We start from the raw sequence: 72,089 nt of genomic DNA, 5'->3' as shown, positions 1-72,089 counted from the left end.
GCGCGCCCCCCACCCTCGTGGACAGGTGGTGGACCCCCTGGCCTTCATCTTTTGCAGGTATTTTTTATATTTTCCAAAAAGTTGCTCCGTGAAGTTTCAGGTCATTTCGAGAACGTTTGTTTCTGCACATAAATAACACCATGGTAATTCTGCTGAAAACAGCGTCAGTGCGGGTTAGTTCCATTCAAATCATGCAAGTTAGAGTCCAAAACAAGGGCAAAAGTGTTTGGAAAAGTAGATACGACGGAGACGTATCAAGGGTGAATCCAGTGGTTCGGCAACACGGCTCTCGTAAGGGGTGAAGTCAGCGTCTGGCTCTATCGCCGCTGAGAGCGCATCCTCCGTGGTAGGGTCTATCCCTCCGCTCTCGAATGGCACGATTTGCTCTGGATTAACAGCATGAGTAGTTGTAGATGTGATCTCTCGAATACTTTCCTATGGCAGAGTTATGTCAAGCTCGTCGTGACTGTGAGGCGCACCTGACATGGGCTCGAATCCGTCGAAGATCAAGTCTCCGCAGATATCGGCCATGTAGTTCAAGTTTCTGAATCTGACCTGATGGCCAGGGGCATAGCTCTCGACCTGCTCCAAATGGCCAAGCGAATTGGCCCGCAGTGCGAAGCCACCAAATACAAAGATCTATCCGAAGAGGAAAACCTCACCCTGGACTGCATCGTTACCGATGATCGAAGGAGCCATCAAACCTTATGGCGACGGCACAGTGGAACTCTCAATGAAAGCACCAATGTCGGTGTCAAAACCGGCGGATCTCGGGTAGGGGGTCCCGAACTGTGCGTCTAAGGCGGATGGTAACAGGAAGCAGGGGACACGATGTTTACCTAGGTTCGGGCTCTCTTGATGGAGGTAATACCCTACGTCCTGCTTGATTGTTCTTGATGATATGAGTATTAAAAGAGTTGATCTACCACGAGATCGTAGAGGCTAAACCCTAGAAGCTAGCCTATGGTATGATTGTATGTTATCCTACGGACTAAAACCCTCCGGTTTATATAGACATCAGAGGGGGCTAGGGTTACACACTGTCGGTTACAAGGGAGAGGATATACATATCCGTACTGCCTAGCTTGCCTTCCACGCCAAGTAGAGTCCCATCCGGACACGGGACGGAGTCTTCAATCTTGTATCTTCATAGTCCAATAGTCCGGCCGAAGGATATAGTCCGGCTGTCCGGAGACCCCCTAATCCAGGACTCCCTCACTGGTTCAAAATCCTTGGTGGCTAAGGCCTTTCGTCATGGCTTCTATTGGTTGACGGATCATGCTAATGCTGAGGATTTGGTAAAGAGGTGTGACGGTTGTCAGAAGTTTGCACGCCGTGCTCATGTTCCGGCTCAAGAATTAAGAATGATTCCAATCACTTGGCCGTTTGCAACTTGGGGGCTAGATATGGTTGAACCCTTTAAGAGGTATAAGGACAAGAAGACCCACCTACTGGTGGCGGTTGATAAGTTTACCAGGTGGGTAGAAGCAGAGCTAGTCAGTAAGTGTGATGCGGCCACGACGGTTCAATTCATCAAAAAAGTGATATTCCGGTTTGGTTTTCCACACAGCATTATAACTGATAATGGTACTAATCTGTCCAAGGGTGCTATGGAAGAATTTTGTCAACGTGAGCACATCCGGCTTGGCGTGTCATCAGTGTCTCACCCCCAATCTAATGGTCAAGCAGAGAGGGCCAATCAAGAGATTTTGAGAGGTATCAAACCCCGGCTTATGGTTCCTTTAAAGCGAACACCGGGTTGTTGGGTGGAGGAGTTACCTTCCGTGTTATGGAGTATCAACACCACACCGAACAGATCTACGGGTTACACGCCTTTCTTCATGCTTTACGGAGCAGAGGCAGTTCTGCCTAGTGACATCCTCATGATTCCCCCCGTGTGGCGGCTTATGTTGAAGCTGATAATGAGAAAGCACGTCAGGACTCACTGGACCTGTTAGATGAGGAGCGTGATCTTGCGGCAGCACGTTCGGCGATTTACCAACAAGATCTACGACGTTATCACAACCGCTGGGTTAAAACCAGAACTTTTCAAGAAGGCGATCTGGTGCTCCAGCTCATCCAGGATCAGACTAATATGGACAAGTTATCCCCACCTTGTGAAGGGCCTTTTGTGGTCAGCAAAAATTTGCACAATGGCTCATACTACCTTATCGATGTTCGAGAGCACAAAGACTCACGTAAATCGGAGGAGGAGACCCAGCGGCCGTGGAATCTAGCTCATCTTCGGCCTTACTATACTTGAGCCATAGGCTCTTTTTATGTACATAATTATGACAATGTATATATTATGATCAATATAATAAACCGGAGCGTCAGCTAAAGCGGGGTCTTTGTTGTTCTTACATCATGTGTGTTTACATGGGGGCTTCTGTTCATAAAGCGGAGTTCTGCTGATCCGGCTTATAAAGCCACACATATAAAAGGAAATCACTAGGGGGCTTGGTCGTATCCGAACCTTAGCTACGCCTCTTGATCGGCTTAAGGCCAAAGGGAAATCACTAGGGGGCTTGGTTGTATTCGCGCCATAGCTACACCTCTTGATAGGCTTAAGGCCAAAAGGAAATTATGTGGGGCCAAAGAGAGTGTTTCACCAGCACAACTCAAACATAGGCACCCACCGAGCACAGCTCAAATGTTGCTTGGGGGCTCTTTGCTTCTCAAAGAACAAAGAGTTTGCACCCTTGCAATAGGCTATCAAGCCAGGCTTGGAAGCCAGGTGTATTCACCTAAAACCCGGGGTTATCCTGCCTCTTTAAGTAAGCCACTCTGTCCAGGTAAACCTAGTATGACCCGTCAAACGTTTGACAAGTCAATCTTGTAGAACCTGAACTTGTCAAAGTTAAAACGATGATTGGTTAAAGATTGAGGTCCATCTTAAAAGGCTTTGAAAAATGGTTTAACTTAGTGGCCTGGCAGCCCATGAAAAGCCTTGCATACTCTTCTTGTGTTTTTTGCAAAGTTTTTTCTCTTTTGATAAGATTCATAAATATTTTCTGATAAACCGGCATTTATTAAAACCCGGCGTGGCTTACAACGCTAAGTTATCAGTACATGATCAGCTATAAACCGGCGCTTATTGATCTGGTCTGGTTTTGACTACAAGTCACCAGTATTATATGGATAAAACCGGTGTTTATCATAACCCGGTACAGTTTTATCGTCAACCGACAAACATGTAAGGAGTCACCAATACTCCAGATTGGTGTTATCACCCTTATTATAACAACCATTGGTCAACCAACGAGGTAACAGGTATCATCTACTTTATATCTGGCTTGTTTTTAAATACAGCCTTGGCTCTACACCTAGGCTATATATTTGGGCATCATGACCCGTCCAGCGGTAAACTACCAGGACACTTTCAATCTCTTGTATGCAGGAACAAGTTAAAATATAGCCACTGTGGATTATGCATATAATAGATCCCAAAATCATGGCGAGTTATCAGTATCAAACAAAATAAGTATGCTCGACGGCATAGCAGACAAGTGTTTGAACTAGCCTATTACAAGGTGTTTTCCTGCCCACACAGAATAATTGTTTCAGCAAGAGTGGTAGGCTACCACAGGCTAAACCGGCCCCCGGTTTACGATTCATCACCAGGACGGCTTGAAGATTGGGGATCATCTTGCGCCGGTGCATCTTCCTCCTCCCTACCCAGTGGCTGGAAATCAATGGTTGCCCAATCGATTCCAGTTAAGGCTTGGAACACGGCTTCTTCACTTATAAGGTTGGAAGGATCAATGTCAGGGGCATAAGTGTGCTTACGAATTGGCGGAACAAGATCTTCTACATCATGTGTTGGCGCAGGATATCTTTTCTGATCAGCATCGTAAACCAGCTGATAATGAGACAGATCTGTTTCTTCCACCAATTTGCTCGCTAAAGGTCGCATTTCCCTTGTCAGCCTTCGGAGATCATCATTTTTAAAATCTGAACCGTCTTCCTTCACGCCAGGATAGCCTTTGCCAATATCAAACGGTTCAAGATCTGGAATCCCTGCCTTGGCCCGGATTAGCGCAGTCAGCGCGCCTGACCTTGCAGCTGATCTTTTAAGTTCATCCAACCAGGCAGGCAACATTGACAGTTTCTCAATGGTTTCTTTTATTAACGTTGGAGGAGGCATGTTGTGAGCAGCGGTGCAAATAGCCCGTTGGGCTCCGAAATATACATGCTCTATTAAAGTATAGGCAACCTTCAGCTTCACACGCATGTCAGAGCCCAGATGGGTAATACAGGTCCCTGTGACATTGCAAGCATCAGTAAACCGGTAACTGATGAGATAAAATGAACTGAAAAACATCAGATGAGGATGCTTGCCAAACACAGCAGAGGTCATAGCGTTTATTTGCCACTTTAAACCGGTCAGTTCTTCGACCACCGGTTTAAGGACTACTTCTGAGTCTTCGGCTCTCTTTGCTAAAGCGGCTTTCTCTGTGTCCCAATCCTCCTGTTCCTTCTTAAAGGTCTCCTTCAGCTTCTCCATGGCTGCTAAGACATTGGTCAGTTCCTCCTTGGCTTTAGAAGCCTCCGCTTGCTGAGATTTAATGTTCTCTTGAAGATCAGCGGTTTGGGCGTCCTTTTTGCTCATCTCAGCCTATAAAGGAAAGACATATCATCAGTGGGCCGTATATATTTGAAGTACCAAGCACATAACAAGTTATGCACTTTGCACTTGGGGGCTAATGCCTATTCGCTTCGTTATAGAAAAAAAATTCAAGTCCCCAGTGTAATGCAAGCATTATTCTTGGCACTTGGGGGCTAATGTACATCTGCTCAAAGTAACAGTGGTTAAAGTCCCGGTTCACCTTGGAAAGATAAACCGGCCCTTGGGGACTACACAGGCGAAAGTTATAGGATTACAATGCTAAAGTACCAGTTCATTTTTAAAGGATCAACCGACCCTTGGAGGATAAGTATGCCGAGTTGAGATATTACAAAGTCCCAGTTTTTGATTGCCATCATAAATCGGCCCTTGGGGGCTACTAGAGTTGGTATTTACAATTGGACTTAAAAGAGAAAAGGTTATGTAATTACCTCATAACGCTCCTTCATCAGGTTCACTAAACCGGCTTCGTAGTCACGGTTTGTGTACAGACGGTTTAAAAAACCAGAATGGAGTTCCTGGGCGTTGAGGTGAGCATAGCTTGATAAATCAGTGCTCCATTTGCCTTTTCCCATAGCGGAACATTCCTCCTTGGCACTATGTTTTGATAATGCGACAGGGTTGTCAGGGGAAGTGTGGCCAACACCAGTGATAATAACATCATCTTCCTTGTCACCGGTAGTCTTCACTGGAGTTGATGGGATATCAGCAGCCTTAACCGGACTAGACGGTCCATCATCAGTACGGACCGGGCTCGTCGATTATTAGCATGGTCTGCTGTTTCAACTTCTACTTGTTCATCAAAATCATGATCTTGAGGGGGCGGTTCATCAAACATGGCGTCAGCATTTGGACCTTCCGGTTCTGTAGTTTGCTCCAGTTCAACAACCACATGGTCGTCAGATGGTTTATTCGCCCAAGCCTTCTTGCTACGTCTAGCCTTGGATCTGAAAGGAAAAAGATGCAAGGGTTAATATAACATGCAAGTATAAAGCGTCAAGAGATTGAGTTAAAATACTTACCCAGGAACTATCTTAAGAGGAGGGAGTTGTGTGGCCGTCGACTCGCCAGATGATGAATGAGGTGTTCCCTGATAATTTGAATCAGACGGATTAAGAGGTTGTCAGAAATAACCCGCCTTGGGATAAGAGGTGTTAGAAGTGGGTGAGACCTCAGGTCGACGTTTCTGAACCGGAGTGTTCAGTAAACCGGCCGAAGTGACTACTTGGCCGCTGTGCCAAGTTGTGCGGCGAGCTTCGTGCTGCTGCTTCTTCAAAAGAAATTTTGGGTCCAAGTGAGCAAGAGGGTGAGAAAATTTTATTTTCTGGATTGTTTGACGGATTTTCTGTGTTGACGGAGTGCCTGAACCGGAGGAAAGAGTAATTACCTCTACGTCGTCAGCTTGGCTGCCTTCAGCATCATCCTGCTAATAATCATTGTCAATGAGGTGTATGAAAAGCGAACCAAGAGAGTCAAGTTCTACCTCTGAGTCCGGATTATCAAGGTCTTCGTCGAGGTTCAGCCCGGTGGATTCAACCGCCTTCTTCTTGGCAGGCCTCTTGACCACCTTCATCTTAGGTCGAGGGGTCTTCACCGGTTTTTCTTGAGGCTTGTTCTTCCAAAATGGGTCATCGCCCTGTTAAGAGAATCGACAAAAGTTATAAGAGATTACACAGTTAAAGATGTTAAGTACAAGCAGGGATGAGACAATGCTTACAGTTGGCGGTTTATTCAAAGTGTAGTAGGGACTTAACTCGGTCCTGCTATAGACAGCCTCCAATTCATTCAGTATCTTCTTCACAGCTTCAGTAACTTCAGCTTCTGTCACCTGAATATCAATATGACGTTGAGAGTCTTTTGGGTCACTGGTATACTCGCACATTAAACCAGAGCGACGGCTTAAAGGCAATATACTCCATGAAATCCAGCAGCGAACAAAATCAACTCATGTTAGACCATTGGCCATAAAGGCCCTGAGCTTAGAGAGATGTGGAGCATATGTAGCCCGCTCTTTGGTAGTCAACCGTTGCGGAATTGGATGTGTGTTCGTAAGCCGGTGAGGATGGTAACCCGGCAGAGGATTCTCATCATCAGGGGAGGTATCTTTACAATAAAACCAAGTCTGGTTCCAGTCTTTAGGATGACTATGGAGTTTGGCATGAGGGAAACTAACATCTTTTCTCTTCTGAATTGAAACACCACCCAGTTCGGTATTGGGCCCGTCTGCAAACTAAGTATGGCGGTTCAAATAGAAAAAGTCCCGAAATAGCTCAACAGTTGGCTCCTCTTGAAGGTATGCTTCACAAAATACTTGGAAGTCGCAAACATTGGACACAGAGTTCGGTCCAATGTCTTGAGGATGGATCTGGAAATTGGCAAGCACATCACGGAAGAACTTGGACCCAGGTGGTTTAAAGCCATGACTCATGTGATCAACAAACACTACTACTTCGCCATCTCTGGGGGTAGGAGGGTTTTCTAGACCGGGGACTCACCACTGAATTTCACTCTGTTTTGGTAAAGTGCCAATTTTGACGCATCCATCCAGTTGCTCCTCAGTAACCCGGGAAGGGACCCAGTTACAGGCATAGAACTGTTTAGCCATTGCAAGTGAAGAGCTGGAAAAGATTACTGCCGGTTTACGATTCATGATTGACAAGGCATAAAGCGCAATAGGTTAAGAAAAAGGAATTCAAGCATGTAAAATTGTTAAACTGGAGGCTGATGCAATTATAAATGGTAAAGCGACGAGTGGTTTACAAGGGGACTAATGGCATATGACAGATTATTTTCTACAAGGATAAACCGCCTACACAGATAAGGAAGGTACAGATCTAAGGCAAAAATGACTAAGTGAGGAAAAACAGGTTTCACAAGATCACATTGGCATTTTGGATCTACCACAAGTCAGGAAAAGAAAAAGATTTAGACCTAAAAAGGTTGGTCCTGGAGTAGTTCACAAAAGTCCAGATCTGTTTTTTGCATATAAGGCTTGGTTTGATAGCCAAGATAAAGACTATTATAGCTACTGCACGGAACGCATCAAGGTTGAGGTCTGCTATCTATGGACTGATGAAGAACAAGAGAAGAACTCTATGAACCCGTGTGAACCCTAAGTGGATCTACAGAGGAAAGAGGGAAAGACTTACCGAAGTTGTTGAAGCAGCGGAGGTGCGCCACGTTTTTCTGGTGCGATCAGGTTGATGCAGCGGCCGACGGTGAGGTAGAGGCGAAGCTCGACGACGGCGGTGGCGCTCGGGTGCAGAGGCATCGCGAGGTGGAAGAAGAGATGAAGAGGCAACGGGAGGAAAAGGAAAGGGATCTTCAGCCCTATTTATAAGGCAAAGAGATAAGTGACAGGCGCGGGAATCGAGGAGCCCAAAAAATGGATATATAACAAGGTTGTCACCTTGATTGTTGGATGCTCATTAATAAAGGGTATCTTCGGCTTTAATGAAGAGGTGACGTCACGGCGGTTTACTACAAATCTGGAGGATGACGTCACGGCGGTTTACGAGATTTATGCGAAGGTGCAAAGGGAGGAATTTTTCTAAGTGTTGAAGATTGACATGAACAAGTTCAAATCAATCCGGGGCCTAATGTTGGGGATATTACTGCTGGACATAAACCGGCCAGGAGAGGCCGGATTATCCGCATGATGATTACTTTATTTGAAGCCTATGGAGACAAAGATGGTGGCGCTTCATCGAGGCCCAAGGCCCAAAGGCAGGTTAAGGCCTGTAGACATAAACCGACATTGATATATAGCTTGTATTGTAGGATAAAAGGAATAGAGACTGAGCTGGACACGTTTATGATCCGGCCTCGGGATTCTGTAAACCGACGGGCGTCGACCTATGTATATGAAGGGGCGAACCGGCGGCGGTTCAGGGACAACACACAATAACTCGAGAGCCAGGCAAAGCGCATTCGCTCCCTGGTCATCGAAACCCTAGCAATTCCATCACAACTGGATTAGGCTTTCACCTTCACCGTAAGGGGCCGAACCAGTATAAACTCTTGTGTCCCTTGTCCTCTTTAACCCCTTTAAGCTAACCCGTAGCGATGGCTCCATGACTAAGTCCTTTCACGACGACATCTGCCGTGACAAAACCACGACACAGCCTATCTAGAGAAGTACTTTCCCTGGCGCTTTCGGATGCACAAAAGCCTTTTTCTATCACTTTCCAAAGCCGTTGAGAGGTATGATGAGTGGTTCAAGATCTAGAGAAATGCACGTGGAGAGATTGAAGGAAATATGCCCTAGAGGCAATAAGAAAATTTGTTATTTATATTTCCTTATATCATGATAAATGTTTATTATTCATGCTAGAATTGTATTAACCAAAAACTTAGTACATGTGTGAATACATAGACAAACAGAGTGTCACTAGTATGCCTCTACTTGACTAGCTCGTTAATCAAAGATGGTTAAGTTTCCTAACCATTGACATGAGTTGTCATTTGATTAATGGGATCACATCATTAGAGAATGATGTGATTGACTTGACCCATCCGTTAGCTTAGCACTATGATCAGTTAGTTTATTGCCATTGCTTTCTCCATAACTTATACATGTTCCTATGACTATGAGATTATGCAACTCCCGAATACCGGAGGAACACTTAGTGTGCTATCAAACGTCACAACATAACCGGGTGACTATAAAGATGCTCTACAGGTGTCTCCGATGGTGTTTGTTGAGTTGGCATAGATCAAGATTAGGATTTGTCACTACGTGTATCGGAGAGGTATCTCTAGGCCCTCCCGGTAATGCACATCACTATAAGCCTTGCAGGCCATGTAACTAATGAGTTAGTTACGGGATGTAGCATTATGGAACGAGTAAAGAGACTTGCAGGAAACGAGATTGAACTAGGTATTGAGATACCGACGATCGAATCGGGCAATTAACATACCAATGACAAAGGGAACAACGTATGTTGTTATGCGGTTTGACCGATAAAGATCTTCGTAGAATATGTAGAAACCAATATGAGCATCCAGGTTCCGCTATTGGTTATTGACCGGAGATGAGTCTCAGTCATGTCTACATAGTTCTCGAACCCGTAGGGTCCGCACGCTTAACGTTCGGTGACGATCGGTATTATGAGTTTATGTGTTTTGATGTACCGAAGGTAGTTTGGAGTCCCGGATGTGATCACAGATATGACAAGGAGTCTCGAAATGGTCGAGACATAAAGATTGATATATTGTACGGCTATATTCGAACACCGGAAGTGTTCCAGGTAGTTTCGGGTAAAACCGGAGTGCCGGAGGGTTACCGGAACCCCCCCCCCCTCGGGGAACTAATGGGCCTAGATGGGCCTTAGTGGAGAGAGAGAGGGGCTGCCAGGGCAGGCCACGCGGCCCCTCCCCCTTGAGTCCGAATTGGACTAGGAGGGGGCGGCGACCCCCTTTTTTCCTTCCCCTCTCCCACTCCTTCCTTCCCCCTCCTCGTAGGACTAAGAAAGCATGAATCCTACTCCTACTAGGAGGAGGATTCCTCCTCTCCTTGGGCGCCCCAAGGGCCGGCCGGCCTCCCCCTTGCTCCTTTATATACGGGGGCAGGGGCACCCTAGAACACACAAGTTGACATTGTTTAGCCGTGCGCAGTGCCCCCCTCCACCATAATCCACCTCGGTCATATCGTTGCAGTGCTTAGGCGAAGCCCTGCGCCGGTAACTTCATCATCACCGTCATCACGCCGTCGTGCTGATGAAACTATCCCTCGACACTCAGCTGGATCTAGAGTTCGCTGGACGTCACCGAGCTGAACGTATGCAAAGCGCGGAGGTACTGTACCTTCGGTGCTAGGATCGGTCGGATCGTGAAGACGTACGACTACATCAACTGCGTTGTCATAACGCTTCCTCTTACGGTCTACGAGGGTACGTGGACAACACTCTTCCCCTCTCGTTGCTATGCATCACCTAGATAGATCTTGCGTGTGCCTAGGATTTTTTTTGAAATTACTGCGTTTCCCAACAGTGGCATCCGAGCCAGGTCTATGCGTAGATGTTATATGCACGAGTAGAACACAAAGGAGTTGTGGGCGTGGGTATATATGTGTGTGTGTGTGTGTGTGTGTATATATATGTGTGTGTGTGTATAGAGAGAGAGAGTAGCACTATTATGATCCTGGGATCAAAATAACTATTCTGATCACAGGGCTCCTATATAGGCGCGGAGGTCCTCCCGAAATCTGAAAACCCGATTAAAAAAACCACCCTGGCCCCAACTCTTCCCCAACCTCCCCACTCCCCGACACAGTCCCGCAAACCGCCGTCATGCCCACTCCCCGGACCTCGCCGCCGCCGGCCGCCGCGCACCCCCACCTTCGCGCGCCATCCCCCGCCCCGCCCCTACCCCTCGCCCGGCTCCCCCTCCCCGCCCCACCTCCCCCTCTTCCCCTGCCTTCTTCCCAGGCGCCGTCACGGGCTTCCGCGCAAAGCTGCCGCCGCACGCCGATCCACCCGCCGGCGATGCCCACTCCCGCGCGCCGCCTAGGCTCGGCCATTCCGGACCATCCGTCGCTGGATCTGGCCCGCGCCACCCCCACGCCTGAACCATACCCCCGCCCTGCCCAGCGCCATGATTCGGCATCGTCCTAGCCGCTCCGCCGCGACCTGGATCCGGCCGGCACCATCCGCCTGACGACTACGGACTCCAACGCCTGACCTCTCCGCCTTCAGGACCTTAAACCATGGCTTGGCTCCAGTCATCATTGTTGGCCCTCCACCTCGCTCCGTTTGCTCCCTCGACAACTGCCGCTGTTGCAGCACTGGCTCTCTGCCCGTCCAACGCCTCAGCTCTTCACGGTAGCCCAATACAGTGGACGAAAATGCAGTCCATTGTGCAAATTTTCTGCAGTCCACTAGTTAGCAAAAAAAGGTGGTTCCACCTTGCAAAAAACTATAGAGGTGTGCCATTTCTTCTGATTGTGGCAGCAGTTCATTGCATATTAGAGAAGAGCAAAATGAAACGATGGGAGTACAGATATGGTGTTTGTGACTGTTGTAGTATTTCAGATGCAAAAACCCGACCATCTGTTTAGCCATTATCTGGGTCTCTTTGTAATTGTATTTCTTGCAACCTAGTAACGACTTTAGATTGTTGTGTGTAAATAATGTAGATTATTTCACACAATGTGGCTGACTATGCCGTGTGTTAAAAGCAGTTTGTTTCAGCAAGGTCGAGATTTATTGTGTGTTCTTGGGTCGAAGTTCATATAAGAAAATGGCAGAAGTTTTCTTCAGTTCTTTGTGATCGTTTTGAACTAACATGTTTTATTTGGTCATTTTGGACTAACTGCCAATGTTATGCAGTTGTTGTTTAATTTATAGTTTGCGTACACATGGCTAGCACGCCGGCAGCGCTATGTACACACTGCTCCCTACGCATGCATGGGATTTTTCTTTAATAACTAGCATGTTTGGTTAAATGTGTGAAGTCTTGCTACTACCAACAGAGAATAAAAAACGCCACTTAGCCTCATTTTGAGATATATATATAAATGGAACCAATTTAGTAATCCCTGGGAGCCCATAGTGTGTCCCACCCATTTCTTTTACAAGATGGTCGTCTGTGTGTGCATGCGTTCGATGTGCTTGTGCTATGGGTATGCGTTTCCTTTATTTTTTGAATAAATCAGAAATCCATACATACAAAAAATTGAAGTTCAAATATCTTATAAAATAAAATGTTTGTATGCAAAATTCACAAGCTAAAAATATGTTACAATGGAAGACCAAAATAAAATAACAAAAATGCCCGCTGGTTTCAGTTTCACAAGTCGGTTTTCTTCCAAGTTTATATTTCCAAAAAGCATCGATGCCGTGGAGTGTTAATTGTTCTTGTGTCCTTGTATCAAGCCTTGTGTTTCGTGAATAGAGATAGAGACATTTATGGCCGACGAGAGCACTAATCAGTTTTTTCTTGAAGATTTCACCTTCAATCAGTGCTCTCTGTGGTGTGGTGACACTAGAAACTTCATTATACATAGAACCCAAAAAAGTTCAGAAATACACATGATAGAAGTTCATGTATATGGAGGTTGATGCTTCATGTGTTGCGTGCATACATGAGAGCACACAAGAAATCATGTTGTGCCATCATTCAGTAGCAGTTCAACAAGAAAACCCGCAATAGTTCTATTAGTATAATTCCATCAGAAAAAAATTCAAGTTATGCTACTTGATGTTGATAACAACAAAAAAGCCATTTTTTGCAGAATTTTTTTGCAAAAAATTACAGTGGAATATTGTGCTCTCAAAAAGTGTTAGTGGTCTCCGTAAGAATGCAACATTTTTTCTATTTCCATTTCCTTTATGGTTGTATATATAAGAATTCATAAAACTTGAGCCGGCCAGGGACATATCGTCGAGAAGTTCATGTATAAATGGACTTGTCTTAACTCTGGAAGTTCAAAATTTAAAAAATGGAGAGCTCAAAGAAAATGACAAAACAAAAAAGTTCAAACAATTCCCATGGATTTGATGGATTTTTTAATTAAAAAACATAAGTTAAAATTAAAATAGATGAGTGGTTTAATGTTTATTAGAAACCTAGATTTTTTTTGTTACTAAAAGAAATGAAACAAGGAAGTTCAAATTAAAAAAATGAAGTAGTTTCATATTATATTTGAAAACTCAGATTTTTCGGTTACTAAAGAATAAACCAATAAGTTCAATTCAAAGTAACAAAGAAGTTCAAATTAGAAAAAGCATAGCAGTTTGATATTTATTAAAAAACTCAAAAAAAATTGATTACTATTGAATAAAACCAATATGTTCAGTTCAAAAAAACAAAGAAGTTCGGTGTTTCTAACAAAACTCCAATTTTCACATTTCTAAAAAATACACAAAGAAATTAAAATAAAAAAGTTAGAGAGGTCCGATGTCTATAAAAAACTCAGACATTTTCTGTTACGAAAGTGAAATAGAGAGAAGTTCGGTTTGATAACTGTCAGAAGTTCATTTACTGTGTGGTGTGCATTTCGTATGAGAGAAAAAAGAATAAAAAGGAAAAGTCCAAAAAATTTGTTGCTAGAAGTTCAAGTGCTCGACCCGAGTAAGTCTAAGAATTCTTGTGAGAGAGTTTGAACAAAAATATGTGACAGAAGTTCAAGGTGAAAACAATGAGAAGTTCAACTAGTGCAAGGAATGCATTTCAGGTGAGAATAAAAGTATAGAAAAATAAAAGCATAAAATGTTTGTTGAAAGAAGTTCAAGTGCTTTGTTCGGGGAGGTTCAAAAATCCTTGCGAGAGAGGTTCACCTTGTATTTTCATGCTTGATTTTTTTCGTATAAAAATCTAATACAATTCTTTAATCAAAATATAAAAAGGTGAAGTTCAAATTGAAATGACACAGAAGTTCGGAGTTTATTAAAACCTAGGATTTACATGTTCAAAAAATTAAAAACACAATGCCATTTTTTACACTTTTAAAAACAACTCATAAACGAAAAAATGGTTGCTAGAAGTTCAAGTGCTCGGCGAGGAAAAGTTCAAAAAATTCTTGTGAGAGAGGTTCACCATGTATTTAGATGTCCAAAATACATAAAAATTGTAGTTTTTTGTGTTTTAAAATAATTCTCTCAAACCAGAGAGAGTTTCAAAGTGATAACAACCGGAAGTTCACGTGCTACATGGTGTGTATTTCATATAAGAAAAATACAATAAAGTGAAACAGAGTGAAGTTCAAACAGACATGCCCCAGAAGTTCAACTACTTCACACTGTGCAAAAAGCAACACGTCAAAAAACAACACGTCAAAAACAGAGTGAAGTTCAAACAAACATGCCCCAGAAGTTCAACTACTTCACACAGTGCATTTTTGTTGGCGATGAACGCATAAATCATGATCTCGCCATTTTCTAAATTACCTCAAAACGACAGGAATATCATTTGTGTAAGTTCAAGTCCTCGGTCAGAGAAAGTTAAAAATATATTGTGAGAGACGTTTGTACAAAAGGAATATTATTTGTGTAACACTAATGAATGGATGAGAAAATTACAAACAAAAATACGTCACAGAAGTTCAACATGAAAACAGTAGGAAGTTCGGCTACTACATTGAATGAATTTTAGATGAAAAACTTTTAAAATTGTCACGAGTATGAAAAGATGATCAACACGAGAAACTTGCGTGTTTACAGCAGCTTTCCATTGGTATATCACCTGCTCAATTCCGGTGAATGGATGGAGAGCTACTTGCAATGGATGGAGATCTACGAGAAAAAAAACACGTGAAAAACAGAGTGAAGTTCAAGCACACACGCTGAGAAGTTCAAGTTCTTCACGTGGTGCATACTTGAAGAATCTGTTCCGTGATAAAGGCAGAATGCATGATCTCGCCATTTTCGAAATTACTTGAAAATGGCCAGGATTCAGAGAAAACCATCAGCATGAAAAAGTTTCGAATTTTCCATAGCTTTTCAGCGGTATATTATTTGCCCCATTCCGATAAAGTTTGCAGAAATTACGGCGAAAATACGCTTTTAGCCATTTTCAAAACTAACATAAAACCGTAATGAATTAGGAGAAACAATATATACAAAAAAGTTTCGCATTTCTTCAAGCTTTCCAACACCATATCATTTGCTGCATTTGGACGTACGGTAAAAAAATTAGCTCGAAAATACGAACTCGGTGGAACTTGTACCGTTTTCTAAATTACTTTTAAACCGTTCAAAATTAGAAAACACTTTTAACATGAAAAAGTAGCGCATTTTCATAAGCTTTCCAACGCCATATTATTTGCCTCAATTGGATTAGCCGTTTAGAAATGGCATCGAAAATACAAACTCGGGTGTTCCGTTTGCGAAATTCTACGATTTTCCGAATTACTCTTTAACCGTACGGAATTAGAGAAAACTTTCAACATGTGGAAGGAGTGGTTTTGCAGAAGCTTTCCAACACCATATTATTTGCCTCATTCCGATAAACGGTTTAAAATGCGATTGAAAATACGATTCATGTTTTTTATGAAGAAAAAACGGTTTTCAAAACTGCTCTTAAACCGCTTACATTTTGCCAAAAATTTAACTTGGGTCATGATACTGATGTCAATAGCTATCCAACGGTATATCGCAAGCCCCATTTGGACACCTTTAGCTGAAATTCAACCTAGTACTCGGGGAAGGTCAGGCGCGTTACTCGGGAAGTTCATGTTGTGATCAGAATATTATTCTGATCCCATGATCAGAATAGTGTTTATGTATATATATATATAACTTGCCATCGGTATTGTTGGATGAAGCAGCTCAGACTGACATTACGTGTACGCTTACGCGAGACTGGTTCTACCGACGTGCTTCGCACACAGGTGGCTAGTGGGTGTCTATTTCTCCAACTTTAGTTGAATCGGATTCAATGAACAGGGTTCTTTCTGAAGATCAAAAAGCAATCACTATACCGCGTTGTGGTTTTTGATGCGTAGGTAAGATCGGTTCTTGCTAGAAGCCACGTAAAACCTGCAAAAACAAAGTAGAGGACGTCTAACTTGGTTTTGTAGGGCATGTTTGAAGGAAATATGCCCTAGAGGCAATAATAATGTTATTTATATTTCCTTATATCATGATAAATGTTTATTATTCATGCTAGAATTGTATTAACTGGAAACTTAATATATGTGTGAATACATAGACAAACAGAGTGTCACTAGTATGCCTTTACTTGACTAACTCGTTGATCAAAGATGGTTATGTTTCCTAACCATAGACATGAGTTGTCATTTGATAAACGGGATCACATCATTAGGAGAATGATGTGATTGACTTGACCCATTCCGTTAGCTTAGCACTTGATCATTTTAGTTTACTGCTATTGCTTTCTTCATGACTTATACATGTTCCTATGACTATGAGATTATGCAACTCCCGATTACCAGAGGAACACTTTGTGTGCTACCAAATGTCACAACGTAACTAGATGATTATAAAGGTGCTCTATAGGTGTATTTGATGGTACTTGTTGAGTTGGCATAGATCAAGATTAGGATTTGTCACTCCAATTGTCGGAGAGGTATCTCTAGGCCCTCTCGGTAATGCACATCACTATAAGCCTTGCAAGCAATGTAACTAATGAGTTAGTTGCGGGATGTTGCATTACGGAACGAGTAAAGAGACTTGCTGGTAATGAGATAGAACTAGGTATTGAGATACCGATGATCGAATCTCGGGCAAGTAACATACCGATGACAAAGGGAAAAACGTATGTTGTTATGCGATTCGACCGATAAAGATCCTTGGCGTCTAGCCCTGGAGTCCAAGCAGGACTCTTGCCTTTTGGGTGAAACCGACTTTGTGGAGGCTTTTACTCCAAGTTTCGACCCCAAGGCTCAACATATAAATAGAGGGGTAGGGCTAGCACCCAAGACACATCAAGAAACACCAAGCCGTGTGCCGGCAACCCCGTCCCCTCTAGTTTATCCTCCATAATAGTTTTCGTAGTGCTTAGTTGAAGCCCTGCGGAGATTGTTCTTCACCAACACCGTCACCACGCCGTCGTGCTGCCGGAACTCATCTACTACTTCGCCCCTCTTGCTGGATCAAGAAGGCGAGGACGTCATCGAGCTGAACATGTGCTGAACGCAGAGGAGCTGTACGTTCGGTACTTGATCGGGACGGATCGTGAAGGTGTACGACTACATCAACCGCGTTGATAAACACTTCCGCTTTCGGTCTAAGAGGGTACGTAGACATACTCTCCCCTCTCATTGATATGCATCACCATGATCTTGCGTGTGCGTAGGAATTTTTTTTGAAATTACTACGTTCCCCAACAGTGGCATCCGAGCCAGGTTTATGCGTAGATGTTATATGCACAAGTAGAACACAAGTGAGTTGTGGGCGATACAAGTCATACTGCTTACCAGCATGTCATACTTTAGTTCGGCGGTATTGTTGGATGAAGCGGCCCGGACCTACATTATGCATACGCTTACGCGAGACTGGTTCTACCGACGTGCTTTGCACACAGGTGGTTGGCGGGTGTCAGTTTCTCCAACTTTAGTTGAACTGAGTGTGTCTACGCCCGGTCCTTGTTGAAGGTTAAAATAGCATTAACTTGACGAACTATCGTTGTGGTTTTGACGCATAGGTAAGAACGTTCTTGCTCAGCCCGTAGCAGCCACGTAAAACTTGCAACAACAAAGTAGAGGACGTCTAACTTGTTTTTGCAGGGCATGTTGTGATGTGATATGGTCAAGGCATGATGCTATATTTTATTGTATGAGATGATCATGTTTTGTGACGGAGTTATCGGCAACTGGCAGGAGCCATATGGTTGTCGCTTTATTGTATGAAATGCAATCGCCATGTAATTGCTTTACTTTATCACTAAGCGGTAGCGGTAGTCATAGAAGCAATAGTTGGCGAGACGACAATGATGGTACGATGGAGATCAAGGTGTCGCGCTGGTGACGATGGTGATCATGACGGAGCTTTGGAGATGGAGATCAAAGGCACAAGATGATGATGGCCATATCATATCACTTATATTGATTGCATGTGATGTTTATCCTTTATGCATCTTATTCTGCTTTGATTGACGGTAGCATTATAAGATGATCTCTCACTAAAAAAATTCAAGGTACAAGTGTTCTCCATGAGTATGCACCATTGCAAAACATCGTCGTGCCGAGACACCACGTGATGATCGGGTGTGATAAGCTCAACGTTCTTATACAACGGGTGCAAGCCAGTTTTTGCACACGCAGAATACTCGGGTTAAACTTGACGAGCCTAGCATATGCAGATATGGCCTCGGAACACTAAGACCGAAAGGTCGAGCGTGAATCATATAGTAGATATGATCGACATAGTGGTGTTCACCATTGAAAACTACTCCATTTCACGTGATGATCGGTTATGGTTTAGTTGATTTGGATCATGTGATCACTTAGATGATTAGAGGGATGTCTATCTAAGTGGGAGTTCTTAAATATGATTACATGAACTTTAATTTATCATGAACTTAGTCCTGATAGTATTTGCATAACTATGTTGTAGATCAATAGCTCGTGATGTAGCTCCCCGTTTATTTTGATATGTTCCTAGAGAAAAACTAAGTTGAAAGATGTTAGTAGGAATGATGCGGATTGGATCCGTGATCTGAGGATTATCCTCATTTGCTGCATAGAAGAATTATGTCCTTGATGCACCGCTAGGTGACAGACCGATTGCAGGAGCAGATGCAGACGCTATGAACGTTTGGCGAGCTCAATATGATGACTACTTGATAGTTTAGTGCACCATGCTTTACGGCTTAGAATTGGGGCTTCAAAGACGTTTTGAATGCCACGGAGCATATGAGATGTTCTAAGAATTGAAATTAGTATTTTAGACTCATGCCCATGTCGAAAGGTATGAGACCTTTGACAAGCACTTTGCCTACAAGAAAGAGGAGAATAGCTCAACTAGTGAGCATGTGCTCAGAATGTCTGAGTACTACTGAAAGGATCGATATGGTTGACTAGAGGGGGGAGGTGAATAGGCAACTACCAAATTTTTATCTTTTCTTTACCAAACTAAACTTTGCATCAAAGTAGGTCGTCTAGATGTGCAACTAGGTGAGCAACCTATATGATGAAATAACAACAAGCATACAAGCAAGCAAGGGAAGAAACACTAAAGAGCTTGCACAAGTAAAGGTAAGAGATAACCAAGAGTGGACCCGGTGAAGACGAGGATGTGTTACCGAAGTTCCTTCCTTTTGAGGGGAAGTACGTCTCCATTGGAGCGGTGTGGAGGCACAATGCTCCCCAAGAAGCCACTAGGGCCACCGTATTCTCCTCACGCCCTCACACAATGCGAGATGCCGTGATTCCACTATTGGTGCCCTTGAAGGCGGCGACCGAACCTTTACAAACAAGGTTGGGGCAATCTCCACAACTTAATCGGAGGCTCCCAACAAGACCACGAAGCTTCACCACAATGGAATATGGCTCCGAGGTGACCTCAACCGTCTAGGGTTCTCAAACACCCAAGAGTAACAAGATCCGCTAGGGATGAGTGGGGGAATCGAAAATCCCTTGGTGGAAGTGTAGATCAGGGCCTTCTCAACCACTCCCAAGCCAATCAACAAGTTTGATTGGGTAGAGAGATAGATCGGGCGAAAATGGAGCTTGGAGTATTTAATGGAGCTTGAGCAATAAATGGAGCTTGGGGGAGGAAGAGGTAGGTGAGAAGGAAGAAGGGGACTCCCTTTTATATTGGGGGCAAAAATCCCGTTGCCCCCCACCAACTAGCCCCGCACAGGGCGGTACTACCACTGAGAGGGGGCGGTACTACCGCCAGGACAACGGTACTGCCGTGCCAACCAGCGGTACTGCCGCGCTGAGGAGACCAGTAGGGAACGGACCCAAATGCGGTACTACCGCGGTGGTAGGGCGGTACTACCGCTCCTGGAACGGTACTACCGCCACTACAACCGTGACTAGTGCCGCAAAACCCGACACGAGAAAAAGACCTCTCGAATCAAGGCGGTAGGAGCCAGACTGCCCATCGGTACTACGACAGTGGGGTCAAGGGCGGTAGTACCGCTGTGGAGCGATACTGCCGCTTGTGACCCTTCGGCCGTAGTACCGCAGGCAGTGCGGTACTACCGCTGGGGCGCGAGAGAGAGAGAAGAAATCTCTCAAAGATGCTGAGGACAAGGCGGAGGTGCCAGGCCCCCAGCGGTACTACTGCTGTGGAGCCACAGGCGGTACTACCGCTGCGGAGCGGTACTGCCGCTTGTGGCTCCTCAGCGGTACTACCGCTGGTTGCGCGGTACTACCGCTTTGACCCAGACAGGACAAGGAAGAGAGGAGAGATCTCTTCAATGGAAAGGAAATGGTCGGAGGGTGAGAAGCTGATGTGTATGTGATGATTCCACCCATGCAAAACCCCAGAGGACCCCCTCTTGATAGTACGGTGCCCTCTACACAACTAGTCCACCGAGAAAGAAACGAAAGAGCTACACTGTCTTGAAATACACTCCGAGGGGAAGAAGGCGTCTCGTGCCAGGGGAGAATCTGTGAATTATTCAAAGCACAAGATTAGTCCGCAAACATGTTGTCATCAATCACCAAAACTACCTTGGGAGAGATATGTCGTAACAATCTCCCCCTTTTTGGTGGATTGATGACAACTAGGGATTTGCGCAAGGAAAAGAAATAAAACGAAGAAAGCTAAGAACTACAAAATATAGACGGGCTCCCCCAGAATGTGTGCACCAATAGATGGCACGACACACACATTCGGATCAACACTCCCCCTATATTTTATAGTCCAACAATACTAAGCACAAGATATATGAGAGAAGTGAATAAACAGGACAAGCATGCATCTCACAATAAACTACAGTACTCTGAAATGACATAAGTAATAAGGTAGCAATAGGGAGCATATGTCTCACACCATATGTATAGAGCTTAGGCCTCACACCAAACCAAACCAAAGAAGGACACCGAGAGAACACACAAGAAACCACAAGACGACTCAAAGCACGACACAAGAAGCAAATCCCTACACTCTCTCCCCCTTTGGCAGCGAGACACCAAAAAGGGCATAGAGTGACACTACGACTCCAAGTGATGGGAGGAGGAAGATCTCGAACATCACATCTCTGCATCTTCATCGTGGGTCGAGAACTGCTCGGCATCGGAGTCGGTCCAGTGGCAATTCTGATGAATCCAGTCCTCCTCTTCAGTGATCTGACCCTCAGACCCACTGGCAACTGTTGCTCCCATCTGACGCATGAGCTCCTTGTGGCGCATCCTGGCATGCTTCTCCGCCACATGAGTCATGTACTGACCATGAGACTCCATGCAGAAAAGCTTCTTCATCTTGCGCTTAAGCTTCTGTGCCCACGACAGTTCTACACTAGAGGGGCCAAAGTTCTCCTCATGAGCATCAGTAGCAGCCTCACCCTCGGTCCCCATGGCAGCAGCAGCAGACGGACCCTCTGTGGCAGCAGTAGCAGATGGACCCCCTGTGTGAGGCGCTGTCCAGTTGTCCTTCTTCTTCAGACGCTTGATCTCATGATAAACCAAGTCTCCAGTCTCTAGCAGCACTCTGGGATAGGTCTGTGCCCAGGCCCTCTCAATGAGCCTCATGATGAATGGACCATAGATAGGACACTTGTGCTCAGACATGGCAGATAGAAGTTCAGACCACATGACATGAGAGATATCCAGGCTCTCTCCAGTGCTTACTTCCTTCTCATGCTGATAGAAAAGGAGCATGTCCACGAGGTAAGAGTGGACCATATCCAGATTCCCGATCCGAGGGAAGAGAGTCTCACGGAATATGCGATGAAGAATGTCCAGATATGGAGACAGCTCATAGGTCTTCTTCTTAGTTACTGGGTGAACCTTCACAATGCAGTAGGGCCAAAGGGCTTGCTTGTGGGTGGACGTAGCATTGCGGTGAGGGCGGAACCCGACAGGAGTCTCAAGCCCGGTATCCACCACATCAAGTAACTCCATGAAAGCCTTCCACTTGACAGAAAGCAGCTTGCCATTGGTCATCCATGTCAGAGTCCTGTCGACATCCGTCCCAAGATGGACGGTGGCATAGAATTGAGCCACCAAATCCGCATCGAAATCTTTGTTGAATTGCATGATCCTGAGAATGTTCAGCTGAGTGCACATCTGAAGAGCTTCGCCAAAGTACTCCGGGTCCTTCTCCATAGCATCAGTGTCAATGGAGCGAACATCAACAAAAAGATTATTCTTGGCCTTGATCACATCAAAGTAGATGGCAAACTGAAAACGGTTCCAGAACGGGCGGTTGACCAAAGTGGGTTCTTGGTCCACCGCATAGGGGTTGCGGCGACGCTTCTCCCAAAACTCCTTGTTGGTCATCTCAGTCACAGTCTTCCCTTTTGGCTTGTTGGCGGCTCACTTCGATTGCTGAGGAGGTGGAGGAACACTTGCAGATGCACTTGCTGGAGGCGGTTGGGTGCTCGAGGAACCACCGGCTGGCTCCGAGGTGCGGTAGCGTTTTGATGTGGCACGCCCGGGGTTGATACGGCGACCTTGCTGCTCGGAAAGGTCATCACCTGGAGCCAAACATAAGAACACGCAAAACAACCAGAAAGAACGAGCATAAGCCAACAAACACAACAAAAAGATCAAGGTAAGGCAGGAAAATGATGGAAATTGGCATTCAGCGGTAGTACCGTGACCTGCCCGCGGTAGTACCGCCCCAAGCGGTAGTACCGCCCCAAAGGGAGCGGTAATACCGCTCTAGGTCAAGCGGTAGTACCGCTCCAAAGAGAGCGGTAGTACTGCTTGAGGTGGAGAAACAGCAGTTTCTTATAGCACGAGGCGGTGAAACAGCGGGTTCCTACTACCGTGGTCAGATCCAGCACTACCGGCCTACCAAATTCAAAAATGATCCTACCAAACTCTAATCGAGATAGTCTAGTTGCCTTCTCCAACCAACTCAAGCCTAGATTTAGCTAAAAATCTAGAGATGCAACCACCATTGCCCCTAAGAAACAAGAACTGAAAAAGAGACAAAACGAAAGAAGGAACAGGGGCAATACCAGCATCCATGGCAAGAGGACGAGGTGGGGAACGACTCCACCAAAGGAAATGGAGAGGGACGCCCCGGAGTCGGAGATCCGCCGGAGCCCTCCCGCGGTGAGTGGAGGCTGGAGAGAGAGGAAGAGAAAAGAGGGGCGAAGTGAATGGGTATGGGGGAGAAGAAACCTCCCCCTGCCCCGACTTAACCCCCTGTTCTCGTCCCCCAGCGGTAGTACCGTGCTGGGGGGCGGTAGTACCGCTTAAGAGCGGTAGTACCGCGCACCACCAGCGGTAGTACTGCCCAGCACGCCACGGCAACTAAACAAAAACGGCTTTAGCTCGACGAAATGACAAAAACGGCAAGAGAAAACACACCAGCAAACGACCAAGACACACCTCTGCAAAAGAGGGCGGTGGCCGAGGCCACCTATGTTTGAGTCAAAAGGTATGGCACCGCGAAGATTTTAACCTTGGGCCCATGACCAAAACTCGTCTTTGAAGCACAAGTGCCATCAACAATGGCTAAAGTGAAAGACTTGATCAATTTATGCATAATGGGGGGAGGGAGAGTTCATTGAGAGAACAACACTCCCCCTATGTCCATGCCTACACCTAAACTAGACAACAAATTGAGCGTGGTAGCGTGTGCACGGGTTCAAGCCACATTGCTCAAATTAATGATATTTAGCTCATGCCTTAACTCGCGAAATCTTGCTTCATCCAAGGGCTTCGTGAAAATATCGGCAAGGTTGTCATGAGTGTTGACATAGTTGAGCTCGATCTCTCCTCGCCTAATGTGATCCCGGATGAAGTGATACCGAATCTCAATATGCTTCGTCTTGAAGTGTTGCACTAGGTTGAGAGAAATCTTGATGGCACTTTCATTGTCACACCAAAGAGGCACTTTGTCACAAGTGACACTGTAATCCTTTAAAGTTTGCCTCATCCATAGAACTTGTGCACAACAACTACCGGCGGCAACATACTCCGCCTCAGTGGACGAGAGAGACACACAACTTTGCTTTTTGGAAGACCAACTTACCAAAGAGCAACCAAGGAATTGGCACGCTCCGGAAGTGGACTTCCTATCCACTTTGTCTCCCGCCCAATCGGAATCCGAGTACCCTACAAGCTTGAAGTTTGATCCTCTTGGGTACCATAAGCCAAAGTTTGGGGTATGAGCCAAATATCGAAAGATTCGTTTGACCGCCACAAAGTGACTTTCCTTAGGTGCGTCTTGAAACCATGCACAAATTCCCACACTCAACATGATGTCTAGTCTAGATGCACAAAGGTAAAGCAAGGATCCAATCATGGAACGATATACCTTTTAATCCACCACTTTACCATTGGGATCTAAGTCAAGTTGGCACTTGGTGGGCATTGGAGTGGAGGCTGGCTTGACGTCACTTAGCTTGAATCTCTTGAGCATGTCTTGAGTGTATTTGGATTGATTGATGAAGGTTCCTTCTCTTCTTTGCTTCACTTCGAACCCTAGAAAGAACTTCAACTCTCCCATGGAGGACATCTCGAACTTTGAGGTCATGAGAGCGGCAAATTCCTCATTGAAAGCTTTGTTAGCAGAACCAAAGATAATATCATCAACATATAATTGGCACACAAACAACTCCCCTTTGACCTTCTTAGTAAAAAGAGTGGGGTCGATTAGCCCAACTTCAAAACCACGGTCTTGTAACAACTCGGTAAGGTGGTCATACCACGCACGTGGGGCTTGTTTAAGGCCATAGAGTGCCTTATCGAGTTGATACACATGATCGGGAAAGTAGGGATCCTCGAACCCGGGGGGTTGTTGGACGTAAACCAATTCATTAATGGGACCATTAAGAAAAGCACTCTTCACATCCATTTGTTGTAACTTAAAGTTATGATGAGAAGCGTATGCAATCAAAAATGCGAATGGATTCAAGACGAGCAACGGGAGCAAAGGTTTCACCGTAGTCGATACCCTCGACTTGGGAGTAGCCTTGTGCTACCAAACGAGCCTTGTTGTGAATGATAATCCCATGGGCATCTTGCTTGTTCTTGAATATCCACTTGGTTCCAATGACATTGTGGTTCCCCGTTGGCCTTGGCACCAATCTCCACACTTTGTTGCGCTCGAAGTTGTTGAGTTCTTCGTGCATGGCATTGAGCCAATCCGGATCTTCTAGCACCTCATAGACCTTGTGGGGTTCCACACAGGAGACAAACGCGTGATGCTCACAATAATTTGCTAATTGTCTACGAGTGCTTACCCCCTTTCTTAAGCTTCCAAGCACATTCGTCATGAGATGATCCTTGGTGGAGAGCTTGGAAGCAACCTTGGCGGCACGATGCTCTAATTCCTCCTCGGTGGTGAGTTGAGGAGCGGTTACTTGATCATCTTGAGCACCGTCATGAACTTGTTCTTGATCTTGAACTTGCTCGGGGGAGAGAACTTGACCTTGGGCATCACTTGATGTGTCAATACCGTCTTGAGTATGATCTTGCCCTTGGTCTTGTTCATGAGGTTGAGGGCCTTCACTTTGTTCTTCGGAAGCGTGTGGGCCTTGGGTTGGTGATGGCTCCACTTGAGTGGAGCATTGTCCTTCTCCTTGGGCCACAAGGGGTTCCTCAATGGGTAGGATGAAACCAACACCCATTCTTCTTATGGCTTGAGGAGGAATTTCATCACCTACATCACAAGTGCCACTTTGCTCCACATGGGAGCCTTTATTCTCATCAAACTCCACGTTACACGTCTCCTCAATAAGTACCGTGGATTTATTGAGGACACAGTAAGCATGAGAGTTTGTAGCATAACCAACAAATATGCCCTCATAAGCTCTAGTCTCAAATTTAGACAACCAAACACCTTTCTTGAGAATGAAACACTTACACCCGAATACCCGGAAGTACTTGAGGTTGGGCTTGTTACCGGTGAGTATCTCATATGGAGTCTTGTTCAAGCCCTTGCGGAGGTAGAGCCGATTGGATGCATGACACGCGGTGTTGATGGCTTCGGCCCAAAAGTTGTATGGAGACTTGAACTCCGCCATCATGGTCCTTGCCGCATCCATCAACGCCCGATTCTTCCTCTCCGCAACACCATTTTGTTGAGGGGTGTATGGTGCGGAATATTGATGCTTGATTCCCTCATCACTAAGAAATTCATCCAAGGTGTAGTTCTTGAACTCGGTGCCGTTGTCACTTCTTATTGTCAAGATCTTTGCATTGTGTTGACGTTGTGCTTCATTTGCAAAGTCAATGACGGTTTGTTGGGTCTCGCTCTTCCTCTTGAAGAAATACACCCACGTGTACCTTGAGTAGTCATCTACAATCACCAAGCAATACTTCCTACCTCCAAGACTATCGAAGGATGGGGGCCCAAAAAGATCCATGTGAAGGAGCTCCAAGGGCCTCTTTGAATAAATGATAGTCGTGGGAGGGTGAGCCTTCTCATGTAGCTTTCCTTCGATACAGGCACTGCAAGCACGATCTTTAACAAAACTAACATTCGTTAGTCCACGGACATGGTCCCCCTTGAGGAGACTTTGCAAAGATCTCATATTGACATGGGCTAAACGGCGATGCCAAAGCCATCCCACATCAACTTTAGCCATTAGGCATGTCGTGGTCTTAGTGGGTCGCTCCGAAAAGTTAATCACATATAGACCGTTCTCGACATGCCCAACAAAAGCTACTTTAAGAGTCTTGCTCCACAAGAGGGCCACGGTATCGATATCAAAGAAAGTGGCAAAGCCCATGATTGCAAGTTGACGAACGGAAAGTAAATTGTATGCAAGGGACTCAACAAGCATGACCTTCTCGATCGTGAGATCATGAGAGATGACCACCTTGCCAAGTCCCAATACCTTAGAGGATGAGGCGTCACCCCACTCGACATTGGTGGGCATAGATGGAACTTTGTGCACATCCACCACCAAGTCCTTGCTTCTGGTCATATGATTTGTAGCTACGCTATCGAGCAACCATGATCCACCACCGGAAGCAAACACCTACAAGAGATCAATGCTTGGTTTTAGGTACCCATTTTGTAATGGGTCCTTTGATGTTAGTAACAAGGGTCTTAGGAACCCAAATAGACCATTCAATGTACTCATGAAGAGAACCAACAAATTTGGCATAAACATGCCCATCACTAGCATGGCATAACACATAAGAAGGATTAAAATCGCCGGCTTTGTTGGGAGGGGTAACATTGCCCTTCTTGACATTGTTCTTCTTCTTCTCCTCGGGGGCACTCTCTCCCTCCCTCACAAAGGTTTGCATGAGGGGAGGAGGTCGTTTGGTCTTGTCGTTCTTCTTCTTGTTCTTGGAGTTGGGCACGTACCCAACCCCTTCCTTGGCCACACCTCCCTTTTGGTTGATCAAGAGATCGTTGAGGTTCTTCTTGCCTTGTATGCAAGTCGCAAGACCTCTCTCAAGTTGCTCCTTCAACTTAGCATTTTCCTCAACAAGATGTATATGCTCACAACACGGGTTAGTAGCATTTGCATTATCAATTAAAACCATATGAGGAAAAGTTGCTTTCTCCTTAGTTAGCTTCACTTGGAGTTGATCATGAGACTCCTTGAGACTAGCGTGAATACCCTTCAAGGCCATGTGGGCATTGTCAAGTATATCAAACTCCTCTTTGAGTCTAGCAAGATCAACCCCGAGTTTGGCCTTCTCGGAATTTAGCACACGAGAAACAATGAGGGCATGATCATAATCTTTCTTTAACTTAGCATGATCAATGTTGTGTGACTCCTCAAGAGCCAAACGAAGACCACGCTCTTCCTCAAGAGCATTGGAAAGATCCGAAATCTCATCGGCATAGTCACGACTATGCCCTTCCATCTTAGAGATGGTGTCTTCGTGAGCCTCGATCATGTCATTGTTGGGGAATGTAGCAATAATTCAAAAAAATTCCTACGTGTCACCAAGATCAATCTATGGAGTCATATAGCAACGAGGGAGGAGTGGATCTACATACCCTTGTAGATCGCGCGCGGAAGCGTTCAAGAGAACGGGGTTGATGGAGTCGTACTCGTCGTGATCCAAATCACCGATGATCCTAGCGCCGAACGGACGGCACCTCCGCGTTCAACACACGTACGGAGCAGCGACGTCTCCTCCTTCTTGATCCAGCAAGGGGGGAGGAGAGGTTGATGGAGATCCAGCAGCACGACGGCGTGGTGGTGGAAGTAGCGGGATTCCAACAGGGCTTCGCCAAGCGCTGCGGGAGGAGGGAAATGTGTCATGGGAGGGAGAGGGAGGCGCCAGGGCTTAGGTTGGGCTGCCCTCCCTTCCCCCCACTATATATAGGGCCAAGGGAGAGGGGGGAGGCGCAGCCTTGGCCCTTCCTCCAAGGAAGGGTGCGGCTAGGGAGGAGTCCCACCTCCCCAAGGCACCTCGGAGGTGCCTTCCCCTTTTAGGACTCTTCCTTTCCCTTGATTCTTGGCGCATGGGCCTCTTGGGGCTGGTTCCCTTGGCCCATATAGGCCAAGGCGCACCCCCTACAGACCATGTGCCCCCCCGGGGCAGGTGGCCCCACCCGGTGGACCCCCGGGACCCTTACGGTGGTCCCGGTACAATACCGGTGACCCCGAAACTTGTCCCGATAGCCGAAATAGCACTTCCTATATATAATTCTTTACCTCCGGACCATTCCGGAACTCCTCGTGATGTCCGGGATCTCATCTGGGACTCCTAACAACTTTCGGGTTACCGCATACTAATATCTCTATAACCCTAGCGTCACCGAACCTTAAGTGTGTAGACCCTACGGGTTCGGGAGACATGCAGACATGACCGAGATGACTCTCTGGTCAATAACCAACAGTGGGATCTGGATACCCATGTTGGCTCCCACATGTTCCACGATGATCTCATCGGATGAACCAAGATGTCAAAGACTTAATCAATCCCGTATACAATTCCCTTTGTCTAGCAGTATGATACTTGCCCGAGATTCGATCGTCGGTATCCGATACCTTGTTCAATCTCGTTACCGGCAAGTCTCTTTACTCGTTCCGTAACACATCATCCCGTGAACAACTCCTTGATCACATTGTGCACATTATGATGGTGTCCTACCGAGTGGGCCCAGAGATACCTCTCCGTTTACACGGAGTGACAAATCCCAGTCTCGATTCGTGCCAACCCAACAGATACTTTCGGAGATACCCGTAGTGTACCTTTATAGCCACCCAGTTATGTTGTGACGTTTGGCACACCCAAAGAACTCCTACGGTATCCGGGAGTTGCACAATCTCATGGTCTAAGGAAATGATACTTGACATTAGAAAAGCTTTAGCATACGAACTACACGATCTTGTGCTATGCTTAGGATTGGGTCTTGTCCATCACATCATTCTCCTAATGATGTGATCCCGTTATCAACGACATCCAATGTCCATGGTCAGGAAACCATAACCATCTATTGATCAACGAGCTAGTCAACTAGAGGCTTACTAGGGACATGGTGTTGTCTATGTATCCACACATGTATCTGAGTTTCCTATCAATACAATTCTAGCATGGATAATAAACGATTATCATGAACAAGGAAATATAATAATAACTAATTTAGTATTGCCTCTAGGGCATATTTCCAACAGTCTCCCACTTGCACTAGAGTCAATAATCCAGTTCACATCGATATGTGATTAACACTCAAGGTCACATCCCCATGTGACTAACACCCAAAGAGTTTACTAGAGTCAATAATCTAGTTCACATTACCATGTGATTAACACTCGATGAGTTCTGGGTTTGAACATGTTATGCTTGTGAGAGATGTTATAGTCAACGGGTCTGAATCTTTCAGATCCGTATGTACTTCGCAAATCTATAGGTCATATTATAAATGCTGCTTCCACGCTCCAGTTGGAGCTATTCCAAATGGTTGCTCCACTATACGTATCCAGTTTGCTACTTAGAGTCATTCGGATAGGTGTTAAAGATTGCATCGATGTAACCCTTTACGCCGAACTCTTTATCACCTCCATAATCGAGAAACATGTCCTTATTACTCCAAGGACAATTTTTGACCGCTATCTAGTGATCCACTCCTGGATCACCTTTGTACCCTCTTGCCAGACATGTGGCAAAGCACACATCAGGTGCGGTACTTAGCATGGCATACCGTATAGAGCCTATGACAAAAGCATAGGGGACGACCTTCGCCCTTCCTCTTTCTTCTGCCGTGGTCGAGCTTTAAGTCTTAGCTTCATACCTTACAACTAAGGCAAGAACTCCTTCTTTGGCTGATCCATCTTGAACACCTTCAAGATCATGTCAAGGTATGTGCTCATTTGAAAGTACCATTAAGCGTTTTTGATCTATCCTTATAGATCTTGATGCTCAATGTTCAATTAGCTTAATCCAGGCTTTCCATTGAAAAATACTTTCCAAATAACCCTATATGCTTTCCAGAAATTCTACGTCATTTCTGATCAACAATATGTCAACATATATTTATCAGAAATTCTATAGTGCTCCCACTCACTTCTTTGGAAATACAAGTTTCTCATAAACTTTGTATACACCCAAAATCTTTGATCATCTCATCAAAGCATACATTCCAACTCCGAGATGCTTACTCCAGTCCTTAGAAGGATTGCTGGAGCTTTGCATATTTATTAGCATCTTTCAGGATTGACAAAACCTTCCGGTTGTATCACATACAACCTTTCCTCAAGAGAATCATCGAGGAAACAATGTTTTGACATCCTATCTGCAAGATTTCATAAATAATGTAATAATCACTAATATAATTCCAACAGACTCCTAGCATCGCTACGAGTGAGAAAGTCTCACCGTAGTCAACTCCTTGAACTTGTCGGGAAACTTCTTAATGACAAGTCGAGCTTTCTTAATGGTGACATTTACCATCATTGTCTGTCTTCCTTTTAAAATCCATATGTACCTAACAGCCTTACGACCATCAAGTAGTTCTCCCAAAGTCTACACTTTGTTTGCATATATGGATCCTCTCTCGGATTATATGGCCTCGAGCCATTTTGGAATCCAGGCCCACCATCGCTTCTCCATAGCTCGTAGGTTCATTGTTGTCTAGCAACATGACTTCCAAGACAGGATTACGTACCACTCTGAAGTAGTACGCATCCTTGTCATCCTACGAGGTTTGGTAGTGACTTGATCTGAAGTTTCATGATCACTATCATAAGCTTCCACTTCAATTTGTGTAGGTGCCACAGGAACAACTCATGTGCCCTGCCATACACTAGTTGAAGAGACAGTTCAATAACCTCATCAAGTCTCCACCATCCTCCCATTCAATTCTTTCGAGAGAAACTTTTCCTCGAGAAAGGACCCGATTCTAGAAACAATCCCTTATTGCTTTCGGATCTGAGACAGGAGGTATACCCAACTGTTTTGGGTGTCCTATGAAGATGCATTTATCCGCTTTGGGTTCGAGCTTATCAGCCTGAAACTTTTTCACATAAGCGTCGCAGCCCCAAACTTCTAAGAAATGACAGCTTAGGTTTCTCTAAACCATAGTTCATATGGTGTCATCTCATCGGAATTACGTGGTGCCCTATTTAAAGTGAATGTGGTTGTCTTTAATGCCTAAACCATAAACTATCATGGTAATTCGATAAGATACATCATGGTATGCATCATATCCAATAGGGTGCAGTTATGATGTTCGGACACACCATCACACTATGGTGTTCCAGGCTGTATTAGTTGTGAAACAATTTCCACAATGTCTTAATTCTATGCCAAACTCGTAATTCAGATATTCATCTCTATGATCATATCATAGATATTTTATCCTCTTGTCATGACGATCTTTCAACTTCACCCTGAAATTACTTGAACCTTTCAATAATTCAGACTCGTGATTCATCAAGTAAATATACTCAACATCTACTCAAATCATCTGTGAAGTAAGAACATAATGATATCCACTACATGCCTCAGCACTCATTGGATTGCACACATCAAAATGTATTACTTCCGACAAGTTGCTTTCTAGTTCCATTTTACTAAAAAAACAAGGCTTTCAGTCATCTTGCCCATGTGGTATGATTTGCATGTCTCAAGTGATTCAAAATCAAGTGAGTCCAAATGGTCCATTTGCATGGAGTTTCTTCATGCATATACACCAATAGACATGGTTCGCATGTCTCAAACCTTTCAAAACAAGTGAGCCCAAAGATCCATCAACATGGAGCTTCTTCATGCGTTTTATACCGATATGACTTACGTGGCAGTGCCACAAGTAGGTGGTACTATCATTACTATCTTTTGGCATGAACATGTGTATCACTACGATCGAGATTCAATAAACCATTTATTTCAGGTGTAAGACCATTGAAGGTATTATTCAAATAAACAGAGTAACCATTATTCTCTTTAAATGAATAACCGTATTGCGATAGACATAATCCAATCATGTCTATGCTCAACGCAAACACCAATCTCGATGGTAGAGGGAGCGTACGATATTTGATCAACCTTGGAAATACTTCCAACACATATCGTCATCTCACCTTTAGCTAGTCTCCGTTTATTCCGTAGCTTTTATTTCGAGTTACTAACACTTAGCAACCGAACCGGTATCTAATACCCTGGTGCTACTAGGAGTACTAGTAAAGTACACATTAACACAATGTATATCCAATATACTTCTATCGACCTTGACAGCCTTCTCATCTACCAAGTATCTAGGGTAATTCTGCTTCAGTGGCTGTTCCCCTTATTACAGAAGCACTTAGTCTCGGGTTTGGGTTCAACCTTGGGTTTCTTCACTAGAGCAGCAGCTGATTTGTCGTTTCATGAAGTATCCCTTCTTGCCCTTGCCCTTCTTGAAACTAGTGGTTTCACCAACCATCAACAATTTATGCTCCTTCTTGATTTCTACTTTTGTGGTGTCAAACATCGCGAATATCTCAAGGATCATCATATATGTCCCTGATATATTATAGTTCATCACGAAGCTCAAGCAGCTTGGTGGTAATGACTTCGGAGAACCATCACTATTTCATCTGGAAGATCAACTCCCACTCGATTCAAGCGATTGTTGTACTCAGACAATCTGAGCACAAGTTCAACAATTGAGCTTTTCTCCCTTAGTTTGCAGGCTAAGAAAATCGTCGGAGGTCTTATACCTTTTGACGTGGGCACGAGCCTGAAATCCTAATTTCAGCCCTCGAAACATCTCATATGTTTCGCGACGTTTCAAAAACCATCTTTGGTGCCTCAATTATAAACCATTTAGCATTACGCACTGAACTATCATGTAGTCATCAAAACGTGTATGTCAGATGTTCGCAACATCCACAGACGACGTTCGAGGTTCAGCACACTGAGCGGTGCATTAAGGACATAAGCCTTCTATGAAGCAATGAGGACAAACCTCAGTTTACGGACCTAGTCCGCATAATTACTACTATCAACTTTCAACTAAATTTTCTCTAGGAACATATCTAAACAGTAGAACTGAAGCGCGAGCTATGACATAATTTGCGAAGACATTTTGACTATGTTCAGGATAATTAAGTTCATCTTGTGAACTCCCACTCAGATAGACATCCCTCTAGTCATCTAAGTGATTACATGATCCGAGTCAACTAGGCCGTGTCCGATCATCACATGAGACGGACTAGTCATCATCGGTGAACATCTTCATGTTGATCGTATCTACCATACGACTCATGCTCGACCTTTCGGTCTCTTGTGTTCTGAGGCCATGTCTGTACATGCTAGGCTCGTCAAGTCAACCTAAGTGTTTCGCGTGTGTAAATCTGTCTTACACCCGTTGTATGTGAACGTTAGAATCTAACACCCGATCATCACGTGGTGCTTCGAAACAACGAACTGTTGCAACGGTGCACAGTTAGGGGGAACACTTTCTTGAAATTATTATGAGGGATCATCTTATTTACTACCGTCGTTCTAAGTAAACAAGATGCATAAACATGATAAACATCACATGCAATCAAATAGTGACATGATATGGCCATCATCACTTTGCTCCTCTTGATCTCCATCTTCGGGGCTCCATGATCATCATCGTCACCGGCATGACACCATGATCTCCATCATCATGATCTCTATCATCGTGTCTTCATGAAGTTGTCTCGTCAACTAATACCTCTACTACTACAGCTAACGGTTAGCAATAAAGTAAAGTAATTACATGACGTTTATGTTGACACGTAGGTCATAAATAAATTAAGACAACTCCTATGGCTCCTGCCAGTTGTCATACTCATCGACATGCAAGTCGTGATTCCTATTACAAGAACATGATCAATCTCATACATCACATATATCATTCATCACATCCTTTTGGCCATATCACATCACATAGCATACCCTGCAAAAACAAGTTAGACGTCCTCTAATTGTTGTTTGCATGTTTTACGTGGCTGCTATGGGTTTCTAGCAAGAACGTTTCTTACCTACGCAAAAACCACAACGTGATATGCCAACTGCTATTTACCCTTCATAAGGACCCTTTTCATCGAATCCGATCCGACTAAAGTGGGGGAGACAGACACCCGCTAGCCACCTTATGCAACTAGTGCATGTCAGTCGGTGGAACCAGTCTCACGTAAGAGTACGTGTAAGGTCGGTCCGGGCCGCTTCATCCCACGATGCCGCCGAATCAAGATTGGACTAGTAACGGTAAGCATATTGAACAAAATCAATGCCCACAACTACTTTGTGTTCTACTCGTGCATAGAAACTACGCATAAACCTGGCTCTGATACCACTGTTGGGGAACGTAGCAATAATTCAAAAAAATTCCTACGTGTCACCAAGATCAACCTATGGAGTCATCTAGCAACGAGGGAGGAGTGGATCTACATACCCTTGTAGATCGCGCGCGGAAGCGTTCAAGAGAACGGGGTTGATGGAGTCGTACTCGTCGTGATCCAAATCACCGATGATCCTAGCGCCGAACGGACGGCACCTCCGCGTTAAACACACGTACGGAGCAGCGACGTCTCCTCCTTCTTGATCCAGCAAGGGGGGAGGAGAGGTTGATGGAGATCCAGCAGCACGACGGCGTGGTGGTGGAAGTAGCGGGATTCCAACAAGGCTTCGCCAAGCGATGCGGGACGAGGGAGAGGGAGGCGCCAGGGCTTAGGTTGGGCTGCCCTCCCTTCCCCCCACTATATATAGGGCCAAGGGAGAGGGGGGAGGCACAGCCTTGGCCCTTCCTCCAAGGAAGGGTGCGGCCAGGGAGGAGTCCCACCTCCCCAAGGCACCTCGGAGGTCCCCTTTTAGGACTCTTCCTTTCCCTTGATTCTTGGCGCATGGGCCTCTTGGGGTTGGTGCCCTTGGCCCATATAGGCCAAGGCACACCCCCTACAGCCCATGTGGCCCCCCGGGGCAGGTGGCCCCACCCGGTGGACCCCCGGGACCCTTACGGTGGTCCCGGTACAATACCGGTGACCCCGAAACTTGTCCCGATAGCCGAAATAGCACTTCCTATATATAATTCTTTACCTCTGGACCATTCCGGAACTCCTCGTGACGTCCGGGATCTCATCCGGGACTCCGAACAACTTTTGGGTTACCGCATACTAATATCTCTATAACCCTAGCGTCACCGAACCTTAAGTGTGTAGACCCTACGGGTTCGGGAGACATGCAGACATGACCGAGATGACTCTCCGGTCAATAACCAACAGCGGGATCTGGATACCCATGTTGGCTCCCACATGTTCCACGATGATCTCATCGGATGAACCACGATGTCAAAGACTTAATCAATCCCGTATACAATTCCCTTTGTCTAGCGGTATGATACTTGCCCGAGATTCGATCGTCGGTATCCGATACCTTGTTCAATCTCGTTACCGGCAAGTATCTTTACTCGTTCCGTAACACATCATCCCGTGATCAACTCCTTGATCACATTGTGCACATTATGATGATGTCCTACCGAGTGGGCCCAGAGATACCTCTCCGTTTACACGGAGTGACAAATCCCAGTCTCGATTCGTGCCAACCCAACAGATACTTTTGGAGATACCCGTAGTGTACCTTTATAGCCACCCAGTTATGTTGTGACATTTGGCACACCCAAAACACTCCTACGATATCCGGGAGTTGCACAATCTCATGGTCTAAGGAAATGATACTTGACATTAGAAAAGCTTTAGCATACGAACTACACGATCTTGTGCTATGCTTAGGATTGGGTCTTGTCCATCACATCATTCTCCTAATGATGTGATCCCGTTATCAACGACATCCAATGTCCATGGTCAGGAAACCGTAACCATCTATTGATCAACGAGCTAGTCAACTAGAGGCTTACTAGGGACATGGTGTTGTCTATGTATCCACACATGTATCTGAGTTTCCTATCAATACAATTCTAGCATGGATAATAAATGATTATCATGAACAAGGAAATATAATAATAACTAATTTAGTATTGCCTCTAGGGCATATTTCCAACAGTCATTGGCCTCACCAAGTTGTTCCAGGAGAGCAACAAAGTGCTTCTTGGATTTTCCCTTGAGTTTGCCCATAAAGGCCTCAAACTCGTTAGCCTCCACATTAGCTCCCTCAAGTTCATTAATGCTATCCATTTGGGAAGGATGATTAATGATGGTAGTTTTGATGTTGGAGGTTACCTTGTTGGTGGCTTTAGCCATGAGGCACTTGGTGGTGATGCTCTCGTTGGGTGAGTCGAAGAGAGACACCCGTGACGTTGTTGCAATGGCAACGGAGGCCATGGCAACCAACTCATCATCTTCATCATCGTCATCATCCTCATTGTACTCTTCTTGCACAACCAAAGCCTTGGGAGGAGTCTTCTTGGTGAAGTTGTTCTTGTTGGGGAACGACTTGGCCTTGTCCTTTCGGACGAGTTTGCCACCATTGTCTTCCCTCTTCTCATACGGGCATTCCGCAACGAAATGACTCACGTTGCCACAATTGTAGCAAGTCCTTACACGTTGCTTGCCCCTTGTGCCACTCGAGTTGTTTTTGCTAAAGTTGGGCCTCGAGTTTTTCTTGCTCCAAAATTGCCTTGACGCAAGTGCCATGTGTTCATGATATGCATACTTCGTATCTTCAGGGTTGCTCTCCTCTTCTTCCTCTTCTTCTTCTTCCACGGTGAGCTTGGCCTTCAATGCAAGGTTAGGCTTCTTTGCCCGTTGAGAATGGAGCACCGCATTGTCGGCGGTCTTGTCCAAAATGTTCATGGCCACAAACTCATCCAACACTTCGCTTGAGTTCAAAGTGTGGAAGTCCGGTCTTTGACGAATGACAGAGGACATGGCCTTGTGGTAGGGCATCATTGCCTTGAGGAATTTACGCTTGATCCAATTGTCATTCGTGTCCTTGCTCCCGTGATCTCGTAGTGAGACCGCGAGTTTGGTTACTCTCCAAAAAAGCTCACGAGGTTCTTCATCTTCCTTCATTGCAAACTCATTGGCCTCATCTTGTACCACTTCATAGTTGGAGCGTTGAATGCTTGCGCTTCCCCGGTAGAGAGACACGACACAATGCCATGCATCTTTGGCCAAGGCGAAGGGACGAAGATGAGGTAGGTCTTCGGGTGGAATTGCATCTTGAATGATGAAGAGAGCATTCTCATTGAATTGATTGTCCGCGGCTTCTCGAGGAGTGAAGTTGCTTGGATCATGTGGATAGAAACCTTCTTCAATGATTCTCCAAAGGTTAGTGTTCACATGATTTAAATGACGTTTAAAGCGGTAAACCCAAGAATCAAAATCCTCATTTTTCACAATCTTAGGGGGAGGACCAGCATGATTCAAATGAGTGGAAGGAACCGGTCCACCATAAACAAGTGGTGGTTCCACATGGGCAAAGATGCCGGTGCCATTCTTGCCACTAGAAGAAGGAGCCTTTTCACTACTAGCTTCCCCCTTGTCGGGGATAGCATCGGACACCTTGTTGGCGGGATCACCCACTTTCAACGATGCGGTGGATAGTTTAAGCCCCTCAAGAAATTTAGTAAACAAGCTTTCAACTTCGGTCGTCATGGAGGTTTTCAATGTCTCCAAGGCCACATTGAACTCCTCACGAGAGACCGAAGTTCCCCCATCTCCCGTAGACGAGATCGGATTCACACCGGAGTGTTCCTCCACACCATCTACGGTATCAACCATACTCTTTGGACGGTAAAGTCCTTAATAAAGAGACGAGGCTCTGATACCAATTGAAAGGATCGATATGGTTGACTAGAGGGGGGGTGAATAGGCAACTACCAATTTTTTATCTTTTCTTTACCAAATTAAACTTTGCATCAAAGTAGGTTGTCTAGATGTGCAACTAGGTGAGCAACCTATATGATGCAATAACAACAAGCATACAAGCAAGCAAGGGAAGAAACACTAAAGAGCTTGCACAAGTAAAGGTAAGAGATAACCAAGAGTGGACCCGGTGAAGACGAGGATGTGTTACCGAAGTTCCTTCCTTTTGAGGGGAAGTACGTCTCCGTTGGAGCGGTGTGGAGGCACAATGCTCCCCAAGAAGCCACTAGGGCCACCGTATTCTCCTCACGCCCTCACACAATGCGAGATGCCATGACTCCACTATTGGTGCCCTTGAAGGCGGCGACCGAACCTTTACAAACAAGGTTGGGGCAATCTCCACAACTTAATCGGAGGCTCCCAACAAGACCACGAAGCTTCACCACAATGGAATATGGCTCCGAGGTGACCTCAACCGTCTAGGGTGCTCAAACACCCAAGAGTAACAAGATCCGCTAGGGATGAGTGGGGGAATCGAAAATCCCTTGGTGGAAGTGTAGATCGGGGCCTTCTCAACCACTCCCGAGCCAATCAACAAGTTTGATTGGCTAGAGAGATAGATCGGGCGAAAATGGAGCTTGGAGTATTTAATGGAGCTTGAGCAATAAATGGAGCTTGGGGGAGGAAGAGGTAGGTGAGAAGGAAGAAGGGGACTCCCTTTTATATTGGGGGCAACGGGACCCACCAACCAGCCCCGCATAGGGCAGTACTACCGCTGAGAGGGGGCGGTACTACCACCAGGACAACAGTACTGCCACGCCAACCAGCGGTACTGCCACGCTGAGGAGACCAGTAGGGAACGGACCCAAATGCGGTACTACCGCAGTGGTAGGGCGGTACTACCGCTCCTGGAATGGTACTGCCGCCACTACAACCATGACTAGTGCCGCAAAACCCGACACGAGAAAAAGACCTCTCGAATCGAGGCGGTAGGAGCCAGACTGCCCATCGGTACTACGGCAGTGGGGTCAAGGGCGGTAGTACCGCTGTGGAGCGGTACTGCCGCTTGTGACCCTTCGGTCGTAGTACCGCAGGCAGTGCGGTACTACCGCTGGGGCGCGCGCGAGAGAGAGAAGAAATCTCTCAAAGATGCTGAGGACAAGGTGGAGGTGCCAGGCCCCCAACGGTACTACTGGTGTGGAGCCACGGGCGGTACTACCGCTGCGGAGCGGTACTGCCGCTTGTGGCTCCTCAGCGGTACTACCGCTGGTTGCGCGGTACTACCGCTTTGACCCAAACAGGACAAGGAAGAGAGGAGAGATCTCTTCAATGGAAAGGAAATTCTCGAAGGGTGAGAAGCTGATGTGTACGTGATGCTTCCACCCATGCAAAACACCAGCGGACCCCCTCTTGATAGTACGGTGCCCTCTACGCAACTAGTCCACCGAGAAAGAAACAAAAGAGCTACACCGTCTTGAAATACACTCCGAGGGGAAGAAGGCATCTCGTGCTAGGGGAGAATCTGTGAATAATTCAAAGCACAAGATTAGTCCGCAAACATGTTGTCATCAATCACCAAAACTACCTTGAGAGAGATATGTCGTAACAACTACAATCACTTGAATCAAGTGGGAGTTAATCTTCCAGATAAGATAGTGATTAATAGAGTTCTCTAGTCACTATCACCAAGTTACTGAAACTTCGTGATGAACTATAATATGCAAGGGATAACAGAAACAATTCCCAAGCTCTTCGTGATGCTAAAATCAACGAAGATAGAAATCAATAAAAGCATCAAGTGTTGATGGTTGAGAATACCACTAGTTTCAAGAAAAGGGCAAAGGGAAGAAGGGGAACTTCAAGAAGAACGGCAAGCAAGTTGCTGCTCAAGTGAAGAAGCCCAAGTCTAGACCTAAGCCTGAGACTAAGTGCTTCTACTGCAAAGGGACTGGTCACTGGAAGCGGAACTACCCTAAGTATTTGGCGGATAAGAAGGATGGAAAAGTGAACAAAGGCATATTTGACTTTACCCATATCGTTAGCTTAGCACTTGATCGTTTTAATTTACTGCTATTGCTTTCTTCATGACTTATACATGTTCCTATGACTATGATATTATGCAACTCCCGATTATCGGAGCAACACTTTGTGTGCTACCAAATCGTCACAATGTAACTAGGTGATTATAAAGGTGCTCTACAGGTGTGTCCAATGGTACTTGTTGAGTTGGCATAGATCGAGATTAGGATTTTTCACTCCGATTGTCGGAGAGGTATCTCTGGGCCCTCTCGGTAATGCACATCACTATAAGCCTTGCAAGCAATGTAACTAATGAGTTAGTTGCGGGATGATGCATTACGGAACGAGTAAAGAGACTTGTCGGTAACGAGATAGAACTAGGTATTGAGATACCGACGATCAAATCTCGGGCAAGTAACATACCGATGACAAAGGGAACCACGTATGTTGTTATGCGGTTTGAATATGTAGAATATGTAGGAACCAATATGGGCATCCAGGTTCCGCTATTGGTTATTGACCAGAGATGTGTCTCGGTCATGTCTACGTAGTTCTCGAACCCGTAGGGTCCGCATGCTTAACGTTCGTTGACGATATAGTATTTATGAGTTATGTATGTTGGTAACCGAATGTTGTTCAGAGTTCCGGATAAGATCACGGACATGACGAGGAACTCCGGAATGGTTCGGAGATAAAGTTTGATATATGGGATAATAGCGTTTGGTCTCCAGAAGGGTTCCAGAATTCACCGGAAGGGGTTCCCGATGTTTCCCGAAATGTTTGGGTACGAGAACACTTTATTTGGGCCAAAGGGGAAAGCCCACAAGGTTTTTGGGAAGTGCAAAAGGAAGTTTTGTGGAGTCTAGGGGCCAGATGCCAGGGTCCCTGGCGTCTGGGTCCAGACGCCGGGAACCCTGCGTCTGGCCCTGGAGTCCGAGAAGGACTCTTGCCTTTCGGGTGAAACCGACTTTGTGGAGGCTTTTACTCCAAGTTTCGACCCCAAGGTTCAACATATAAATAGAGGGGTAGGGCTAGCACCCAAGACACATCAAGAAACACCAAGCCGTGTGCCGGCAACCCCGTCCCCTCTAGTTCATTGATACGTCTCCATCGTATCTACTTTTCCAAACACTTTTGCCCTTGTTTTGGACTCTAACTTGCATGATTTGAATGGAACTAACCCGGACTGACGCTGTTTTCAGCATAATTGCCATGGTGTTATTTATGTGTAGAAACAAAAGTTATCGGAATGACCTGAAACTCCACGAAGATTATTTTTGGAAATAATAAAAAATACTGGCAAAGAATCAAGGCCAGGGGGCCCAAACTCTAGCCACGAGGGTGGGGGCGCGCCTGCCCCCCTGGGCGCGCCCCTGCCTTGTGGGCCCCTGGAGCTCCACCGACCTCAACTCCAACTCCATATATTCGTGTTTGGGGAGAAAAAAATAGAGGAGACAGATTCATCATGTTTTACGATACGGAGCCGCCGCCAAGCCCTAAACTCTCTCGGGAGGGCTGATCTGGAGTCTGTTCGGGGCTCCGGAGAGGGGAATCCGTCGCCGTCATCATCATCAACCATCCTCCATCACCAATTTCATGATGCTCACCGCCGTGCGTGAGTAATTCCATCGTAGGCTTGCTGGACGGTGATGGGTTGGATGAGATTTATCATGTAATCGTGTTAGTTTTGTTAGGGTTTGATCCCTAGTATCCACTATGTTCTGAGATTGATGTTGCTATGACTTTGCTATGCTTAATGCTTGTCACTAGGGCCCGAGTGCCATGATTTCAGGTCTGAACCTATTATGTTTTCATGAATATATGTGAGTTCTTGATCCTATCTTGCAAGTCTATAGTCACCTATTATGTGTTATGATCCGGCAACCCCGAAGTGACAATAATCGGGACCACTCTCGGTGATGACCGTAGTTTGAGGAGTTCATGTATTCGCTATGTGTTAATGCTTTGGTCCGGTACTCTATTAAAAGGAGGCCTTAATATCCCTTAGTTTCCGCCAGGACCCCGCTGCCACGGGAGGGTAGGACAAAAGATGTCATGCAAGTTCTTTTCCATAAGCACGTATGACTATATTCGGAATACATGCCTACATTACATTGATGAATTGGAGCTAGTTCTGTGTCACCCTATGTTATGACTGTTACATGATGAACCGCATCCGGCATAATTCTCCATCATCGATCCAATGCCTACGAGCTTTTCAAATATTGTTCTTCGCTTACTTACTTTTCCGTTGCTATTGTTATCATCACTAAAAAATACCAAAAATATTACTTTTGCTACCGTTACCTTTTGCTACCGTTACCACTACTATCATATTACCTTGCTACTAAACACTTTACTGCAGATATTAAGTTTCCAGGTTTGGTTGACTCGACAACTCAACTGCTAATACTTGAGAATATTCTTTGGCTCCCCTTGTGTTGAATTAATAAATTTGGGTTGAATACTCTACCCTCGAAAACTGTTGCGATCCCCTATACTTGTGGGTTATCATTTATGCTCCGTAATAGTTTTCATAGTGCTTAGGCGAAGCCCTGTGGATATTGTTCTTCACCAATGCCGTCACCATGCCATCGTGCTGCCGGAACTCATCTACTACTTCGCCCCTCTTGCTGGATCAAGAAGGCGAGGACGTCATCAAGCTGAACGTGTGCTGAACGCGGAGGTGCCGTACGTTCAGTACTTGATCGGGGCGGATCGTGAAGGTGTACGACTACATCAACCGCGTTGATAAACGCTTCCACTTTAGGTCTACGAGGGTACGTAGACATACTCTCCCCTCTCGTTGCTATGCATCACCATGATCTTGCGTGTGCATAGGAATTTTTTGAAATTACTACGTTCCCCAACAATGTTGTGATGTGATATGGTCAAGACGTGATGAGATATAAAGTGTTGTATGAGATGATCATGTTTTGTTAAAGTTATCGGCAACTGGCAGAAGCCTTATGGTTGTCTCTTTATTGCATAAGATGTAAGCGCCATATAATTGCTTTACTTCATCGCTATGCGATAACAATAGTTGCAAAAGCAATAGTTGGCAAGACGACCATGTGACGACATATTGATAGGGATCAATATGATGGAGATCATGGTGTCATACCGGTGACGATGGAGATCATGACGGTACTTTGGAGATGGAGATCAAAGGCACAAGATGATAATGGCCATATCATGTCACGTATTTTGATTGCATATGATGTTTATCTTTTATGCATCTTATTTTGCTTAGTACAGTGGTAGCATTATAAGATGATCCCTCACTAAATTTCATGGTATAAGTGTTCTCCCTGAGTATGCACTATTGCAACAGTTCGTCGTGCCGAGACACCACGTGATGATCGGGTGTGATAAGCTCTACGTTCACATACAATGGGTGCAAGCCAGTTTTGCACACGCGGAATACTCGGGTTAAACTTGACGAGCCTAGCATATGCAGATATGGCCTCGAAACACTGAGACCGAAAGGTTGAGCGTGAATCATATAGAAGATATGATCAACATAGTGATGTTCACCATTGAAAACTACTCCATCTCACGTGATGATCGGACATGGTTTAGTTGATATGGATCACGTGATCATTTAGATGACTAGAGGGATGTCTATCTAAGTGGGAGTTCTTAACTAATATGATTAATTAAACTTAAATTTATCATGAACTTAGTCCTGATAGTATTTGCATATCTATGTTGTAGATCAATTACTCGCGTATAGATTCCCCCTTTTATTTATGATATGTTCCTAGAGAAAACTAAGTTGAAAGATGATAGTAGCAATGATGCAAATTGGATCTGTGATCTGAGGATTATCCTCGTTGCTGCATAGAAGAATTATGTCCTTGATGCACCGCTAGGTGATAGAACTATTGCAGGAGCAAATGCAGACATTATGAACGTTTAACAAAGCTCGGTATGATGACTACTTAATAGTTTAGTGCACCATGCTTTACGGCTTAGAACCAGGACTTCAAAAATGTTTTGAATGCCATGGAGCATATAAGATGTTCTAAGAGTTGAAATTGGTATTTCATACTCATGCCCGTGTCGAGAGGTATGAGACCTCTGACAGTACTTTGCCTACAAGATGGAGGAGAATAGGTCAACCAGTGAGCATGTGCTCAGATTGTCTGGGTACTACAATTGCTTGAATCAAGTGGGAGTTAATCTTCCAGATAAGATAGCAAATGACAAAGTTCTCTAATCACTATCACCAAGTTACTAGAACTCAGTGATGAACTCAAATATGGAAGGGATGACGAAAGTAATTCCCAAGCTCTTCGCGATGCTGAAATCGACGAAGGTAGAAATCAAGAAATAGCATCAAGTGTTGATGGTTAACAAGACCACTTGTTTCAAGAAAAGGGCAAAGGGAAAGAAAGAGGAACTTCAAAGAAGAATAACAAGCAAGTTGCTGATCCCATGAAGAAGCCCAAAACTAGACCCAAGCCTGGAACTGAGTGTTTCTACTGCAAAGGAAATGGTCACTAGAAGTGGAACTACCCTAGATACTTGGCGGATAAGAAGGATGGCAAAGTGAACAAAAGTATATTTGATATACATGTTATTGATGTGTAATTTACTAGTGTTTATAGCAACCCCTCAGTATTTGATACTGGTTCAGTTGTTAAGAGTAATACCTCAAAACGGGAGTTGCAAAATAAACAAAGACTAGTTAAGGGCGAGGTGATGATGTGAGTTGGAAGTGATTCCAAGGTTGATAAGATCACCATCGCACACTCCCTTTACCTTCAGGATTAGTGTTGAACCTAAAATAAATGTTATTAGGTGTTTGCCTTGAGCATAAATATGATTGGATCATGTTTATTGCAATACGGTTATTCATTTAAGTCAAAGAATAATTGTTGTTCTATTTACGAATAAAACCGTCTATGGTCATACACTCAATATAAATGGTTTATTGAATATCGATCGTAGTGATACACATATTCATAATATTGAAGCCAAAAGATGCAAAATTAATAATGATAGTGCAACTTACATGTACTTTTGGAGAAAACTCCATGCTGATGGACTTTTGGAATCACTTGATTATGAATCACATGAAGAAAACTCCATGCTGATGGACTTTTGGAATCACTTGATTATGAATCACTTGATGCTTGCGAACCATGCCTCATGGGCAAGATGACTAAGACTCCGTTCTTCGGAATAAAGGAGCGAGCAACAGACTTGTTGGAAATAATACATACTGATGTATGTAGTCCAATGAGTGTTGAGGCTCGCGGTGGGTATCGTTATTTTCTGACCTTCACAGATGATTAGAGCAGATATGGGTATATCTACTTGATGAAACATAAGCTTGAAACATTTGAAAAGTTCAAAGAATTTCAGAGTGAAGTGGAAAATCATCGTAACAAGAAAATAAAGTTTCTACGATCTGATCGCGGAGACGAATATTTGAGTTACGAGTTTGGTCTTCATTTGAAACGATGTGGAATAGTTTCACAACTCACGCCACCTGGAACACCACAACGTAATGGTGTGTCCGAACGTCATAACCGTACTTTATTAGATATCGTGCGATCTATGATGTCTCTTACTGATTTATCACTGTCGTTTTGGGGTTAAGCATTAGAGACAGCTGCATTTAGGTTAAATAGGGCACAATCTAAATCTGTTGAGACGACATCATATGAATTGTGGTTTAGCAAGAAAACTAAGTTGTCGTTTCTTAAAGTTTGGGGCTATGATGCTTATGTGAAAAAATTTCAACCTGATAAGCTCGAACCCAAATCGGAGAAATGCGTCTTCATAGGATACCCAAAGGAAACTGTTGGGTACACCTTCTATCACAGATCCGAAGGCAAGATATTCGTTGCTAAGAATGGATCCTTTCTAGAGAAGAAGTTTCTCTCGAAAGAAGTGAGTGGGAGGAAAGTATAACTTGATGAGGTAATTGTACCTTCTCTCGAATTGGAAAGTAGTTCATCAGAGAAATCTGTTCCTGTGATGCCTACACCAACTAGAGATGATGATGACCATGAAACTTCGGATCAAGTTACTACAGAACTTCGTAGGACAACCAGAGCACGATCCGCACCAGAGTGGTATGGTAATCCTGTACTGGAAGTCATGCTACTAGACCATGATGAACTTACGAACTATGAGGAAGCGATGATGAGCCCAGATTCCGCAAAATGGCTTGAGGCCATGAAATCTGAGATGGGATCCATGTATGAGAACAAAGTATGGACTTTGGTGGACTTGCCCAATGATCGGCAAACCATAGAGAATAAATGGATCTTCAAGAGGAAGACGGACGCTGATAGTAGTGTTACTATCTACAAAGCTCGAATTGTCGAAAAACGGTTTTTGACAAGTTCAAGGTGTTGACTATGATGAGATTTTCTCACTCGTAGCGATGCTTAAGTCTATCTGAATCATGTTAGAAAATTGTCACATTTTATGAAATCTGACAAATGAATATCAAAACTACATTCCTTAATGGATTTCTTAAAGAAGAGTTGTATATGATGCAACCAGAAGGTTTTGTCAATCCTAAAGGTGCTAACAAAATGTACAAAGCTCCAGCAATCCATCTATGGACTGGTGCAAACATATCAGAGTTGGAATATACGCTTTGATAAGTTGATCAAAGCATATAGTTTTATACAGACTTGCGGTGAAGCCTGTATTTACAAAAAGTGAGTGGGAGCACTACAGCCTTTCTGATAAGTATATGTGAATGGCATATTGTTGATCAAAAATGATGTAGAATTTTTCTGAAAAGCATAAAGGATAATTTGAAAGGAGTTTTTCAAAGAAATAATTAACTGTAAAGCTACTTACATATTGGGCATCAAGATCTATAAAGATAGATCAAGACGCTTGATAAGACTTTCGATGAGTACAAACCTTGATAAGATTTTGTAGGAGTTCAAAATGAATCAGTCAAAGAAGGAGTTCTTTCCTAAGTTGTAAGGTGTGAAATTGAGTAAAGACTCAAAACCCGTCCACGGCAGAAAATAGGAAAAGAATGAAAAGTCATTCCCTATGCCTCGGTCATAGGTTCTATAAAGTATGCTATGTTGTGTACCAGACCTATTGTATTCCTTAGCATGATTTTGGCAAGGGGGTACAATAGTGATCTAGGAGTAGATCACTGGACAGCAGTCAAAATTTTCCTTAGAGGACTAAGGAAATATTTCTCGGTTATGGAGGTGATAAAAGAGTTCGTCATAACGAGTTATGTCGATGCAAGATTTTTACACCGATCTAGATGGCTCTAAGTCTCAATCTAGATACATATTGAAAGTGGGAGCAATTAGCTAGAGTAGCTCCGTGCAAAGTATTGTAGACACAGAAATTTGCAAAATACATACGGATCTGAATGTTGCAGACCCATAGACTAAACTTCTCTCACAAGCAAAACATGATCACTCTTTGGGTGTTAATCACAAGCAAACATAAATATGTGAACTAATCACATAAAGATGTGAACTATTCACATGACGATGTGAACTAGATTATTGACTCTAGTGCAAGTGGGAGACTGAAGGAAATATGCCTTGGAGGCAATAATAAAGTTGTTATTTATATTTCCTTATATCATAATAAATGTTTATTATTCATGCTAGAATTGTATTAACCAGAAACTTAGTACATGTGTGAATACATAGACAAACAGAGTGTCACTAGTATGCCTCTACTTGACTAGCTCATTAATCAAAGATGGTTAAGTTTCCTAACCATTGGCACGAGTTGTCATTTGATTAACGGGATCACATCATTACAGAATGATGTGATTGACTTGACCCATCCGTTTAGCTTAGCACTATGATCGTTTAGTTTATTGCTATTGCTTCCTCCATAACTTATACATGTTCCTATGACTATGAGATTATGCAACTCCCGAATACCGGAGGAACACTTAGTGTGCTATCAAACGTCACAACATAACTGGGTGACTATAAAGATGCTCTACAGGTGTCTCCGATGGTGTTTGTTGAGTTGGCATAGATAGAGATTATGATTTGTCACTCCGTGTATCGAAGAGGTATCTCTGGGCCCTCTCGGTAATGCACATCACTATGAGCCTTGCAAGCAATGTGACTAATGAGTTAGTTACAGGATGTAGCATTATGGAACAAGTAAAGAGACTTGCCGGTAATGAGATTGAACTAGGTATTGAGATACCGACGATCGAATCTTGGGCAAGTAACATACCGATGACAAAGGGAACAACGTATGTTGTTATGCGGTTTGACCGATAAAGATCTTCGTAGAGTATGTAGGAACCAATATGAGCATCCAGGTTCCGCTATTGATTATTGACCGGAGATGAGTCTCGGTCATGTCTACATAGTTCTCGAACCCGTAGGGTCCGCACGCTTAATGTTCGGTGACGATCGGTATTATGAGTTTATGTGTTTTGATTTACCGAAGGTAGTTCGGAGACCCGGATGTGATCACGGACATGACAAGGAGTCTCGAAATGGTCGAGACATAAAGATTGATATATTGGACGGCTATTCTCGGACACCAGAAGTGTTCCGGGTGGTTTCGGGTAAAAACGGAGTGCCGGAGGGTTACCGGAACCCCCCGGGGAACTAATGGGCCTAGATGGGCCTTAGTGGAGAGAGAGAGAGGGGCTGCCAAGGCAGGCCGCATGGCCCCTCCCCCTTGAGTTCGAATTGGACTAGGAGGGGGGCGGCGCCCCCTTTTTTCCTTCCCCTCTCCCACTCCTTCTTTCCCCTCCTAGTAGGACTAGGAAAGGATGAATCCTACTCCTACTAGGAGGAGGATTCCTCCTCTCCTTAGCCGTCCCAAGGGCCAGCCGGCCTCCCCCCTTGCTCCTTTATATACGGGGGCAGGGGGCACCCTAGAACACACAAGTTGACATTGTTTAGCCGTGTGCGGTGTCCCCCTCCACCATAATCCACCTCGGTCATATCGTTGCAGTGCTTAGGCGAAGCCCTGCGTCGGTAGCTTCATCATCACCATCATAACGACGTCGTGCTGACAAAACTCTCCCTCGCCACTCAGCTGGATCTAGAGTTCACGGGACGTCACCGAGCTGAACGTGTGCAGATCGCGGAGGTGTCGTACCTTCGGTGCTAGGATCAGTCGAATCATGAAGACGTACGACTACATCAACCGTATTTTCATAACGCTTCCGCTTGCGGTCTATGAGGATACATGGACAACACTCTTCCTCTCTCATTGCTATGCATCATCTAGATAGATCTTGCGTGTGCGTAGGAATTTTTTTGAAATTACTGCGCCCCCCAACAGAGATAAGTGCAAGCCCACTGATGAAGTGCATTGTGGTTGTTCGAGTGTTGGCATATGGGTGTTCGACCGATGTGAAGACTATGTCTGCACTGGTGAAGACACAATCTTGGAGGTTGTTCAAAGGTTCACGAAAGCAGTGATCGCTGTCTTTGGCCTAGAGTACTTGAGAGCACCCAACGAGGAAGATACTCAAAGGCTGATGACAGAGAGTGAAGCAAGAGGATAGCGAGGGATGCTTGGATCACTTGACTGTATGCACTAGACATGGAAGAATTGCCCTGCATGATGGAAGAGTTGAGTACAAAGATCATGACTTGTTGCATCATACTGCATAACACGACCATTGAAGACGAGAGGGATATGCATGAGAACTTTCGGTATATCACCAACGGAACTCCGATTGTACGAACAGGATCCTGTCATTCCTTGAGAAGCATCGCAAGATCGAGAACCGACAAGTTCATGCTCAACTCCAACAAGATATTATTGAGCATCATTAGGGACGTCTTAGCAAGTTCCGGTAGTTCTATCACATGTTATTTGCTACATATGGACCATTCGGTGTGTTTAAATTTGAATGATTCAGTTTGTAAACTTTGAATTCGGTTTGTAAACTATATTGGTGATTTGCTTGAACATTCACATTTATGTTTACTTTCTATATGTGTGCTCATATGTAGTTGCAATGTATACTAGAATTGCAAGCTTCGGAAAAAACAAAGATTTACTCCGTTATATATAGGGGATCGGCTAGGTCCGACCAAAACTTATCGGAGTAAATATACTCCACCAAGGGTTTAGGGTGCCGGATCCTTCTCTATTTATTGGGCATCGGCATCCCCCGCGTCGCCTTGCTGGGCGTTATGGGGGAGACCTAGATCGAGCCCAGCCGCTCTCTCTCTCCTCCCCCCCCCCTCACCTTGCCGCCACTGGAGGAGCGACCATGGAAGCCGCGTCGGCTTCGGGGAAGGTGGCAGTGGGACTCTTTTGGTCGGTTCGTGGGATCTCCTACTTAGTCCGCCCCATGGATGCATGCATGGCTTTCAGGTGTAGTAGATGCATGGAGATGGTGGCTGGGCACCCGATGATGCTCTAGTGTGCTGGTAGGTGGTCGTCTCAAGGCACCACCGCGATGGTCCAGCGGTGGAGATTGTGTGCACCGTCATCGGTATGGGTCATTGTGGTGATCACTCCGGCATGTGGCGGCGGCCTGCTGCGGGTAGTGATGGCCATCGGAAGGTCCTCACGAGGGTTCTTCTATATAGATTTGGCGGTTGACTTCAACTGTGAGATGCAAACTATGGACAACCGCTTACGCGGAGGGATGGCTGTGCAACAACGACAACCGCATCGCATTCAGTTGTTGTCTCGGTGGAAAAGTGGTGGTGACAACACATGTGTGACTTCGATATTGGTGCTACCTGAGCATCCAGTCTCAAGCTACGGGGTGAAAGCCTAGGTCTGACCCGAGTTGCTTATATCTGGCAATGATGATAGTTTTGTGTCGTTCCCTTGTAGAAGGTTTTGCTCAGATATGTTCAGACTGATTCTTCAGGGTGAAAACCTAGATTCTACTATGGGCGGTTGGATCAGGTGACGCCAGCGCTTGAGCGTCGCTCCCTTCTTCAAGACATTGCTGTTGAAGAATCCCATCGTCAGTATGGTGTCATGATATGTTTCGTGCAGATATGGTCATTGTTATAGTTTGTTGATTGCGGGCTGGGTCGCCTTAGGTTATTTTCTTTTTCCTCGCCGATGCATAGCTTTGGTATTATATGACTTTGTTATTTGCCGTCATTTTTTATGTGTGTGTGTCGTTGGTGTTGACTGTGTTCATTCTAGCTATGCAGAGACCGGACGTGTGTTCATTATGTTTGTATCCTTTCTACGTTTCATTTTGAGCCAATAAAATTTACCCTTTATCAACAATTTGCTGGGATCGGTTAGAAATACCCTAACAGACGGAGCAGGATGCATAAACCACAGCTGCAATTTCAAGAACTAACACAAGCACAGAAGAGAAAGAACACGCATTGTTGTAGTCGCACGTATCAGGTATCAATAAAACGTTTCCCCTCAAAAAAAAAGGTATCAATAAAACGAGACGTGGTGTTTCTACTATCGTGTCCGATTCTGGTCAGGTTCCCGAGTTCGCAGGCGCCCATATAAGCAGCGCCGCAGCCTCTCTTCTTTTCTCGACTAGAACCCTACACGAGTTTTTTTTTTTTTGAGAGGAACCTGACCAGAATCGGACACGAACCCTACACGAGTTGCTCAAGTACCGGCTGAACGCGCCGCCGCCGTCGCCGTATCTCCTTAATCCGGCCTCTAGCTAGCCTGCGTGAAAGGTCGCGGAAGCCAGACATGGACCAGACCGAAGCCCTACCCGACGACACGCTCGCCAGCATCCTCGGCCGCCTCCCGCCGTGCGACCTCGCCGCGTCCCGCTGCGTCCGCAAGACGTGGCGCGCCGTCGTGGACGCCCGCCGCCTGCTGCTCCCGCACATGCTCCCGCATTCGCTGCATGGCATCTTCATCAACTACATCGACTACGAGAGCCCGCGCTGCTTCTCGCGCCCCTCCACACAGAAGCCCGCGATCGACTGCAACCTCGACTTCCTGCCTGGTTACGCCGAGGATTTCGATTCAATCGTAGACCACTGCAATGGCCTCTTGCTTTATGAGAGCGACATGAACTTGTGCTCCTACGTGGTCAACCCCGCCACGCGACAATGGGGACGTCTCCACTACAAGACCGACCACCGCCACCACCTCGCATACCTTGCGTTCGACCCCGCCGTCTCACCCCACTATGAGGTGCTTTTGATCCCGTGTGTGCCTGACAAAGTGGACCCTGCACAAGATTCCATGGAATGGCCACCATCCTCGTGGGTGTTTGATGTGTTCTCATCTAGTACAAGGAAATGGCTCAAGAGGTCCTTTATCCGCCAAGGCGAGGCTGCGGGCACGGTGACCGATGTTCGGGTAGATCCACTACAGCCAAAATCTATGTGCGGGGGAGGTCCAAGGCGGCGATATAGTGCGTACTGGCGAGGATCACTCTATGTGCATTGTCGCGGTGCGTTTGTCGTCAGGTATTACCGCATCTTTGCAGAGTCGCACTTCTACTTCTCGAACGATGCTTCGGTGCTTTAAGGCACCTACCTTTGTATCTATGACATATGAGCCCAACAGGTGGCTGGCCCATATGTCAATGACCCAAAGGCAGGTGCCTTTAAGGCACCAAAGCTGCGTCCCTACTTCTTTTGTCTTAGTAGCGTTTTCTCTTATAATATTTGAATATTTATACGACAACTTCACCACTATAGCTATGAATTGATAATTTTGCAGATTATCTTTGTCGGACAGCAAGTACCAAGTAATTAAGATGCCAATAGATATTGCAGAAAGAAAACAGGATCAATATCTTGGCAAATCAGAAAAAGGGGTGTACCTTGCAGCTATAATATATGATAAACATATACTCCAAGTTTATACCCTTGTTGAATCAAGCAGACACATAGATTGGGTGTTGAAGTATCATGTTGATCTCGAGCCATGTGCAACGGCAGATTTCCCGATCGACACAGATGAGCTCGAGGGATTTGAAAAAACATGGACCTTGGATGGAGGACGACGAGAATGGAGATGGGGAGAAGCAGATGAAGAAGAAGGAGAAGGAGAAAACGGTGGGATGCTAATACCAGAGAATCTAGAATGGGACTCCGACGATGATAATGTTCTGAATGTTAAAGCTGATTATGGATGCTTCTATGGAGGGAACGTCTACTTCCTTGGCTTTCACCCTTACAAGGAGGTTGTTTTCTTGGGGTTATCATTTACAGGAATGGCTTATCATTTGGAAAGCTCGAAGGTTCAGTATCTTGGAGACATGCGCCCAAAAGATTACTATCATGGACATGCGAATGGCATATACGACTCATTTCCGTACACCCCTTGCATGATTGGGAGGCTTCAGAGTCATGCTTCAAGGAGTCGTCGCCGTCGCAGAAGTTAGAGCATTTCGGCTGTTTGACTGAACAATATAGGAAATGGCAGCCGATGTTTGGGTCCTCCGTTTTACCTTTGATGATGTTCTCGTTGAAACTGCTCCGGCAGGTCGGTTACGTGTTAACCTGCGTTCTGTATCATTTAGATTATTCAAGGGTCTAGTTAAGTGCCAAGAAGTCTTAGCCTTTTGCATTTCTCTGGTTTCTTCAGCTATTTGAGTATCAACTTTTGCAGTTGCATGAATGAGTAGACATGTACAACCGAATTCGTGCACCGATAGTTTGCAACCCTGAGCTTTGGGTTCTTCTGATTCCTCGATGATTCACTTGGATGGATGTATAGATTTTTTGTCCAAAAAAACCCCCTGCCAATGAAATTGATAAAGAAGACCATCTTCAAACGAAATTGACAGAAGAAACCATCCTAGCCGTGGCGGCAGGCACGGCCCACAAGGCCAGGCGGCAACAGGCGCATAACAGCCAGCCAAGACCCAAAACGGAACGTGGGGCTGCATGTGATCCCTGCCGTCTAGTGGCGTGGCGGCATGACTGTTTACCTACGTTTCGTTTCGTCTGTATTTTGTTTGGTCTGACGAATAATGGCGTTTTGTCTGTGTTTTGTTTTGTCTGTGTTTTATTTCATTTGACGAATAATGCCATAGATTCGTATGTCCCTACTGTTGATTCCTATACATATAGTGCACTGTTTTTGCAAATAATAATCGTTTATTTACAAATAATAATACAAGCCTCCGTCGCGGGTCTCATCATCGGCCTCCTTACACCGGCCTTAACGCCCGGCGGAACATCACCGTCGCAAGCCTCATTGTCGGCCTCCTCATGCCGGGATTCACCCGACGGACTTTCACCACCACAGTCTCATCGTCGGCCTCCTCGCCCGGCGGAACTGCTCCGCCGCGGGCCTCATCGTCGGCCTCTTCGCACTGGCCTCATCGCCTGGCAGACCTTCGCCGCCGCAGGCCTTATCATCGACCTCCTCGCGCCAACATCATCGACAGGCGGACCTTCACCGTCGCGGGCCTCATCGTCCGGCAAACCTGCTCCATTGCAGGCCTCATCGTCGGCCTCCTCACGCCGGCCTCAACGCCCGTCTGCCTCCTCGCGTACCTTCCCCGCCGTAGGTCTCATTGTGGGCCTCCTCACACCGACATCATCGCCCGGCAGACCTTCACCGCCGCGGGCCTCATTGACGGCCTCCTCGCGCCCGCCTCATCGCCCGGAGGACCTGCTCCGTCACGGGGCTCATCGTCGGCCTCCGGTGGCAAAGGTCCGCTAGGCGATGAGACCGACGATGAGGCTTGCGGCAGCGAAGGTCTGCCAGGCGATGAGGCCAGTGCGAAGAGGCCGATGACGAGGCCCGTCGCGGAGCAGGTCCGCTGGGCGATGAGACTAGCGCGAGGAGGCTGACGATGAGACCTGCAACGGCGAAGGTCTGCCAGGCGACGAGGCCGGTGCGAAGAGGCCGACAATGAGGCCCGCAGTGGAGCAGGTCCGCCGGGCAGTGGCGGAGCTACAACGAACAAACTGGGCGGGCCAAACTAATGAAGAGCGCAAAAAATATGAAAATTTGAACCATATACTATTTCAGTAGGCATAGACAATATGGAGCTGCATACTTGTTCTCATTGATTAGAAGATGCACACACATATTTATGTACATATATACTAGTACTAAACAAAAGAAGCCACAGTAGCTTACCATCGGTCATGGTCATCATGGATTCATGGTACAAATCAGCTTTCCGATCCTGGGTCACCTGTGCTGTTACATACTACTGTACTACTCTACAAATCAAGAGAGAAATTCACCTATGTCTGGGTCACCTGCAGCACGGCAATGACGCCGGAGTGGTCATTCGTCACAAGGACCGGCAGCTCAATAGCAGCCGCTGCTTGTTACTCTGCTTCTTGCTGCTGCTGCCGGATCGCCACTGGCCGGGTCGCCGCCGCAGCTACTGCGACCACATCAGATGGAGGATGCTGGGATGCGGGATGGATTGCTACTGGGAAGGGTAGGGGCTAGCTCCGACTAGCCGGACCTCTGCCGTCGGCCGGCGCCGTGCCCTAGTCGTCCTAGTGGATGTGATCGGTGGGTGCGGTGGGTGCGGTGTGCAGCTTTATTGGACTGAGCGTTTGGGGCTTTGGGCCATGACGCTATTAATTATGGGCTGTGCGCTATGTGGCTGTGGGCTGGGCTTTGAGCATATGTATTAAAAAAAAGTTTGGCAATTTTGCTGGGCGAGCCACGGCACGGTTTTGTCCGTGAGTAGCTCCGCCAGTGCTGCCGGGCGAGGAGGCCGTCGCGATGAGGCTGACGATGAAACCCGCGGCGGTGAAGGTCCGCCGGGTGAATCGCCCGACACGAGGAGGCCGACAATGAGGCATGCGGCGGTGATGTTCCGCGGGGTGTTGAGGCCGGTGCGAGAAGGCCGATGATGAGGCCCGCGACGGAGGCTCGTATTATTATTTATAAATAAACGATTATTATTTGCAAAAACAGTGCACTGCATGCCTAGGAATCAATAGCAAGGACATACGAATATGTGGTATTATTCGTCAGACGAAACGAAACGCATACGAAACAAAACATGGATGAAACTAGCATACAAACAGTCCTGCCGCCACCCCACTAAGCGGCAGGGAGCACATGCAGCCCCCCGTTCCGTTCTTGGGTGCTTGCTGGCTGTTATGCGCCTGCTGCCGCCAGACCATGTGGTTATACAATAGTGCACTGCATGATCATGATCTATTACACAGAAACAGGCCTAAACATCAGGCGTCAAGGTGATTTCGATCACCTCGCGCTTCTAGGACTTCTCTGGAGCTAAGAGAATTTTTAGATCCCGTCGATGATGATGATTGCAACATATTCGGATAAAAACGTTTTATGTCGCCCATTAGACATGAATTGGGTGTTTGGTCTAGTGGTATGATTCTCGCTTCGGGTGCGAGAGGTCGTGAGTTCGATTCTCGCAACACCCCATTTTGTCTCTCCTTTTTTTTTACAGCCAGAAACAAAAAAAACTCTCTCCAGTCCAGGTAGCTGCCAGCACAGTGCCACAACCGAGACGGACGTCAAGCCTCAGCACGGCAGCAGACAGAGCGCTATTCTTGGCGCCAAGCAAATTAAGCTCCTCCCCCTTCTACCTCCTCTCCCGTCCACCCGTCCCAACCAGCCACCGCGTTTCGTGCCTGTAAATAGTCACGCGGCAAAGCGGCCGGTCTCGCGCGATCGATCCCTTTGACTTGATCAATCAGGAGAAGGCAAGAAAACGGTCGATCCATGGTGCCGGCAATGGCGTCCCGCCGGGCCGTCCTCGTCATGGTTGTCGCCGTCGCGGCGGCGTTGTCCGTTGCAGCCGACGATCCGGACTACAGTTACGTGTCGGGGACCAAGCTGGGCCCGGAGAACTGGGCCAAGCTGAGCCCCAAGTACAGCGCCTGCAACGGCGGCGCTGCGGCGAGGAAGCAGTCCCCCATCGACATCGTCACCAAGAGCGCCGTCCCCAAGCCCGACCTCGACCCCCTCACCCGCACCTACGTCGCCACCGACGCCACCCTCATCAACAACGGCAAAGAAATCTCGGCAAGTCCCTTCCATTGACGCCTCCAAGCCGGCGACGCGCGCGCGTCCATGTACACTACTGACCGGCCGATTTGGTAAATGGCGATGCAGATGACGTTCAACGGTAAGCCTGGCGGCGTGACCATCGGCGGCAAGGCCTTCAGCCTCAAGAAGCTCCGGTGGAAGACGCCCTCGGAGCACACCATCAACGGCAAGAGGCACCCGGTCGAGGTCCAGCTCGTCCACGAGAGCGACGCCGGCTCCGGCGAGCTCGCCATCATCGCCATCCTCTACAAGGTCGGCGCCCCGGACTCCTTCTACTTCCAGCTCAAGCGGAAGCTGGCGGAGCTGGCGGCCGACCGGTGCAGCTACGGCGAGCAGGACGCGCGCGTGGCGGCCGGCCTGGTGCACCTGCGCTCGCTGGAGAAGCGGACGGGGAGCTACTTCCGGTACATGGGCTCCCTCACGGCGCCGCCGTGCGCCGAGAACGTCTACTGGAACGTGCTGGGCAAGGTGAGGCAGATGACCAAGGAGCAGATCGACCTCGTCACCGCGCCGCTGCCGGCCGCCGCCAAGCAGAACGCCCGGCCGGTGCAGCCGCTCAACGGCAGAGTCGTCACCTTCTACAACCCGCCCAACAGCACCATCTCCTTCGACATGTGATCTTACCCCATTAGATGGAATGCTAATTAACCTAGAAATCAACGTACTGACCAGCTAATCTCGTGTTTGCCTTGTCATTATCTCTTCGCTGCTTTACTCAGATGAAACATTGTCAGAAAGATCTTGGCATGATACCTTGTTGTAGTACTAATTATAACGATCATCTGAAACTCTGAATCATATTAGCTACTGCACTGGCCAAGATTCCAGGGCCAATTTAGTAATACCCAATACTATCTGAAATTCAGTCTAGTTTATCTGAATTCGGAATCGTTTCTGAACTTTCCTTATCTTGATGCAACGAACCAGAAGCGCAAAATTAAAATTGGGTACACTGCAAGTGAATACATACATTCCCCAGTTTTCTTATTCCATCCTTGTTAACAGCATCAGAATGAATAGCACATACAATTGCTATTTAGTTTGGAAAATAAATCCAGTGACTCCAGGGCTGGCGATTATCCCTTCTGTGATAACTGAGCCTGATGGCATATACTCGCTCTTGCGGCACAACAAATCCGTGTGGTCCATTGCCTGAAATGTAGAAAGGCATTTAGTTTGGAAATTCGACATGAACAATACTCCCAAAGAGTCGTAGGGTTAGGAAGCCCACATTATCACGATATTGAATGGCACTGTTTCCGACATAGACTCGGTACCAACTCGTGTTACTATTTAGATTCAAACAAGAGAGAAATTCCAGGTTTACGTCCATCATCAGAAATAACAAATAATTCCATTGTGTCCAGTCAATATTCCAGCAGAAATTAGCTAATTCCAGGTAAGTTGATGCTTAATGCCAGTGGATTTCATGCAGAAACTATTCTTTTTCTACTTAGCTCTTTTGTTTGCACTGAAATCCTGCAAACTAGTAATTCTTGTGGTGCCAATAGCACTAAACTTAAAAATGTATGCCAAACTAGTAACTCTTGAAAATGCACCTGGCGCAACGACTCGCTCTTGGAACCATCACTAATGATATTCAGAACTCGAAGCAACCAATAAGTTTAATACCAAGGACTGCACCATGTTTTGACAATTTACACCTTTCTCATTACAGTAGAATTCGTTTGGAGGTTATGGTACACATTATGCGACACCATTACCAGCTCTTCAGTGATTTACATGCCCAGAAATGTTCAGGCAACAGAAAAACAGAAGCCACCCACGGTATCCATAGCTCAACTTACATTCAATGTGATATGCAAACTTGACTAGCCAGAGTTAAAGTTTCTACATTCCTCTCTTCAGAGCAATTAAATTTGAATGTACTGTAATATTTTAGTTGTAGATATCCAGTTAGTTAGAAGTTAGTGGAGAGGTCTGTACTAGCCAATATACAGGAGCGCAGTTTGGGATTTTGAGATAATCAATATTCATGGCATCATAACCCCATTACAGTGATGCATGACGGAGCCAACGATCTTTTTTTTTGATGGACTGACGGTGATAAAATGCATACTCTGCAACAATAAATAGATAACTAAAACAACGATGCAGCTAGTGGACAATGCAAAATGGCACCTCTGTATATATAGGCTGCATACTGGATCCTCAATTTATGATGTAACAACATAAATTCAAGTTTGAGAAGAGATACGGAGGATCATGGTTTTCAATTTCAGTTTCAGAAAAATTTCAGCACCAACTGAAATCATCGAAATTCAGCGAATTTCAGTTTTCATTTCAGTCAAAGGGCCGAAATATTCACTTGAATTCAATTAAGATTTTGAATATTTTGAAAAACATTTGAATTTATGTGTACTACTGAAACTGCTGAAATTAATGAAATTCAGTGAATTTCATTGAAATCTCACCGAAAGTGAAAACCATGTGGAGGATCAAGGATACTAGCACATGTTTACTACAATAGAATTAACAGTAAAGCACATAATCAGTCACTTAACAAGGAACAGTGCAGCTGTTTCTGTAGTTTCGGAGCCAGAATTCGTGAATAGGACAAATAGTGTATTCAGATGCGTGATCAAACTCGAAAACATGACAGCTTACACTACTAATATAAACAGTGACGAAGTCAAATAAACTGATGTGCGATGAAAGAATAATTTAAGGCGTGTGTGTCACCGAGTAAGTGGCGCGCCCAAATCTAACCACAAAACAAACAGATCTGCGACGAAGTAGTGGCTGCTTTTCTGCAATCTACCGAAGGCTTAGGTTTATTTAATTTCACTAATCTGGATGAAGTCGCACTTGAGCAAGGAATGCTGGGCAGAGTACTAACATATTTTAGGGAAACTATGTGCTGAAAAGAAGTGGTTGTACAGCTAAAGTTGAATTTTCATATTGTATTCAGGTCCCTGACGGCAGAGTATTGCACAATTCAAAATCTGTCCCCATTGTGAGTAGGAATGACTAGATGGACACGGTGAAAGCTGGATTAAACTCACTGGAATAAGAGGAATGCCTTTGGAGCTGTGGTCATGGCCCATGACGACATCGTTCCTGTAATAAGAGACAAATGGAAGGTTGTAAGAAAGGACGGTGAGAAACAATGCAGTGACACGACAGCTGAGGAAGAAAATTCGAGGGCCGACGTTCTACCTCTCAAGCTATGCTGCTGATCTTCTGCAAGAAGATGGTGGTGCAAGGTATGTTGTCAAGATTAGTTCTGAAATTTTCATCAAATTTCCACAGGATGTCAGGACTGCATTGTCAAGAACATGTGAAATTGTAACAATTCAGAAACGAGCCAAAAGCAGATGAGGAAACTAGCAAAATTTTGTCTGATTTTCAAATCCATATCATGATCCCACAAATGTGTTGTCCTAATTAATACTATCAGTATATACACACAAACACAAACAAGTTTACTAAGCCTAGAGCACGGCAACAACAAGCAGCAGAAGCGGACACAAACCAAACCCAACCCGAGAGCAAAATTAAATCTCCTGCCCGCGCTACAACGGCCCGGATTTCGCCACGCAGTCGTCCACCTCCATCTGGGCCGCCCAATCCGCCGCCCGCCTCCCCGACGCGAACCGCATGACCCCTCCCAGCCCGGGCGCCGGCGCCGGCGCGGCCTCCTCCGTCTCGGCCGCCTTCGCCTCCCTCCGCCTCGCTGCCGGTGGCGGGGGAGGCGGGGACCAGTCGACGCTCTCCACGGCGCTCTTCCGCGAGCGGCTGCGGCGCATGAGGAAGCCGAGTCCAGGGCAGCAGCCGGAAGGAGGGCGCTCCGAGGGGGGCGGGCGAGGCCTGCGCCGCGCCCTCTCGCGCTCGGAGAGCACCTTCCCGATGCACGAGACCTTGGGGGAGCTGGGCTCGTCCTCCGGGACGGCGGGCCTCGGGTTGCGGCCGCCGCCGCCGGTCTTGGCCTTCTTGGGGAACATGGCGGGCGGGTGCTGCTGGTGGGTCCGCCGCGCGCCGCCCTGGCCGAGCTTCCCGGAGAGGCCGATGATGGGCGCCGCCGTGGGCTTCAGGTTCCCGGAGAAGCGCTGCGACGCGGCGCCGTTGTGGTGGTGGTGGTGGTGCTGGCCGGGCGCGCTCGGGTTGTGGGCCTTGAGCAGGCACTTGGGGTTGGTGTTCTCCTTGAGGGAGTCGTCGCGGTCGTAGACGCCGCCGACGTCCGCCCAGGCGATGTCGTCGCCGATGCGCAGCCGCGTCGAGTCCGGCGGGTAGCCGCCGCGGTCGCGCGAAGTTGACGTCGCCATGAGAGAGGAGGAGAGATCGGTGGGAGGAGGGGCGGGGAGGGGAGGGGAGGAAGAAGTCGTCGGCGGGTTCAGGTTCCGGTTCCGGTTGGTCGGCGTGTGGCGCGGTTTAAAAGGAGGGAGGGAGTCGTATGCGCTCGCGTCGTTGGGGATTGCCGGGAGCGTGGCTGGGTGCGTGCGGGTGGGCGTCCTTTTCTTTCCGCCTCGATTTGTTTTCCCTCTCGGTTTAGTAAACGGTTTATCAAAAGTCGGAGGAGTTGTGGTTTGTGTGGGCCTGGTTTACAACACACCGGGGTCAGGATGGCTCCAGGAAAACCCTGCTCCAGATTCTAGAAGCACCAGCGCTGCGATGCTACCCGTGGGCGGCGTGTGCGTGGACGGAGAAGGCCAGTAAAGAATCTTGTGTTGAATTTTTTTCTGAAAACTTGAATTAACAATCTAATTGCCGATTTGAGTATGTATAGGATGAGGCAAGAACATTTCTTTGGTTGAGTTTTTGGTAAGATTTGATTTGATTTGGGTACAGCTAGGAGAAGGCAAAAAAAAGTTTTAATTTAGTTGAGATTTTGGTAAGATTTGATTTAATTTTATTTAGACATGACATAATTTTGGTAAGATTTGATTGAGTAAATGTAGGGTATACTCCCTCCGTTCCAAATTACTTGTCTTAGATTTGTCTAGATACGGAGGTATCTAACATTAAAATGAGTCTAGATACATCCGTATCTAAACAAATTCAAGACAAGTAATTCGAAACGGAGGGAGTAGGTTTTAGTAGGAAAAAGAAAGGGAAGTACTGATTTAATTTAGTTATTCTAAACCAAAGAAGGGATCGTAGAAAAAAACATAAAGGGGAATGGGAGAAGGTTAGAAAGTAGAGATTTTTTTTAATATTGTGAGCATGGAAATACCTAGTGCGATATCCCCCGATATCCACATCACAGTCCAAGCGCCCAACTCATGAGCAAACGCGCCTGGGATAACCAGAAATGCATGTGATTGCATGAGCAACAGGTAACTTTTCGACCTGACCTGTATCATTCGCGCAGGGTACAATCCACGTCTCTAAAGGGCGGAAAGAAAACCCTCGAACCCACCCACCCCCTTCTCTACCAATCGAGAGGCGACGACGCACACCTCGATCCCCTCCGCCTAGCGACTGAGAGCAACACATCTGTCTTCCTCTGACGATGTCTCCCAGTGCTAGCCTCCGAGTTTCTTTGCCCTCCGGCGGTGACCCAGTGGTCGTCTCCTTCCCCGGGTTCCACCATGCCACAAAGCTTTTGTCCCTTCCGGCAACGGCGGTCGCCCGACAGCTATCTTCCTTATCCTTTGACGAAGGTTATTACACTCCTTCTCCTCATTCTCCACCTCGTTTTGTTTTTTTATGCACCCCCCCCCCCCCCGACGAGCTCCGTGCAGACCCATCATCTGTTTCCTCACGGGAGAATGGGGCGCCAATTAACCAAAGGAAAAGGGGGATCACCCCCATGGGATAAAAGGGCTCCCTTGTGCTCGTGGAAATCTCCCACTTGGGTTTGTTACCTTGGATAGTCCTCACCTTAAGGTGTGGGAGCACAAGATATGCAATACCTTGGGTATATCAACATTTTCTTCTTCATCCAGCTATCAGTAGTGCATCCTCAACAAAATTTGATGTCACCTCTGGATCTCCGAAGCACCCTCAAAGCCAGGCCAGCGTTGTTGACACTACGATTGGGAAGTCGTCAACCGGAGTAAGAAGGTACCAAAACAACGAATTGAGGACCAAACTGTTGTCCTAGAGAAGAAGGCAGCGAAGAAAGCTGGACAATCATCCCAGTTTTGGACAAGCTTGCCTCACTAGCTTCCCTGCGAAGCCGTGCTTCAATCGACGCACGAAGAAGGAGCTAGCAGACGAAAACATGAATGGTCATCGTCCACACAGTTGAAGAGCACCTTTACGAACCGACAGCAAATGAGGCCTTGGACTTCGCCGAGACCGAAGCTCACATTCTCCGCCAATGCCGAAATGTACCAACGAGAGGGGGACATGACACGAAGACATTATCCCGCGGCATCGACGAATGACACCATCGCACTGTCGCAACCACCGATTAACATCTAGACTAAACCCTAGCAAACCGGATTCCCCAGCCTCACTGCAACTGGCCGGAAGACACCCGGAGCCGAGGAAGGTGGCGGCGGCATGTCACCCACCAGAGAAAACCCTAGCCGCCTTTCCTGTCGTGAGAAATCGGAGGTGCGATTGCTTTTTGTCAAGTCCACCTCGTGTGCACGTACGTGTGCCACTGGTGCACTGCACCGGGCCTAGATAAGATAAGTCGCTGAGAAGGATCGCACCAATCAACAGAGCGCGACGCTCGACGCGATGCCGCGTACACATCTGGGCAGCTGTATAGGAATAGGAGCACTAGAAAAACCAAAACCTTGAGATTAACTACGACGACGGCGACGTGTTTAGACCGCTCCGAGCACGCAGTTGCCCGTTTCCTAAGCTAATGAAACCAGCAGCTAGCTAGTGCTGCAGCTGGTGCACGCGGCCGACCGGGGGCAGGCGGTTGTAGTCTATGTATTCCCTCAGTTCTCGCGGTTTCATGGACTTTTTTGACCTTGGACTCCGCAGGACCAGGGTCCCACGCACCCTGGCTATCTTGCTCCTCAAACAATGGGGGTAGACCGGAGACTGCCGCCATCAAGTAGCAAGTTCAAATATTTCTCTGCTTATGAAACTTAATTACAACTAATTAATTGAGCGGTCGTGGCCATCTCCATCAATCGATGAGCTAGAGGCTGGAGGGGGAACCCTCATTTTGGAGAAAAGAACAATGACAAGAAGGTGCCATCTCATTGTTGATCATATAGGTCCTGTTCGAGCAGTTGATCGGTTACCATCATGCCATGTCAGTACGACCTCACTGCTTCCCTCTAGACGACTCGTGCCAAACAGCTCAACCACTGTGACTTTAGCTTAGCAGTCACCTCACTCGGCTCCTGTATCAATCACTAGGCCCTTCTTCTCAGTTTCTCGTGATTTGAACATTCCAACGTACAGTCAACGTAAGTACTCCCTCCGTTAACAAATGGAAGACGTTTTTTTTAGGTCACTAAAGTTTACAGAGGTAGTAATATATATTTTTTTAGGAAAAAGAGGATAAACCCCCGACCTCTGCATCTGAACTATGCATACAACCATTTTATTAATTATTTACATAGGCAATACAAAATAATATCAGTGAGTCTGAAGCCACCATCTAGGCAACACCTGTTGCTACTCCTATCCCATTGATCAAGGTGTGCCGAATATCCGGGTCAAATACCAAACGGACATCGCACCAAATCATAACATCTAAAGCCGGATGCCCTAGCCCAGCCACATACCGGGACTGGGTCCCATACCGGACCGACGCACTCTCAGAGGCTCCCGCCGTCATCTTCCATCCACCCATCTCCCGAGCAGCAATTGACCCATCGACCTTGCCTGGCCTGCTGTCGACGCCATCACGACGCCAGACAACTCCACCATCCTGCATGAATCCGTCCACACATGCCAGTCGTCGAACCTCCGCAGCACCATGTCACCACGATCCGCCGCCGGCCTTGCGGTGGAGGAGACACCGCTCTTCCGTGTCCCGTCCAACTAGCACTTACTCCAAAATGATGCTCTCATGAGGGACAACGACATCAAAGGTACCATCATCGTTCGATCCGGTAGATTCAGATCTAGGGTTTTTCTCAGTGCATCACGAGTGGAGTGCCACGACCTGCAACAACGATGCCTCGAGAAGGGAACGACGTCATAGACGCTGCCATCGTCCGCCATGACCGAAGTCGGCGCGAATTTCATCGGAAGTCGCGTCCCCCAACCTTGCAGCTGGCTGGAACAGAACGGAGCCTCGCCGTGGAGACGAAGGCCGTCGTCGGCACGCCGGCAGGGAGCCTCCAGCCGCCCCTCACCGATCCTCCTCGCGCTACTGGCCGGCCAAGGCCATACCGAGACGGATCTGGACAGGACGCCAGATCCGCAGCCATCTTAGCCACCCATGTGCTCGCGGCCGCCACACCGCTGGCCATGTAGGTTCCCATCGCCACCGCGCAGCAAGGACGCCGCCCTGACTGCCGCCCCGGCCTCCCCGCGTGAAACGCCGCCTCCGTCTCACCGGATCTGCCATGGCGACCACCCGCCCTGGATCATGCAGGACCCGCCGCCACCGTGGCCCTTGCCGGCGGTAGCGGCGGCTGGGGATGGAGGAGCAGGGAGGGGCTGGCAGCGCGGGGTCAGGGGGCCCTGACGCCGCCCGAGGGGAGGCAATGCGAGGGCGAAGGGAGTCGTCGGGGTGAGGTAGTAATATATATAACCCCACCAGATCGATTATTGTTGGGTCACAACAATCGCTGTGACCGAGTAATCATTATTCAACTTTTTTGCGTCAATTGTGCACAAACTCTTCATTCTAATAAAGATAATGCGGCTTTTGGGACGCGGATTTGATGAACATGGGTGCGCGCGCACCCTTTATGAATAGTAAATTTGAAAAAAGCTAGAAAGAATAAAAAAATCTGAATTTATTTGTTTAATATACATAATCAACATGTATACTTGCATACGAAGTTTCATGAAAAAATCCATCCGTGGTTATCTGAGCAAAAATGACAAAATGGAAACTAATCGAAGCTATATTAAAAACACTGTTTAATAAACAGTATGGTTGTATTTGTATTTTTTTTTCACTAAGAATACCATGGATGTCAATGCATCATGAAACTTCACACGTGAGTAGAATGATCAACTAAGATTCACACTGTGAAATTTCAGAATTTTTTAATTTTTTAATAATTTTTATGAATTTACTATTCACATGGTGCGCGCGTACCCATGTTCACCTTTATATTTTCACGGCTTTTTTCTACTAAAGAAAAGAACCAATTATCACGGAGGATAGAACTCATCCCTGACCTTGTCCGCACAATGAAAATAGGAGTATTCCATGTTACGTGTGTTCCATTAAAAAGGAAAGCAAAATAGGAGAAAGCAACAGACACGGATGAATGATCATACATCACTGAGATATGCTGGCCATTCATAAAGCTAGAATCAGCGTTTCTTCCACGTGGCAAGCAGAACACAGAAGCATCCGTACCCGGATCCGTGCATACGTCGTCCCTTACGTACTAGTAGTCTAATACTTCCTCTATCTTAAAATAAGTGTCTCAATTTTTTATAATTTTATACTAAAGTTATACTATTAAATTGAGACGCTTATTTTGAAACGGAGAGACTGCATGGTATGTTGTAGTACTATACATGTACAACTGCTACAATGTCGCGTACGTGCGTAGTGTGCGGGAAATCAAGACGACCCAAGGTACCCATAAAGGTAGAGGATGTAACTGTGATGTTGATTTGCAACCATAGTAGTAAAGATTGACGACGACTATGTGTACACAACTTTCGGCAAAAAAAGATCACTTCCCCCTCAATGGCTATGCGATAATTCTCGCTAGACTACTGTCGCCTACCAAGCTCCACTCCTTAAACCGGCGGGGAAACCGGGGGATAATTAGTCATTGTATGCTCATTTTCCCCCCGCCGGTTTCCAACCAGTCCCCGATTGCATGTGTTGGTTTCCAAATGAGTGCACACCATATTGCGAGCATACATGGAGGGATTTGAGGAGATAAGCAAGGATAGCCAATCGCCGATCCAAATTATAGCTACCTAGTGCTGATACATTCAAAAGCAAGGGGAAATTAGTCAAGAAAAAAAAATAGATCGAGGCATTCCTTGGTATTCAGGTCAAACATTATATGAAGAGAAACGAAAAACGGAGGGAGCACTTCTTTTATAGATTGTAGTGCAGCTATCACTGAAAATTGTAGTGTACATATATGTATGAATTTGGTGTGTTGTGTTGGCATGTATGTGATGATCATGGCAAAGTATATGTGCTTGTTTCATATCTTAGTCCAACATGGCAGTTTCTGTGGATAGTACGACTTTGAAATGTACTATGGCAAATAAGTATGTCAACTATTTTCTCGACCACACGTTCATTCTCTTTGAAAGGCCGACCAAGCTTACATTAACATCTATCTACATCTTTTAACCATATCGAACCGTTCATTGAACTTTAGCCATACATGACACAAATCCTGTAGATAATTTACAAATGTAATAGAACTAGTAAACCCTGAATACTAGGCTAACATTGAAATTTTGGAGGCACTAGTGCACACTGGGTACAATGTCAAGATAGAAATGGGCCGACCCGGACCTGGCCCTAGCCCTGGCCCAGGCCCCATGGCCACAAGGTCAATATGTGAGGCCATGGGTTGGCCCATTTCATCAGAAATTTGTGGCCTGACTTACGCATTGGTTACATGAGACCAGCCCAAAACTCAGCAAATGTTTAGACGGTCCAGTAAAATGACAAGGTGTAATATTTCCACATATCTAACCTTTTCACATCCATTAAAATGACGATATCAAAATATTACAGGTTTCAAAGAGCATCAAGCTAAAGCCGTCAAGAAATAGTGATTATTAGACAATCCAACGGATTCAGACAAGATCAAAAGTTTCAGGTTCCACATAGCTAACCTTTTCACATCCAGTAGATTATAGAGAAAGCTGACATCTCTTTGCTTCATCATCTGTTGCAGCCTGCAGGTTAACATTAATTGCTCCAAGAAGCATCGGTCCTCATTATCCGCATTTACAAGAAAATGTCACAAGAGTAATTCCGTGCACATTTATCAACAGACGAATATTCTTAGTAGCAAGACACTAAAAATGATCTACGCCTTAGATACAGGCCAAACACAATGTCGAGCAAATAATGACATGAATTAGAGTCTGGAAACTGAAGATACAATGTTTACAAGAGATTCAAAACTAGAGATACAATGTTTATAAGAGACCGGAAACTGAAGATAGATAATGTCGACCAAATAATGACAGTAGCCAAACAACATGAGGACACCTTGCCTGACCAGACAAAAATTCTTTCCTATCCAGGCAACCATCAATCATCATTTTGTCACAGGCATGAAGCACAGGGCATGAACCAAATGATGACACATAGGTATAGGGGATCTATTGTAGTCTTTTCGATAAGTAAGAGTGTTGAACCCAACGAGGAGCAGAAGGAAATGACAAGCGGTTTTTAGCAAGGTATTCTCTGCAAGCACTGAAATTATCGGTAACAGATAGTTGTGTGATAAGATAATTTGTAACGGGTAACAAGTAACAAAAGTAACTAAGGTGCAGCAAGGTGGCCCAATCCTTTTTGTAGCAAGGGACTGTTGTGGAACACAATATTTAAAAAAAATCCTACAGTCACGCAAGATCTATCTAGGAGATGTATAGCAACGAGAGGGGAGAGTGTGTCTATGTACCCTTGTAGACCGAAAACGGAAGCTTTAAGTAACATGGTTGATGTAGTCGAACGTCTTCGCGATCCAACCGATCAAGTACCGAACACACGGTACCTCCGTGATCTGCACATGTTCAGCTCAGTGACGTCCCTCGTACTCTTGATCCAGCTGAGGCTGAGGGAGAGTTTCATCAGTTCGACGGCGTGGTGACGGTGATGATGAATTTACCGACGCAGAGCTTCGCCTAAGCACTACGACAATATGACCGAGGTGGAAAACTGTGGAGGGGGACACCGCACACGGCTAAGACAAATCTTGGAGTGCCTTTGGGGTGGCCCCCTGCCCACGTATATAAAGGAGGGGGGAAAAGGAGGCCGGCCTAGGAGGGCGCGCCTATAGGGGGGGGGTCCAATTAGGATTCCCAATCCTAGTTGTAGTCCCCTTCCTTTTCCAAGAGGGGAGATAGGGAAGGAGTAGGAGAGGGAGAAGGAAAGAGAGGGGGGCGCCGCCCCCTCCCTAGTCCAATTTGGACTTGCCATGGGGGGGGCACCCCTTAAGGCCCTTCTCTCCTTTCCCGTATGGCCCATTAAGGCCCACTACTTCCCCCGGCGAATTCCCGTAACTCTTCGGTACTCCGAAAAATACCCGAATCACTCGGAACCTTTCTGATGTCCTAATATAGCCTTCCAATATATCGATCTTTACGTCTCGACCATTTCAAGACTCCTCGTCATGTCCGTGATCTCATCCGGGACTCCCAACAACCTTTGGTACATCAAATTACATAACTCATAATACAAATCGTCATCGAACGTTAAGCGTGCGGACCCTACGGGTTCGAGAACTATGTAGACATGACCGAGACACATTTTCGGTCAATAACCAATAGCGGAACCTGGATGCTCATATTGGCTCCTACATATTCTACGAAGATCTTTATCGGTCAAACCGCATAACAACATACGTTGTTCCTTTTGGCATCGGTATGTTACTTGCCCGAGATTCGATCGTCGGTATCCTCATACCTAGTTCAATCTCATTACCGGCAAGTCTCTTTACTCGTTCCGTAATGCATCATCCCATAACTAACTCTGTAGTCACATTGCTTGCAAGGCTTATAGTGATGAGCATTACCGAGAGGGCCCAGAGATACCTCTCCGACAATCGGAGTGACAAATCCTAATCTCGAACTATGCCAACTAAACAAACACCATCGGAGACACATGTAGAGCATCTTTATAATCACCCAGTTACGTTGTGACGTTTAATAGCACACTAAGTGTTCCTCCAGTATTCGGGAGTTGCATAATCTCATAGTCATAGGAACATGTATAAGTCGTGAACAAAGCAATAGCAACAAACTAAACGATCATAGTGCTAAGCTAACGGATGGGTCTTGTCCATCACATCATTCTCTAGTGATGTGATCCCGTTCATCAAATGACAACACATGTCTATGGCTAGGAAACTTAACCATCTTTGATTAATGAGTTAGTCAAGTAGAGGCATACTAGGGACACTCTATTTGTCAATATATTCACACATGTATCAAGTTTCCGGTTAATACAATTCTAGCATGAATAATAAACATTTATCATGATATAAGGAAATATAAATAACAACTTTATTATTGCCTCTAGGGCATATTTCCGCCAGTCTCCCGCTTGCACTAGAGTCAATAATCTAGTTCACATCGCCATGTGATTTAACACCAATAGTCAAATCATTATGTGATTAGTTCACATCTCCATGTGACTAATATCCAAAGGGTTTACTAGAGTCAATAATCTAGTTCACATCACTATGTGACTTGTGGTGCTTAATCCAATTATTGAAGCACTCTGCGAGGTTGTTGGTTACATAGTCCACCTTACAAATGGTTGAGAACTGACTCCTAGTCCACAACCTAGTGTGCCACTTCCTAAGATATGCAGTTGCCGCTGGCTTTGCTGTTTCCATTGCAACCCAATTTTTCTCAAATATATATGTGTTCCATGAGTAAGTAGCAGCCCAAAGATGGTCATCAAATATCTTTCCGTGATACTTTTTCTTGAAGTTTGACACCAAGTGAAACATGCATTTCCTATGCTCTACTTTTGGGAAAACTTCCTTTACCCCTGTCATCACCGCCTACCTGGCATCAGTGCTTATGGCTAAACCCCTTGGTGATCCTATGGCTTGCCTAAGCAATTGCATAAACCAGATCCAATTCTTGTTTGTTTTGGAATAAAAAATTCCAAAACAAAGTGGATACATCCAATTATGGCCATCTACAGCGGTGGCACTAGCCAGCTGCCCCTTGAACCCGCCTGTTAAGAATGTGCTATCTACTGCCAAATATGGCCTGCAACCACCAAGGAATCCGTCTATGCAAGGTTTCAAAGCAAAGAAGAACCTTCTAAACCTGATTTTTCCTTTTATAGTGTAATGATCAATCTGAACTATGCTACCAAGGCAAGTGGTTTCAACTTGTGCTTTAAACCTATACAAATTGTCAAAGCTGCTATCCTAATCACCATACAATTCTTTCAGAGCTAGCTTCTTACCCATATATATTCTCTTGTAGTGGAGGTCAACCTTGTGGTGTTCTTTAATCTTCTTCTGCAATGCCTTCGCCCCGAGAGTTGCATATTCAATCAGCCAATCCTTCACCTTATCACATACCCAATGCTTGGTTCCATTCTTTGTCTTCTTTTTCCTTCTTGTACTAGAGCAACAACTTTTTCACAATTTAGTTCAAAATTTTGGCAGAACCTCCCCTATAATTTGATGCACATCCAGATCACACAATTCACATATACATATATTTCAACAAATAGTATTCAGATTTGCACATAAACATACAGGCCCCCATCCAAGTACACATATATCACTTCCAACATATACATGATCACATATATGAGTCCAATCCACACATACATCATACTCTACATCATATGAGCAACACAAAAGGATTGTCATCATGTCCAGGTTGCGTACATAGTCCAAGTCCATACATACATGATATGGACTACACAAAAGTGACCTAAGGTTCACATACATGAGTCCAAGTCCACACAACATGACATGAGCTAAGCAACAAAAGTGACTCTAATCTCTAACTAAAAGAAATTAAATTTGGTTCACAAGCTAAGTCTTCGTTT

At 45.9% G+C, this 72,089-nt stretch overlaps 2 protein-coding genes and 1 non-coding gene across 3 annotated transcripts; 2 read left to right on the top strand and 1 right to left on the bottom strand.

Annotated features, from left to right (window-relative positions):
- Positions 1-56,586: 56,586 nt before the first annotated feature.
- On the top strand, positions 56,587-56,658 carry TRNAP-CGG. Its single transcript has one exon. It is a non-coding gene; the product is annotated as a tRNA-Pro (tRNA).
- A 176-nt stretch (positions 56,659-56,834) lies between these two features.
- Positions 56,835-59,371, top strand: LOC125551108 (alpha carbonic anhydrase 1, chloroplastic-like). The gene is made up of 2 exons (XM_048714267.1): positions 56,835-57,262; positions 57,353-59,371. Exons 1-2 carry the CDS (start codon positions 56,960-56,962, stop codon positions 57,902-57,904), a joined length of 855 nt encoding a protein of 284 aa, XP_048570224.1. The 5' UTR covers positions 56,835-56,959; the 3' UTR covers positions 57,905-59,371.
- Positions 59,372-60,550: 1,179 nt separating this feature from the next.
- Positions 60,551-61,758, bottom strand: LOC125551107 (uncharacterized protein At1g76070-like). The gene has a single exon (XM_048714265.1). The coding sequence runs from the start codon at positions 61,570-61,572 to the stop codon at positions 60,823-60,825; it is 750 nt and encodes a 249-aa protein (XP_048570222.1). The 5' UTR covers positions 61,573-61,758; the 3' UTR covers positions 60,551-60,822.
- Between the last annotated feature and the right edge of the window lie 10,331 nt (positions 61,759-72,089).

Source organism: Triticum urartu, chromosome 4 (genome assembly GCF_003073215.2).
Source record: "Triticum urartu cultivar G1812 chromosome 4, Tu2.1, whole genome shotgun sequence".
Taxonomy (NCBI): Eukaryota; Viridiplantae; Streptophyta; class Magnoliopsida; order Poales; family Poaceae; genus Triticum; species Triticum urartu.
This window is presented reverse-complemented; position numbering and strand designations above follow the sequence as displayed.

Bases quoted from the DNA above. Each gene is read 5' to 3' on its own strand.
- LOC125551107 (XM_048714265.1), bottom strand. From the start codon at position 61,572: ATGGCGACGTCAACTTCGCGCGACCGCGGCGGCTACCCGCCGGACTCG.
- LOC125551108 (XM_048714267.1), top strand. From the start codon at position 56,960: ATGGTGCCGGCAATGGCGTCCCGCCGGGCCGTCCTCGTCATGGTTGTC. The intron at 57,263-57,352 runs GCAAGTCCCTTC...ATGGCGATGCAG, and splicing joins ACAACGGCAAAGAAATCTCG to ATGACGTTCAACGGTAAGCC.